This window comes from Cervus elaphus, chromosome 32 (assembly GCF_910594005.1).
Source record: "Cervus elaphus chromosome 32, mCerEla1.1, whole genome shotgun sequence".
Classification (NCBI taxonomy): domain Eukaryota; kingdom Metazoa; phylum Chordata; class Mammalia; order Artiodactyla; family Cervidae; genus Cervus; species Cervus elaphus.
The window spans coordinates 3,985,500-4,056,347 of NC_057846.1; positions in this window are offsets into that span (position 1 = coordinate 3,985,500).

Genomic DNA, 70,848 nt, shown 5'->3' on the forward strand with positions numbered 1-70,848 from the left:
CCTCTCACATACCTAGAGCTGAGAGAAGCCTCCTCTTGAGGTGCTTGTGGTAAGTTGGTATTCCTCAGGAGTCGAAGCCAGGGACTAACCTCTCATCTCGTGTTGATTCTTGGTCCACGGAGCTCTGTCGTGTTGCTACAGTGACCTCAGGATCCCTCTAACCTTGAAACAGTGTTCTTGGGGTTTCTCTGGAGTGCCATGAAGGAAATCAAGGCTCCTTTCATGTGTGATGTGCAAGACGGAATTGCTCTGCACGCAGTGCAGGGGAATCGGGCCTCATCTCGCGGCGAGGGGGAAGTCTCATGGTTTTTCTCGAGTTGCGGCGGGAACCTGGGGTATATTCTCGAGTTACGACGGGGATGGCCCTTCCACCCACGTGTTTCTTCAGCGACGTCAGGACTCCTGCCTAGTTGCGAAGGACAACTCGGGATTCTCCTCGAGGCTTTGCAGGGCAATTGGGACGCCTCTCCAGCTGAGGCGGGAGACCAAGGGTCCCTTTCCACGTGCCACAGGAATCCTGGGTCTCCTATCAAGTTTCACGAGGAGTCAGGCATCGTCTCCTTTGGAGGCACTGATCTCCGCGTACCTCTGGAGTTTTCAAAGGATGTGAGGCCTCCGGTCGCGATGAGGTGGGGAACTAGGTGTTTCTCTGTGGTCTCCACAGGGGATTCAGACATCCTTTCATCTTTGGAGATGCAAGACGAGCCTGCATTCAAGTCACTGCAGGGATATCCAGCCTTATTTCGCGTCAGGGCATCGCGGTGTCCATTCCACTTGAGGCCGCAAACTCAGGGTCCCTCTCACATACCTAGAGCTGAGAGAAGCCTCCTCTTGAGGTGCTTGTGGTAAGGTGGTATTCCTCTGGAGTCGAAGCCAGGGACTAACCTCTCATCTCGAGTTGATTTTTGGCCCACGGAGCTCTTTCGTGTTGCTACAGTGACCTCAGGATCCCTCTAGCCTTGAAACAGTGTTCTTGGGGTTTCTCTGGAGTGCCATCAAGGAAATCAAGGCTCCTTTCATGTGTGATGTGCAACACGGAATTGCTCTGCACGCAGTGCAGGGGAATCGGGCCTCATCTCGCGGCGAGGGGGAAGTCTCATGGTTTTTCTCGAGTTGCGGCGGGAACCTGGGGTATATTCTCGAGTTACGACGGGGATGGCCCTTCCACCCACGTGTTTCTTCAGCGACGTCAGGACTCCTGCCTAGTTGCGAGGGACAACTCTGGATTCTCCTCGAGGCTTGGCAGGGCAATTGGGACGCCTCTCCAGCTGAGGCGGGAGACCAAGTGTCCCTTTCCAAGTGCCACAGGAATCCTGGGACTCCTATCAAGTTTCACGAGGAGTCAGGCATCGTCTCCTTTGGAGGCACTGATCTCCGCGTACCTCTGGGGTTTTCAAAGGATGTGAGGCTATCGGTCGCGATGAGGTGGGGAACTAAGTCTTTCTGTGCTTTCCACAGGGGACTCAGACATCCTTTCGTCCTGGGAGATGCAAGACGAGCCTGCATTGAAGTCACTGCAGGGATATCCGGCCTTATTTGGAGTCAGGGCATCGCGGTGTCCATTCCACTTGAGGCCGCAAACTCAGGGTCCCTCTCACATACCTAGAACTGAGAGAAGCCTCCTCTTGAGGTGCTTGTGGTAAGGTGGTATTCCTCTGGAGACGAATCCAGGGACTAACCTCTCTTTTCAAGTTGATTTTTGGTCCACAGAGTTCTTTCGTGTTGCTACAGTGACCTCAGGATCCCTCTATCCTTGAAACAGTGTTCTTGGGGTTTCTCTGGAGTGCCATCAAGGAAATCAAGGCTCCTTTCATGTGTGATGTGCAAGACGGAATTGCTCTGCTCGCAGTACAGGGGAATCGGGCCTCATCTCGCATCGAGGGGGAAGTCTCATGGTTTTTCTCGAGTTGCGGCGGGAACCTGGGGTATATTCTCGAGTTACGACGGGGATGGCCCTTCCACCCACGTGTTTGTTCAGCCACGTCAGGACTCCTGCCTAGTTGCGAGGGACAACTCGGGATTCTCCTCGAGGCTTGGCACGGCAATTGGAACGCCTCTCCAGCTGAGGCGGGAGACCAAGGGTCCCTTTCCACGTGCCACAAGAATCCTGGGACTCCTATCAAGTTTCACGAGGAGTCAGGCATCGTCTCCTTTGAAGGCACTGATCTCCGTGTAACTCTGGAGTTTTCAAAGGATGTGAGGCCTCCGGTCGCGATGAGGTGGGGAACTAGGTGTTTCTCTGTGGTCTCCACAGGGGATTCAGACACCCTTTCGTCTTGGGAGATGCAAGACGAGCCTGCATTCAAGTCACTGCAGGGATATCCGGCCTTATTTCGAGTCAGGGCATCGCGGTGTCCATTCCACTTGAAGCCGCAAACTCAGGGTCCCTCTCACATACCTAGAGCTGAGAGAAGCCTCCTCTTGAGGTGCTTGTGGTAAGGTGGTATTCCTCTGGAGTCGAAGCCAGGGGCTAACCTCTCATCTCGAGTTGATTTTTGGCCCACGGAGCTCTTTCGTGTTGCTACAGTGACCTCAGGATCCCTCTAGCCTTGAAACAGTGTTCTTGGGGTTTCTCTGGAATGCCATCAAGGAAATCAAGGCTCCTTTCATGTGTGATGTGCAAGACGGAATTGCTCTGCATGCAGTGCAGGGGAATCGGGCCTCATCTCGCGGCGAGGGGGAAGTCTCATGGTTTTTCTCGAGTTGCGGCTGGAACCTGGGGTATATTCTCGAGTTACGACGGGGATGGCCCTTCCACCCACGTGTGTGTTCAGCCACGTCAGGACTCTTGCCTAGTTGCGAGACACAACTCGGGATTCTCCTCGAGGCTTGGCAAGGCAATTGGGATGCCTCTCCAGCTGAGGCGGGAGACCAAGGTTCCCTTTCCACGTGCCACAGGAATCCTGGGACTCCTATCAAGTTTCACGAGGAGTCAGGCATCCATCGTCTCCTTTGGAGGCACTGATCTCCGCGTACCTCTCGAGTTTTCAAAGGATGTGAGGCCTCCGGTCGCGATGAGGTGGGGAACTAGGTCTTTTTCTGTGGTCTCCACAGGGGATTCAGACATCCTTTCATCTTGGGAGATGCAAGACGAGCCTGCATTCAAGTCACTGCAGGGATATCCAGCCTTATTTCGCGTCAGGGCATCGCAGTGTCCATTCCACTTGAGGCCGCAAACTCAGGGTCCCTCTCACATACCTAGAGCTGAGAGAAGCCTCCTCTTGAGGTGCTTGTGGTAAGGTGGTATTCCTCAGAAGTCGAAGCCAGGGACTAACCTCTCATCTCGTGTTGATTCTTGGTCCACGGAGCTCTTTCGTGTTGCTACAGTGACCTCAGGATCCCTCTAACCTTGAAACAGTGTTCTTGGGGTTTCTCTGGAGTGCCATGAAGGAAATCAAGGCTCCTTTCATGTGTGATGTGCAAGACGTAATTGCTCTGCACGCAGTGCAGGGGAATCGGGCCTCATCTCGCGGCGAGGGGGAAGTCTCATGGTTTTTCTCGAGTTGCGGCGGGAACCTGGGGTATATTCTCGAGTTACGACGGGGATGGCCCTTCCACCCACGTGTTTGTTCAGCCACGTCAGGACTCCTGCCTAGTTGCGAGGGACAACTCGGGATTCTCCTCGAGGCTTTGCAGGGCAATTGGGACGCCTCTCCAGCTGAGGCGGGAGACCAAGGGTCCCTTTCCACGTGCCACAGGAATCCTGGGTCTCCTATCAAGTTTCACGAGGAGTCAGGCATCGTCTCCTTTGGAGGCACTGATCTCCGCGTACCTCTGGAGTTTTCAAAGGATGTGAGGCCTCCGGTCGCGATGAGGTGGGGAACTAGGTGTTTCTCTGTGGTCTCCACAGGGGATTCAGACATCCTTTCATCTTGGGAGATGCAAGACGAGCCTGCATTCAAGTCACTGCAGGGATATCCAGCCTTATTTCGCGTCAGGGCATCGCGGTGTCCATTCCACTTGAGGCCGCAAACTCAGGGTCCCTCTCACATACCTAGAGCTGAGAGAAGCCTCCTCTTGAGGTGCTTGTGGTAAGGTGATATTCCTCTGGAGTCGAAGCCAGGGACTAACCTCTCATCTCGAGTTGATTTTTGGCCCACGGAGCTCTTTCGTGTTGCTACAGTGACCTCAGGATCCCTCTAGCCTTGAAACAGAGTTCTTGGGGTTTCTCTGGAGTGCCATCAAGGAAATCAAGGCTCCTTTCATGTGTGATGTGCAAAACGGAATTGCTCTGCACGCAGTGCAGGGGAATCGGGCCTCATCTCGCGGCGAGGGGGAAGTCTCATGGTTTTACTCGAGTTGCGGCGGGAACCTGGGGTATATTCTCGAGTTACGACGGGGATGTCCCTTCCACCCACGTGTTTCTTCAGCGAAGTCAGGACTCCTGCCTAGTTGCGAGGGACAACTCGGGATTCTCCTCGAGGCTTGGCAGGGCAATTGGGACGCCTCTCCAGCTGAGGCGGGAGACCAAGTGTCCCTTTCCAAGTGCCACAGGAATCCTGGGACTCCTATCAAGTTTCACGAGGAGTCAGGCATCGTCTCCTTTGGAGGCACTGATCTCCGCGTACCTCTGGGGTTTTCAAAAGATGTGAGGCTATCGGTCGCGATGAGGTGGGGAACTAAGTCTTTCTGTGCTTTCCACAGGGGATTCAGACATCCTTTCGTCCTGGGAGATGCAAGACGAGCCTGCATTGAAGTCACTGCAGGGATATCCGGCCTTATTTGGAGTCAGGGCATCGCGGTGTCCATTCCACTTGAGGCCGCAAACTCAGGGTCCCTCTCACATACCTAGAGCTGAGAGAAGCCTCCTCTTGAGGTGCTTGTGGTAAGGTGGTATTCCTCTGGAGACGAATCCAGGGACTAACCTCTCTTTTCAAGTTGATTTTTGGTCCACAGAGTTCTTTCGTGTTGCTACAGTGACCTCAGGATCCCTCTATCCTTGAAACAGTGTTCTTGGGGTTTCTCTGGAGTGCCATCAAGGAAATCAAGGCTCCTTTCATGTGTGATGTGCAAGACGGAATTGCTCTGCTCGCAGTACAGGGGAATCGGGCCTCATCTCGCATCGAGGGGGAAGTCTCATGGTTTTTCTCGAGTTGCGGCGGGAACCTGGGGTATATTCTCGAGTTACGACGGGGATGGCCCTTCCACCCACGTGTTTGTTCAGCCACGTCAGGACTCCTGCCTAGTTGCGAGGGACAACTCGGGATTCTCCTCGAGGCTTGGCACGGCAATTGGAACGCCTCTCCAGCTGAGGCGGGAGACCAAGGGTCCCTTTCCACGTGCCACAAGAATCCTGGGACTCCTATCAAGTTTCACGAGGAGTCAGGCATCGTCTCCTTTGAAGGCACTGATCTCCGTGTAACTCTGGAGTTTTCAAAGGATGTGAGGCCTCCGGTCGCGATGAGGTGGGGAACTAGGTGTTTCTCTGTGGTCTCCACAGGGGATTCAGACACCCTTTCATCTTGGGAGATGCAAGACGAGCCTGCATTCAAGTCACTGCAGGGATATCCGGCCTTATTTCGAGTCAGGGCATCGCGGTGTCCATTCCACTTGAAGCCGCAAACTCAGGGTCCCTCTCACATACCTAGAGCTGAGAGAAGCCTCCTCTTGAGGTGCTTGTGGTAAGGTGGTATTCCTCTGGAGTCGAAGCCAGGGGCTAACCTCTCATCTCGAGTTGATTTTTGGCCCACGGAGCTCTTTCGTGTTGCTACAGTGACCTCAGGATCCCTCTAGCCTTGAAACAGTGTTCTTGGGGTTTCTCTGGAATGCCATCAAGGAAATCAAGGCTCCTTTCATGTGTGATGTGCAAGACGGAATTGCTCTGCACGCAGTGCAGGGGAATCGGGCCTCATCTCGCGGCGAGGGGGAAGTCTCATGGTTTTTCTCGAGTTGCGGCTGGAACCTGGGGTATATTCTCGAGTTACGACGGGGATGGCCCTTCCACCCACGTGTGTGTTCAGCCACGTCAGGACTCTTGCCTAGTTGCGAGACACAACTCGGGATTCTCCTCGAGGCTTGGCAAGGCAATTGGGATGCCTCTCCAGCTGAGGCGGGAGACCAAGGTTCCCTTTCCACGTGCCACAGGAATCCTGGGACTCCTATCAAGTTTCACGAGGAGTCAGGCATCCATCGTCTCCTTTGGAGGCACTGATCTCCGCGTACCTCTCGAGTTTTCAAAGGATGTGAGGCCTCCGGTCGCGATGAGGTGGGGAACTAGGTCTTTTTCTGTGGTCTCCACAGGGGATTCAGACATCCTTTCATCTTGGGAGATGCAAGACGAGCCTGCATTCAAGTCACTGCAGGGATATCCAGCCTTATTTCGCGTCAGGGCATCGCAGTGTCCATTCCACTTGAGGCCGCAAACTCAGGGTCCCTCTCACATACCTAGAGCTGAGAGAAGCCTCCTCTTGAGGTGCTTGTGGTAAGGTGGTATTCCTCTGGAGACGAATCCAGGGACTAACCTCTCTTTTCGAGTTGATTTTTGGTCCACAGAGTTCTTTCGTGTTGCTACAGTGACCTCAGGATCCCTCTATCCTTGAAACAGTGTTCTTGGGGTTTCTCTGGAGTGCCATCAAGGAAATCAAGGCTCCTTTCATGTGTGATGTGCAAGACGGAATTGCTCTGCACGCAGTACAGGGGAATTGTGCCTCATCTCGCATCGAGGGGGAAGTCTCATGGTTTTTCTCGAGTTGCGGCGGGAACCTGGGGTATATTCTCGAGTTACGACAGGGATGGCCCTTCCACCCACGTGTTTGTTCAGCCACGTCAGGACTCCTGCCTAGTTGCGAGGGACAACTCGGGATTCTCCTCGAGGCTTGGCAGGGCAATTGGAACGCCTCTCCAGCTGAGACGGGAGACCAAGGGTCCCTTTCCACGTGCCACAAGAATCCTGGGACTCCTATCAAGTTTCACGAGGAGTCAGGCATCGTCTCCTTTGGAGGCACTGAGCTCCGCGTACCTCTGGAGTTTTCAAAGGATGTGAGGCCTCCGGTCGCGATGAGGTGGGGAACTAGGTGTTTCTCTGTGGTCTCCACAGGGGATTCAGACATCCTTTCTTCTTGGGAGATGCAAGACGAGCCTGCATTCAAGTCACTGCAGGGATATCCAGCCTTATTTCGCGTCACGGCATCGCGGTGTCCATTCCACTTGAAGCCGTAAACTCAGGGTCCCTCTCACATACCTAGAGCTGAGAGAAGCCTCCTCTTGAGGTGCTTGTGGTAAGGTGGTGTTCCTCTGGAGTCGAAGCCAGGGACTAACCTCTCATCTCGAGTTGATTTTTGGTCCACGGAGCTCTTTCGTGTTGCTACAGTGACCTCAGGATCCCTCTAGCCTTGAAACAGTGTTCTTGGGGTTTCTCTGGAGTGCCATGAAGGAAATCAAGGCTCCTTTCATGTGTGATGTGCAACACAGAATTGCTCTGCACGCAGTGCAGGGGAATCGGGCCTCATCTCGCGGCGAGGGGGAAGTCTCATGGTTTTTTTCGAGTTGCGGCGGGAACCTGGGGTATATTCTCGAGTTACGACAGGGATGGCCCTTCCACACACGTGTGTGTTCAGCCACGTCAGGACTCTTGCCTAGTTGCGAGACACAACTCGGGATTCTCCTCGAGGCTTGGCAAGGCAATTGGGACGCCTCTCCAGCTGAGGCGGGAGACCAAGGGTCCCTTTCCACGTGACACAGGAATCCTGGGACTCCTATCAAGTTTCACGAGGAGTCAGGCATCGTCTCCTTTGGAGGCACTGATCTTCGCGTACCTCTGGAGTTTTCAAAGGATGTGAGGCCTCCGGTCGCGATAAGGTGGAGAACTAGGTCTTTCTCTGTGGTCTCCACAGGGGATTCAGACATCCTTTCATCTTCGGAGATGCAAGACGAGCCTGCATTCAAGTCACTGCAGGGATATCCAGCCTTATTTCACGTCAGGGCATCGCGGTGTCCATTCCACTTGAGGCCGCAAACTCAGGGTCCCTCTCACATACATAGAGCTGAGAGAAGCCTCCTCTTGAGGTGCTTGTGGTAAGGTGGTATTCCTCTGGAGTCGAAGCCAGGGACTAACCTCTCATCTCGTGTTGATTTTTGGCCCACGGAGCTCTTTCATTTTGCTACAGTGACCTCAGGATCCCTCTAGCCTTGAAACAGTGTTCTTGGGGTTTCTCTGGAGTGCCATCAAGGAAATCAAGGCTCCTTTCATGTGTGATGTGCAACACGGAATTGCTCTGCACGCAGTGCAGGGGAATCGGGCCTCATCTCGCGGCGAGGGGGAAGTCTCATGGTTTTTCTCGAGTTGCGGCGGGAACCTGGGTTATATTCTCGAGTTACGACGGGGATGGCCCTTCCACCCACGTGTTTGTTCAGCGACGTCAGGACTCCTGCCTAGTTGCGAGGGACAACTCTGGATTCTCCTCGAAGCTTGGCAGGGCAATTGGGACGCCTCTCCAGCTGAGGCGGGAGACCAAATGTCCCTTTCCAAGTGCCACAGGAATCCAGGGACTCCTATCAAGTTTCACGAGTAGTCAGGCATCGTCTCCTTTGGAGGCACTGATCTCCGCGTACCTCTGGAGTTTTCAAAGGATGTGAGGCCTCCGGTCGCGATGAGGTGGGGAACTAGGTGTTTCTCTGTGGTCTCCACAGGGGATTCAGACATCCTTTCTTCTTGGGAGATGCAAGACGAGCCTGCATTCAAGTCACTGCAGGGATATCCGGCCTTATTTCGAGTCAGGGCATCGCGGTGTCCATTCCACTTGAGGCCGCAAACTCAGGATACCTCTCACATACCTAGAGCTGAGAGAAGCCTCCTCTTGAGGTGCTTGTGGTAAGGTGGTATTCCTCAGAAGTCGAAGCCAGGGACTAACCTCTCATCTCGTGTTGATTCTTGGTCCACGGAGCTCTTTCGTGTTGCTACAGTGACCTCAGGATCCCTCTAGCCTTGAAACAGTGTTCTTGGGGTTTCTCTGGAGTGCCATCAAGGAAATCAAGGCTCCTTTCATGTGTGATGTGCAACACGGAATTGCTCTGCAGGCAGTGCAGGGGAATCGGGCCTCATCTCGCGGCGAGGGGGAAGTCTCATGGTTTTTCTCGAGTTGCGGCGGGAACCTGGGGTATATTCTCGAGTTACGACGGGGATGGTCCTTCCACCCACGTGTTTGTTCAGCGACGTCAGGACTCCTGCCTAGTTGCGAGGGACAACTCTGGATTCTCCTCGAAGCTTGGCAGGGCAATTGGGACGCCTCTCCAGCTGAGGCGGGAGACCAAGTGTCCCTTTCCAAGTGCCACAGGAATCCAGGGACTCCTATCAAGTTTCACGAGTAGTCAGGCATCGTCTCCTTTGGAGGCACTGATCTCCGCGTACCGCTGGAGTTTTCAAAGGATGTGAGGCCTCCGGTCGCGATGAGGTGGGGAACTAGGTGTTTCTCTCTGGTCTCCACAGGGGATTCAGACATCCTTTCTTCTTGGGAGATGCAAGACGAGCCTGCATTCAAGTCACTGCAGGGATATCCGGCCTTATTTCGAGTCAGGGCATCGCGGTGTCCATTCCACTTGAGGCCGCAAACTCAGGATACCTCTCACATACCTAGAGCTGAGAGAAGCCTCCTCTTGAGGTGCTTGTGGTAAGGTGGTATTCCTCAGAAGTCGAAGCCAGGGACTAACCTCTCATCTCGTGTTGATTCTTGGTCCACGGAGCTCTTTCGTGTTGCTACAGTGACCTCAGGATCCCTTTAGCCTTGAAACAGTGTTCTTGGGGTTTCTCTGGAGTGCCATCAAGGAAATCAAGGCTCCTTTCATGTGTGATGTGCAACACGGAATTGCTCTGCACGCAGTGCAGGGGAATCGGGCCTCATCTCGCGGCGAGGGGGAAGTCTCATGGTTTTCTCGAGTTGCGGCGGGAACCTGGGGTATATTCTCGAGTTACGACGGGGATGTCCCTTCAAACCACGTGTTTCTTCAGCGACGTCAGGACTCCTGCCTAGTTGCGAGGGACAACTCTGGATTCTCCTCGAGGCTTGGCAGGGCAATTGGGACGCCTCTCCAGCTGAGGCGGGAGACCAAGTGTCCCTTTCCAAGTGCCACAGGAATCCTGGGACTCCTATCAAGTTTCACGAGGAGTCAGGCATCGTCTCCTTTGGAGGCACTGATCTCCGCGTACCTCTGGGGTTTTCAAAGGATGTGAGGCTATCGGTCGCGATGAGGTGGGGAACTAAGTCTTTCTCTGTGCTTTCCACAGAGGATTCAGACATCCTTTCGTCCTGGGAGATGCAAGACGAGCCTGCATTCAAGTCACTGCATGGATATCCGGCCTTATTTCGAGTCAGGGCATCGCGGTGTCCATTCCACTTGAGGCCGCAAACTCAGGATCCCTCTCACATACCTAGAGCTGAGAGAAGCCTCCTCTTGAGGTGCTTGTGGTAAGGTGGTATTCCTCTGGAGACGAATCCAGGGACTAACCTCTCTTTTCGAGTTGATTTTTGGTCCACAGAGTTCTTTCGTGTTGCTACAGTGACCTCAGGATCCCTCTATCCTTGAAACAGTGTTCTTGGGGTTTCTCTGGAGTGCCATCAAGGAAATCAAGGCTCCTTTCATGTGTGATGTGCAAGACGGAATTGCTCTGCACGCAGTACAGGGGAATTGGGCCTCATCTCGCATCGAGGGGGAAGTCTCATGGTTTTTCTCGAGTTGCGGCGGGAACCTGGGGTATATTCTCGAGTTACGACGGGGATGGCCCTTCCACCCACGTGTTTGTTCAGCCACGTCAGGACTCCTGCCTAGTTGCGAGGGACAACTCGGGATTCTCCTCGAGGCTTGGCAGGGCAATTGGAACGCCTCTCCAGCTGAGGCGGGAGACCAAGGGTCCCTTTCCACGTGCCACAAGAATCCTGGGACTCCTATCAAGTTTCACGAGGAGTCAGGCATCGTCTCCTTTGGAGGCACTGAGCTCCGCGTACCTCTGGAGTTTTCAAAGGATGTGAGGCCTCCGGTCGCGATGAGGTGGGGAACTAGGTCTTTCTCTGTGGTCTCCACAGGGGATTCAGACATCCTTTCTTCTTGGGAGATGCAAGACGAGCCTGCATTCAAGTCACTGCAGGGATATCCAGCCTTATTTCGCGTCAGGGCATCGCGGTGTCCATTCCACTTGAGGCCGCAAACTCAGGGTCCCTCTCACATACCTAGAGCTGAGAGAAGCCTCCTCTTGAAGTGCTTGTGGTAGGGTGGTGTTCCTCTGGAGTCGAAGCCAGGGACTAACCTCTCATCTCGAGTTGAATTTTGGTCCACGGAGCTCTTTCGTGTTGCTACAGTGACCTCAGGATCCCTCTAGCCTTGAAACAGTGTTCTTGGGGTTTCTCTGGAGTGCCATGAAGGAAATCAAGGCTCCTTTCATGTGTGATGTGCAACACAGAATTGCTCTGCACGCAGTGCAGGGGAATCGGGCCTCATCTCGCGGCGAGGGGGAAGTCTCATGGTTTTTTTCGAGTTGCGGCGGGAACCTGGGGTATATTCTCGAGTTACGACAGGGATGGCCCTTCCACACACGTGTGTGTTCAGCCACGTCAGGACTCTTGCCTAGTTGCGAGACACAACTCGGGATTCTCCTCGAGGCTTGGCAAGGCAATTGGGACGCCTCTCCAGCTGAGGCGGGAGACCAAGGGTCCCTTTCCACGTGACACAGGAATCCTGGGACTCCTATCAAGTTTCACGAGGAGTCAGGCATCGTCTCCTTTGGAGGCACTGATCTTCGCGTACCTCTGGAGTTCAAACGATGTGAGGCCTCCGGTCGCGATAAGGTGGAGAACTAGGTCTTTCTCTGTGGTCTCCACAGGGGATTCAGACATCCTTTCATCTTCGGAGATGCGAGACGAGCCTGCATTCAAGTCACTGCAGGGATATCCAGCCTTATTTCACGTCAGGGCATCGCGGTGTCCATTCCACTTGAGGCCGCAAACTCAGGGTCCCTCTCACATACCTAGAGCTGAGAGAAGCCTCCTCTTGAGGTGCTTGTGGTAAGGTGGTATTCCTCTGGAGTCGAAGCCAGGGACTAACCTCTCATCTCGTGTTGATTTTTGGCCCACGGAGCTCTTTCATTTTGCTACAGTGACCTCAGGATCCCTCTAGCCTTGAAACAGTGTTCTTGGGGTTTCTCTGGAGTGCCATCAAGGAAATCAAGGCTCCTTTCATGTGTGATGTGCAACACGGAATTGCTCTGCACGCAGTGCAGGGATATCGTGCCTCATCTCGCGGCGAGGGGGAAGTCTCATGGTTTTTCTCGAGTTGCGGCGGGAACCTGGGGTATATTCTCGAGTTACGACGGGGATGGCCCTTCCACCCACGTGTTTGTTCAGCGACGTCAGGACTCCTGCCTAGTTGCGAGGGACAACTCTGGATTCTCCTCGAAGCTTGGCAGGGCAATTGGGACGCCTCTCCAGCTGAGGCGGGAGACCAAGTGTCCCTTTCCAAGTGCCACAGGAATCCAGGGACTCCTATCAAGTTTCACGAGTAGTCAGGCATCGTCTCCTTTGGAGGCACTGATCTCCGCGTACCTCTGGAGTTTTCAAAGGATGTGAGGCCTCCGGTCGCGATGAGGTGGGGAACTAGGTGTTTCTCTGTGGTCTCCACAGGGGATTCAGACATCCTTTCTTCTTGGGAGATGCAAGACGAGCCTGCATTCAAGTCACTGCAGGGATATCCGGCCTTATTTCGAGTCAGGGCATCGCGGTGTCCATTCCACTTGAGGCCGCAAACTCAGGATACCTCTCACATACCTAGAGCTGAGAGAAGCCTCCTCTTGAGGTGCTTGTGGTAAGGTGGTATTCCTCAGAAGTCGAAGCCAGGGACTAACCTCTCATCTCGTGTTGATTCTTGGTCCACGGAGCTCTTTCGTGTTGCTACAGTGACCTCAGGATCCCTCTAGCCTTGAAACAGTGTTCTTGGGGTTTCTCTGGAGTGCCATCAAGGAAATCAACGCTCCTTTCATGTGTGATGTGCAACACAGAATTGCTCTGCACGCAGTGCAGGGGAATCGGGCCTCATCTCGCGGCGAGGGGGAAGTCTCATGGTTTTTCTCGAGTTGCGGCGGGAACCTGGGGTATATTCTCGAGTTACGACGGGGATGGCCCTTCCACCCACGTGTTTCTTCAGCGACGTCAGGACTCCTGCCTAGTTGCGAGGGACAACTCTGGATTCTCCTCGAGGCTTGGCAGGGCAATTGGGACGCCTCTCCAGCTGAGGCGGGAGACCAAGGGTCCCTTTCCACGTGACACAGGAATCCTGGGACTCCTATCAAGTTTCACGAGGAGTCAGGCATCGTCTCCTTTGGAGGCACTGATCTTCGCGTACCTCTGGAGTTTTCAAAGGATGTGAGGCCTCCGGTCGCGATAAGGTGGAGAACTAGGTCTTTCTCTGTGGTCTCCACAGGGGATTCAGACATCCTTTCATCTTGGGAGATGCAAAACGAGCCTGCATTCAAGTCACTGCAGGGATATCCAGCCTTATTTCACGTCAGGGCATCGCGGTGTCCATTCCACTTGAGGCCGCAAACTCAGGGTCCCTCTCACATACATAGAGCTGAGAGAAGCCTCCTCTTGAGGTGCTTGTGGTAAGGTGGTATTCCTCTGGAGTCGAAGCCAGGGACTAACCTCTCATCTCGTGTTGATTTTTGGCCCACGGAGCTCTTTCATTTTGCTACAGTGACCTCAGGATCCCTCTAGCCTTGAAACAGTGTTCTTGGGGTTTCTCTGGAGTGCCATCAAGGAAATCAAGGCTCCTTTCATGTGTGATGTGCAACACGGAATTGCTCTGCACGCAGTGCAGGGGAATCGTGCCTCATCTCGCGGCGAGGGGGAAGTCTCATGGTTTTTCTCGAGTTGCGGCGGGAACCTGGGGTATATTCTCGAGTTACGACGGGGATGGCCCTTCCACCCACGTGTTTGTTCAGCGACGTCAGGACTCCTGCCTAGTTGCGAGGGACAACTCTGGATTCTCCTCGAAGCTTGGCAGGGCAATTGGGACGCCTCTCCAGCTGAGGCGGAAGACCAAGTGTCCCTTTCCAAGTGCCACAGGAATCCAGGGACTCCTATCAAGTTTCATGAGTAGTCAGGCATCGTCTCCTTTGGAGGCACTGATCTCCGCATACCTCTGGAGTTTTCAAAGAATGTGAGGCCTCCGGTCGCGATGAGGTGGGGAACTAGGTGTTTCTCTGTGGTCTCCACAGGGGATTCAGACATCCTTTCTTCTTGGGAGATGCAAGACGAGCCTGCATTCAAGTCACTGCAGGGATATCCGGCCTTATTTCGAGTCAGGGCATCGCGGTGTCCATTCCACTTGAGGCCGCAAACTCAGGATACCTCTCACATACCTAGAGCTGAGAGAAGCCTCCTCTTGAGGTGCTTGTGGTAAGGTGGTATTCCTCAGAAGTCGAAGCCAGGGACTAACCTCTCATCTCGTGTTGATTCTTGGTCCACGGAGCTCTTTCGTGTTGCTACAGTGACCTCAGGATCCCTCTAGCCTTGAAACAGTGTTCTTGGGGTTTCTCTGGAGTGCCATCAAGGAAATCAAGGCTCCTTTCATGTGTGATGTGCAACACGGAATTGCTCTGCACGCAGTGCAGGGGAATCGGGCCTCATCTCGCATCGAGGGGGAAGTCTCATGGTTTTTCTCGAGTTGCGGCGGGAACCTGGGGTATATTCTCGAGTTACGACGGGGATGGCCCTTCCACCCACGTGTTTCTTCAGCGACGTCAGGACTCCTGCCTAGTTGCGAGGGACAACTCTGGATTCTCCTCGAGGCTTGGCAGGGCAATTGGGACGCCTCTCCAGCTGAGGCGGGAGACCAAGTGTCCCTTTCCAAGTGCCACAGGAATCCTGGGACTCCTATCAAGTTTCACGAGGAGTCAGGCATCGTCTCCTTTGGAGGCACTGATCTCCGCGTACCTCTGGGGTTTTCAAAGGATGTGAGGCTATCGGTCGCGATGAGGTGGGGAACTAAGTCTTTCTCTGTGCTTTCCACAGGGGATTCAGACATCCTTTCGTCCTGGGAGATGCAAGACGAGCCTGCATTCAAGTCACTGCAGGGATATCCGGCCTTATTTCGAGTCAGGGCATCGCGGTGTCCATTCCACTTGAGGCCGCAAACTCAGGATCCCTCTCACATACCTAGAGCTGAGAGAAGCCTCCTCTTGAGGTGCTTGTGGTAAGGTGGTATTCCTCTGGAGACGAATCCAGGGACTAACCTCTCTTTTCGAGTTGATTTTTGGTCCACAGAGTTCTTTCGTGTTGCTACAGTGACCTCAGGATCCCTCTATCCTTGAAACAGTGTTCTTGGGGTTTCTCTGGAGTGCCACCAAGGAAATCAAGGCTCCTTTCATGTGTGATGTGCAAGACGGAATTGCTCTGCACGCAGTACAGGGGAATTGGGCCTCATCTCGCATCGAGGGGGAAGTCTCATGGTTTTTCTCGAGTTGCGGCGGGAACCTGGGGTATATTCTCGAGTTACGACGGGGATGGCCCTTCCACCCACGTGTTTGTTCAGCCACGTCAGGACTCCTGCCTAGTTGCGAGGGACAACTCGGGATTCTCCTCGAGGCTTGGCAGGGCAATTGGAACGCCTCTCCAGCTGAGGCGGGAGACCAAGGGTCCCTTTCCACGTGCCACAAGAATCCTGGGACTCCTATCAAGTTTCACGAGGAGTCAGGCATCGTCTCCTTTGGAGGCACTGAGCTCCGCGTACCTCTGGAGTTTTCAAAGGATGTGAGGCCTCCGGTCGCGATGAGGTGGGGAACTAGGTCTTTCTCTGTGGTCTCCACAGGGGATTCAGACATCCTTTCTTCTTGGGAGATGCAAGACAAGCCTGCATTCAAGTCACTGCAGGGATATCCAGCCTTATTTCGCGTCAGGGCATCGCGGTGTCCATTCCACTTGAGGCCGCAAACTCAGGGTCCCTCTCACATACCTAGTGCTGAGAGAAGCCTCCTCTTGAGGTGCTTGTGGTAAGGTGGTGTTCCTCTGGAGTCGAAGCCAGGGACTAACCTCTCATCTCGAGTTGATTTTTGGTCCACGGAGCTCTTTCGTGTTGCTACAGTGACCTCAGGATCCCTCTAGCCTTGAAACAGTGTTCTTGGGGTTTCTCTGGAGTGCCATGAAGGAAATCAAGGCTCCTTTCATGTGTGATGTGCAACACAGAATTGCTCTGCACGCAGTGCAGGGGAATCGGGCCTCATCTCGCGGCGAGGGGGAAGTCTCATGGTTTTTTTCGAGTTGCGGCGGGAACCTGGGGTATATTCTCGAGTTACGACGGGGATGGCCCTTCCACACACGTGTGTGTTCAGTCACGTCAGGACTCTTGCCTAGTTGCGAGACACAACTCGGGATTCTCCTCGAGGCTTGGCAAGGCAATTGGGACGCCTCTCCAGCTGAGGCGGGAGACCAAGGGTCCCTTTCCACGTGCCACAGGAATCCTGGGACTCCTATCAAGTTTCACGAGGAGTCAGGCATCGTCTCCTTTGGAGGCACTGATCTTCGCGTACCTCTGGAGTTTTCAAAGGATGTGAGGCCTCCGGTCGCGATAAGGTGGAGAACTAGGTCTTTCTCTGTGGTCTCCACAGGGGATTCAGACATCCTTTCATCTTCGGAGATGCAAGACGAGCCTGCATTCAAGTCACTGCAGGGATATCCAGCCTTATTTCACGTCAGGGCATCGCGGTGTCCATTCCACTTGAGGCCGCAAACTCAGGGTCCCTCTCACATACATAGAGCTGAGAGAAGCCTCCTCTTGAGGTGCTTGTGGTAAGGTGGTATTCCTCTGGAGTCGAAGCCAGGGACTAACCTCTCATCTCGTGTTGGTTTTTGGCCCACGGAGCTCTTTCATTTTGCTACAGTGACCTCAGGATCCCTCTAGCCTTGAAACAGTGTTCTTGGGGTTTCTCTGGAGTGCCATCAAGGAAATCAAGGCTCCTTTCATGTGTGATGTGCAACACGGAATTGCTCTGCACGCAGTGCAGGGGAATCGGGCCTCATCTCGCGGCGAGGGGGAAGTCTCATGGTTTTTCTCGAGTTGCGGCGGGAACCTGGGGTATATTCTCGAGTTACGACGGGGATGGCCCTTCCACCCACGTGTTTGTTCAGCGACGTCAGGACTCCTGCCTAGTTGCGAGGGACAACTCTGGATTCTCCTCGAAGCTTGGCAGGGTAATTGGGACGCCTCTCCAGCTGAGGCGGGAGACCAAGTGTCCCTTTCCAAGTGCCACAGGAATCCAGGGACTCCTATCAAGTTTCACGAGTAGTCAGGCATCGTCTCCTTTGGAGGCACTGATCTCCGCGTACCTCTGGAGTTTTCAAAGGATGTGAGGCCTCCGGTCGCGATGAGGTGGGGAACTAGGTGTTTCTCTGTGGTCTCCACAGGGGATTCAGACATCCTTTCTTCTTGGGAGATGCAAGACGAGCCTGCATTCAAGTCACTGCAGGGATATCCGGCCTTATTTCGAGTCAGGGCATCGCGGTGTCCATTCCACGTGAGGCCGCAAACTCAGGATACCTCTCACATACCTAGAGCTGAGAGAAGCCTCCTCTTGAGGTGCTTGTGGTAAGGTGGTATTCCTCAGAAGTCGAAGCCAGGGACTAACCTCTCATCTCGTGTTGATTCTTGGTCCACGGAGCTCTTTCGTGTTGCTACAGTGACCTCAGGATCCCTCTAGCCTTGAAACAGTGTTCTTGGGGTTTCTCTGGAGTGCCATCAAGGAAATCAAGGCTCCTTTCATGTGTGATGTGCAACACGGAATTGCTCTGCACGCAGTGCAGGGGAATCGGGCCTCATCTCGCGGCGAGGGGGAAGTCTCATGGTTTTTCTCGAGTTGCGGAGGGAACCTGGGGTATATTCTCGAGTTACGACGGGGATGGCCCTTCCACACACGTGTTTCTTCAGCGACGTCAGGACTCCTGCCTAGTTGCGAGGGACAACTCGGGATTCTCCTCGAAGCTTGGCAGGGCAATTGGGACGCCTCTCCAGCTGAGGCGGGAGACCAAGTGTCCCTTTCCAAGTGCCACAGGAATCCAGGGACTCCTATCAAGTTTCACGAGTAGTCAGGCATCGTCTCCTTTGGAGGCACTGATCTCCGCGTACCTCTGGAGTTTTCAAAGAATGTGAGGCCTCCGGTCGCGATGAGGTGGGGAACTAGGTGTTTCTCTGTGGTCTCCACAGGGGATTCAGACATCCTTTCTTCTTGGGAGATGCAAGACGAGCCTGCATTCAAGTCACTGCAGGGATATCCGGCCTTATTTCGAGTCAGGGCATCGCGGTGTCCATTCCACTTGAGGCCGCAAACTCAGGATACCTCTCACATACCTAGAGCTGAGAGAAGCCTCCTCTTGAGGTGCTTGTGGTAAGGTGGTATTCCTCAGAAGTCGAAGCCAGGGACTAACCTCTCATCTCGTGTTGATTCTTGGTCCACGGAGCTCTTTCGTGTTGCTACAGTGACCTCAGGATCCCTCTAGCCTTGAAACAGTGTTCTTGGGGTTTCTCTGGAGTGCCATCAAGGAAATCAAGGCTCCTTTCATGTGTGATGTGCAACACGGAATTGCTCTGCACGCAGTGCAGGGGAATCGGGCCTCATCTCGCGGCGAGGGGGAAGTCTCATGGTTTTTCTCGAGTTGCGGCGGGAACCTGGGGTATATTCTCGAGTTACGACGGGGATGGCCCTTCCACCCACGTGTTTCTTCAGCGACGTCAGGACTCCTGCCTAGTTGCGAGGGACAACTCTGGATTCTCCTCGAGGCTTGGCAGGGCAATTGGGACGCCTCTCCAGCTGAGGCGGGAGACCAAGTGTCCCTTTCCAAGTGCCACAGGAATCCTGGGACTCCTATCAAGTTTCACGAGGAGTCAGGCATCGTCTCCTTTGGAGGCACTGATCTCCGCATACCTCTGGGGTTTTCAAAGGATGTGAGGCTATCGGTCGCGATGAGGTGGGGAACTAAGTCTTTCTCTGTGCTTTCCACAGGGGATTCAGACATCCTTTCGTCCTGGGAGATGCAAGACGAGCCTGCATTCAAGTCACTGCAGGGATATCCGGCCTTATTTCGAGTCAGGGCATCGCGGTGTCCATTCCACTTGAGGCCGCAAACTCAGGATCCCTCTCACATACCTAGAGCTGAGAGAAGCCTCCTCTTGAGGTGCTTGTGGTAAGGTGGTATTCCTCTGGAGACGAATCCAGGGACTAACCTCTCTTTTCGAGTTGATTTTTGGTCCACAGAGTTCTTTCGTGTTGCTACAGTGACCTCAGGATCCCTCTAGCCTTGAAACAGTGTTCTTGGGGTTTCTCTGGAGTGCCATCAAGGAAATCAAGGCTCCTTTCATGTGTGATGTGCAAGACGGAATTGCTCTGCACGCAGTACAGGGGAATTGGGCCTCATCTCGCATCGAGGGGGAAGTCTCATGGTTTTTCTCGAGTTGCGGCGGGAACCTGGGGTATATTCTCGAGTTACGACGGGGATGGCCCTTCCACCCACGTGTTTGTTCAGCCACGTCAGGACTCCTGCCTAGTTGCGAGGGACAACTCGGGATTCTCCTCGAGGCTTGGCAGGGCAATTGGAACGCCTCTCCAGCTGAGGCGGGAGACCAAGGGTCCCTTTCCACGTGCCACAAGAATCCTGGGACTCCTATCAAGTTTCACGAGGAGTCAGGCATCGTCTCCTTTGGAGGCACTGAGCTCCGCGTACCTCTGGAGTTTTCAAAGGATGTGAGGCCTCCGGTCGCGATGAGGTGGGGAACTAGGTCTTTCTCTGTGGTCTCCACAGGGGATTCAGACATCCTTTCTTCTTGGGAGATGCAAGACAAGCCTGCATTCAAGTCACTGCAGGGATATCCAGCCTTATTTCGCGTCAGGGCATCGCGGTGTCCATTCCACTTGAGGCCGCAAACTCAGGGTCCCTCTCACATACCTAGTGCTGAGAGAAGCCTCCTCTTGAGGTGCTTGTGGTAAGGTGGTGTTCCTCTGGAGTCGAAGCCAGGGACTAACCTCTCATCTCGAGTTGATTTTTGGTCCACGGAGCTCTTTCGTGTTGCTACAGTGACCTCAGGATCCCTCTAGCCTTGAAACAGTGTTCTTGGGGTTTCTCTGGAGTGCCATGAAGGAAATCAAGGCTCCTTTCATGTGTGATGTGCAACACAGAATTGCTCTGCACGCAGTGCAGGGGAATCGGGCCTCATCTCGCGGCGAGGGGGAAGTCTCATGGTTTTTTTCGAGTTGCGGCGGAAACCTGGGGTATATTCTCGAGTTACGACGGGGATGGCCCTTCCACACACGTGTGTGTTCAGTCACGTCAGGACTCTTGCCTAGTTGCGAGACACAACTCGGGATTCTCCTCGAGGCTTGGCAAGGCAATTGGGACGCCTCTCCAGCTGAGACGGGAGACCAAGGGTCCCTTTCCACGTGCCACAGGAATCCTGGGACTCCTATCAAGTTTCACGAGGAGTCAGGCATCGTCTCCTTTGGAGGCACTGATCTTCGCGTACCTCTGGAGTTTTCAAAGGATGTGAGGCCTCCGGTCGCGATAAGGTGGAGAACTAGGTCTTTCTCTGTGGTCTCCACAGGGGATTCAGACATCCTTTCATCTTCGGAGATGCAAGACGAGCCTGCATTCAAGTCACTGCAGGGATATCCAGCCTTATTTCACGTCAGGGCATCGCGGTGTCCATTCCACTTGAGGCCGCAAACTCAGGGTCCCTCTCACATACATAGAGCTGAGAGAAGCCTCCTCTTGAGGTGCTTGTGGTAAGGTTGTATTCCTCTGGAGTCGAAGCCAGGGACTAACCTCTCATCTCGTGTTGATTTTTGGCCCACGGAGCTCTTTCATTTTGCTACAGTGACCTCAGGATCCCTCTAGCCTTGAAACAGTGTTCTTGGGGTTTCTCTGGAGTGCCATCAAGGAAATCAAGGCTCCTTTCATGTGTGATGTGCAACACGGAATTGCTCTGCACGCAGTGCAGGGGAATCGGGCCTCATCTCGCGGCGAGGGGGAAGTCTCATGGTTTTTCTCGAGTTGCGGCGGGAACCTGGGGTATATTCTCGAGTTACGACGGGGATGGCCCTTCCACCCACGTGTTTGTTCAGCGACGTCAGGACTCCTGCCTAGTTGCGAGGGACAACTCTGGATTCTCCTCGAAGCTTGGCAGGGTAATTGGGACGCCTCTCCAGCTGAGGCGGGAGACCAAGTGTCCCTTTCCAAGTGCCACAGGAATCCAGGGACTCCTATCAAGTTTCACGAGTAGTCAGGCATCGTCTCCTTTGGAGGCACTGATCTCCGCGTACCTCTGGAGTTTTCAAAGGATGTGAGGCCTCCGGTCGCGATGAGGTGGGGAACTAGGTGTTTCTCTGTGGTCTCCACAGGGGATTCAGACATCCTTTCTTCTTGGGAGATGCAAGACGAGCCTGCATTCAAGTCACTGCCGGGATATCCGGCCTTATTTCGAGTCAGGGCATCGCGGTGTCCATTCCACGTGAGGCCGCAAACTCAGGATACCTCTCACATACCTAGAGCTGAGAGAAGCCTCCTCTTGAGGTGCTTGTGGTAAGGTGGTATTCCTCAGAAGTCGAAGCCAGGGACTAACCTCTCATCTCGTGTTGATTCTTGGTCCACGGAGCTCTTTCGTGTTGCTACAGTGACCTCAGGATCCCTCTAGCCTTGAAACAGTGTTCTTGGGGTTTCTCTGGAGTGCCATCAAGGAAATCAAGGCTCCTTTCATGTGTGATGTGCAACACGGAATTGCTCTGCACGCAGTGCAGGGGAATCAGGCCTCATCTCGCGGCGAGGGGGAAGTCTCATGGTTTTTCTCGAGTTACGGAGGGAACCTGGGGTATATTCTCGAGTTACGACGGGGATGGCCCTTCCACACACGTGTTTCTTCAGCGACGTCAGGACTCCTGCCTAGTTGCGAGGGACAACTCGGGATTCTCCTCGAGGCTTTGCAGGGCAATTGGGATGCCTCTCCAGCTGAGACGGGAGACCAAGGGTCCCTTTCCACATGCCACAGAAATCCTGGGTCTCCTATCAAGTTTCACGAGGAGTCAGGCATCGTCTCCTTTGGAGGCACTGATCTCCGCGTACCTCTGGAGTTTTCAAAGGATGTGAGGCTATCGGTCGCGATGAGGTGGGGAACTAAGTCTTTCTCTGTGCTTTCCACAGGGGATTCAGACATCCTTTCGTCCTGGGAGATGCAAGACGAGCCTGCATTGAAGTCACTGTAGGGATAACCGGCCTTATTTCGAGTCAGGGCATCGCGGTGTCCATTCCACTTGAGGCCGCAAACTCAGGGTCCCTCTCACATACCTAGAGCTGAGAGAAGCCTCCTCTTGAGGTGATTGTGGTAAGGTGGTATTCCTCTGGAGACGAATCCAGGGACTAACCTCTCTTTTCGAGTTGATTTTTGGTCCACAGAGTTCTTTCGTGTTGCTACAGTGACCTCAGGATCCCTCTATCCTTGAAACAGTGTTCTTGGGGTTTCTCTGGAGTGCCATCAAGGAAATCAAGGCTCCTTTCATGTGTGATGTGCAAGACGGAATTGCTCTGCACGCAGTACAGGGGAATCGGGCCTCATCTCGCATCGAGGGGGAAGTCTCATGGTTTTTCTCGAGTTGCGGCGGGAACCTGGGGTATATTCTCGAGTTACGACGGGGATGGCCCTTCCACCCACGTGTTTGTTCAGCCAAGTCAGGACTCCTGCCTAGTTGCGAGGGACAACTCGGGATTCTCCTCGAGGCTTGGCAGGGCAATTGTAACGCCTCTCCAGCTGAGGCGGGAGACCAAGTGTCCCTTTCTAAGTGCCACAGGAATCCTGGGACTCCTATCAAGTTTCACGAGGAGTCAGGCATCGTCTCCTTTGGAGGCACTGATCTCCGCGTACCTCTGGAGTTTTCAAAGGATGTGAGGCTATCGGTCGCGATGAGGTGGGGAACTAAGTCTTTCTCTGTGCTATCCACAGGGGATTCAGACATCCTTTCGTCCGGGGAAATGCAAGACGAGCCTGCATTGAAGTCACTGCAGGGATATCCAGCCTTATTTCGAGTCAGGGCATCGCGGTGTCCATTCCACTTGAGGCCGCAAACTCAGGGTCCCTCTCACATACCTAGAGCTGAGAGAAGCCTCCTCTTGAGGTGCTTGTGGTAAGGTGGTATTCCTCTGGAAACGAATCCAGGGACTAACCTCTCTTTTTGACTTGATTTTTGGTCCACAGAGTTCTTTCGTGTTGCTACAGTGACCTCAGGATCCCTCTATCCTTGAAACAGTGTTCTTGGGGTTTCTCTGGAGTGCCATGAAGGAAATCAAGGCTCCTTTCATGTGTAATGTGCAACACGGAATTGCTCTGCACGCAGTGCAGGGGAATCGGGCCTCATCTCGCGGCGAGGGGGAAGTCTCATGGTTTTTCTCGAGTTGCGGCGGGAACCTGGGGTATATTCTCGAGTTACGACGGGGATGGCCCTTCCACCCACGTGTTTGTTCAGCCACGTCAGGACTCCTGCCTAGTTGCGAGGGACAACTCGGGATTCTCCTCGAGGCTTGGCAGTGCAATTGGAACGCCTCTCCAGCTGAGGCGGGAGACCAAGGGTCCCTTTCCACGTGCCACAAGAATCCTGGGACTCCTATCAAGTTTCACGAGGAGTCAGGCATCGTCTCCTTTGGAGGCACTGATCTCCGCGTACCTCTGGAGTTTTCAAAGGATGTGAGGCCTCCGGTCGCGATGAGGTGGGGAACTAGGTGTTTCTCTGTGGTCTCCACAGGGGATTCAGACATCCTTTCTTCTTGGGAGATGCAAGACGAGCCTGCATTCAAGTCACTGCAGGGATATCCGGCCTTATTTCGAGTCAGGGCATCGCGGTGTCCATTCCACTTGAGGCCACAAACTCATGACCCCTCTCACATACCTAGAGCTGAGAGAAGCCTCCTCTTGAGGTGCTTCTGGCAAGGTGGTATTCCTCAGGAGTCGAAGCCAGGGACTAACCTCTCATCTCGTGTTGATTCTTGGTCCACGGAGCTCTTTCGTGTTGCTACAGTGACCTCAGGATCCCTCTAGCCTTGAAACAGTGTTCTTGGGGTTTCTCTGGAGTGCCATGAAGGAAATCAAGGCTCCTTTCATGTGTGATGTGCAAGACGGAATTGCTCTGCACGCAGTGCAGGGGAATCGGGCCTCATCTCGCGGCGAGGGGGAAGTCTCATGGTTTTTCTCGAGTTGCGGCGGGAACCTGGGGTATATTCTCGAGTTACGACGGGGATGGCCCTTCCACACACGTGTGTGTTCAGCCATGTCAGGACTCCTGCCTAGTTGCGAGGGACAACTCGGGATTCTCCTCGAGGCTTTGCAGGGCAATTGGGACGCCTCTCCAGCTGAGACGGGAGACCAAGTGTCCCTTTCCACGTGCCACAGGAATCCTGGGTCTCCTATCAAGTTTCACGAGGAGTCAGGCATCGTCTCCTTTGGAGGCACTGATCTCCGCAGACCTCTGGAGTTTTCAAAGGATTTGAGGCCTCCTGTCGCGATGAGGTGGGGAACTAGGTCTTTCTCTGTGGTCTCCACAGGGGATTCAGACACCCTTTCGTCTTGGGAGATGCAAGACGAGCCTGCATTCCAGTCACTGCAGGGATATCCGGCCTTATTTCGAGTCAGGGCATCGCGGTGTCCATTCCACTTGAGGCCGCAAACTCAGGGTCCCTCTCACATACCTAGAGCTCAGAGAAGCCTCCTCTTGAGGTGCTTGTGGTAAGGTGGTATTCCTCTGGAATCGAAGCCAGGGACTAACCTCTCATCTCGAGTTGATTTTTGGTCCACAGTGCTCTTTCGTGTTGCTACAGTGACCTCAGGATCCCTCTAGCCTTGAAACAGTGTTCTTGGGGTTTCTCTGGAGTGCCATGAAGGTAATCAAGGCTCCTTTCATGTGTGATGTGCAACACAGAATTGCTCTGCACGCAGTGCATAGGAATCGGGCCTCATCTCGCGGCGAGGGGGAAGTCTCGTGGTTTTTCTCGAGTTGCGGCGGGAACCTGGGGTATATTCTCGAGTTACGACGGGGATGGCCCTTCCACACACATGTTTGTTCAGCCACGTCAGGACTCTTGCCTAGTTGCGAGACACAACTCGGGATTCTCCTCGAGGCTTCGCAAGGCAATTGGGACGCCTCTCCAGCTGAGGCGGGAGACCAAGGGTCCCTTTCCACGTGCCACAGGAATCCTGGGACTCATATCAAGTTTCACGAGGAGTCAGGCATCGTCTCCTTTGGAGGCACTGATCTCCGCGTACCTCTGGAGTTTTCAAAGGATTTGAGGCCTCCTGTCGCGATGAGGTGGGGAACTAGGTCTTTCTCTGTGGTCTCCACAGGGGATTCAGACACCCTTTCGTCATGGGAGATGCAAGACGAGCCTGCATTCCAGTCACTGCAGGGATATCCGGCCTTATTTCGAGTCAGGGCTTCGCGGTGTCCATTCCACTTGAGGCCGTAAACTCAGGGTCCCTCTCACATACCTAGAGCTGAGAGAAGCCTCCTCTTGAGGTGCTTGTGGTAAGGTGGTATTCCTCTGGAGTCGAAGCCAGGGACTAACCTCTCATCTCGAGTTGATTTTTGGCCCACGGAGCTCTTTCGTGTTGCTACAGTGACCTCAGGATCCCTCTAGCCTTGAAACAGTGTTCTTGGGGTTTCTCTGGAGTGCCATCAAGGAAATCAAGGCTCCTTTCATGTGTGATGTGCAACACGGAATTGCTCTCCACGCAGTGCAGGGGAATCCGGCCTCATCTCGCGGCGAGGGGGAAGTCTCATGGTTTTTCTCGAGTTGCGGCGGGAACCTGGGGTATATTCTCGAGTTACGACGGGGATGGCCCTTCCACCCACGTGTTTCTTCAGCGACGTCAGGACTCCTGTCTAGTTGCGAGGGACAACTCTGGATTCTCCTCGAGGCTTGGCAGGGCAATTGGGACGCCTCTCCAGCTGAGGCGGGAGACCAAGTGTCCCTTTCCAAGTGCCACAGGAATCCTGGGACTCCTATCAAGTTTCACGAGGAGTCAGGCATCGTCTCCTTTGGAGGCACTGATCTCCGCGTACCTCTGGAGTTTTCAAAGGATGTGAGGCTATCGGTCGCGATGAGGTGGGGAACTAAGTCTTTCTCTGTGCTTTCCACAGGGGATTCAGACATACTTTCTTCCTGGGAGATGCAAGACGAGCCTGCATTGAAGTCACTGCAGGGATATCCGGCCTTATTTCGAGTCAGGGCATCGCGGTGTCCATTCCACTTGAGGCCGCAAACTCAGGGTCCCTCTCACATACCTAGAGCTGAGAGAAGCCTCCTCTTGAGGTGCTTGTGGTAAGGTGGTATTCCTCTGGAGACGAATCCAGGGACTAACCTCTCTTTTCGAGTTGATTTTTGGCACACGGAGGTCTTTCGTGTTGCTACAGTGACCTCAGGATCCCTCTATCCTTGAAACAGTGTTCTTGGGGTTTCTCTGGAGTGCCATCAAGGAAATCAAGGCTCCTTTCATGTGTGATGTGCAAGACGGAATTGCTCTGCTCGCAGTACAGTGGAATGGGGCCTCATCTCGCATCGAGGGGGAAGTCTCATGGTTTTTCTCGAGTTGCGGCGGGAACCTGGGGTATATTCTCGAGTTACGACGGGGATGGCCCTTCCACCCACGTGTTTGTTCAGCCACGTCAGGACTCTTGCCTAGTTGCGAGGGACAACTCGGGATTCTCCTCGAGGCTTGGCACGGCAATTGGAACGCCTCTCCAGCTGAGGCGGGAGACCAAGGGTCCCTTTCCACGTGCCACAAGAATCCTGGGACTCCTATCAAGTTTCACGAGGAGTCAGGCATCGTCTCCTTTGGAGGCACTGATCTCCGCATACCTCTGGAGTTTTCAAAGGATTTGAGGCCTCCTGTCGCGATGAGGTGGGGAACTAAGTCTTTCTCTGTGGTCTCCACAGGGAATTCAGACACCCTTTCGTCTTGGGAGATGCAAGACGAGCCTGCATTCCAGTCACTGCAGGGATATCCGGCCTTATTTCGAGTCAGGGCATCGCGGTGTCCACTCCACTTGAGGCCGCAAACTCAGGGTCCCTCTCACATACCTAGAGCTGAGAGAAGCCTCCTCTTGAGGTGCTTGTGGTAAGGTGGTATTCCTCTGGAGTCGAAGCCAGGGACTAACCTCTCATCTCGAGTTGATTTTTGGTCCACGGAGCTCTTTCGTGTTGCTACAGGGACCTCAGGATCCCTCTAGCCTTGAAACAGTGTTCTTGGGGTTTCTCTGGAGTGCCATGAAGGAAATCAAGGCTCCTTTCATGTGTGATGTGCAACACAGAATTGCTCTGCACGCAGTGCAGGGGAATCGGGCCTCATCTCGCGGCGAGGGGGAAGTCTCATGGTTTTTCTCGAGTTGCGGCGGGAACCTGGGGTATATTCTCGAGTTACGACGGGGATGGCCCTTCCACACACGTGTTTGTTCAGCCACGTCAGGACTCTTGCTAGTTGCGAGACACAACTCGGGATTCTCCTCGAGGCATGGCAAGGCAATTGGGACGCCTCTCCAGCTGAGGCGGGAGACCAAGGGTCCCTTTCCACGTGCCACAGGAATCCTGGGACTCCTATCAAGTTTCACGAGGAGTCAGGCATCGTCTCCTTTGGAGGCACTGATCTCAGCGTACCTCTGGAGTTTTCAAAGGATGTGAGGCCTCCGGTCGCGATGAGGTGGGGAACTAGGTGTTTCTCTGTGGTCTCCACAGGGGATTCAGACATCCTTTCGTCTTGGGAGATGCAAGACGAGCCTGCATTGCAGGCACTGCAGGGATATCCGGCCTAATTTCGAGTCAGGGCATTGCGGTGTCCATTCCACTTGAGGCCGCAAACTCAGGGTCCCTCTCACATACCTAGAGCTGAGAGAAGCCTCCTCTTGAGGTGCTTGTGGTAAGGTGGTATTCCTCTGGAGACGAATCCAGGGACTAACCTCTCTTTTCGAGTTGATTTTTGGTCCACAGAGTTCTTTCGTGTTGCTACAGTGACCTCAGGATCCCTCTAGCCTTGAAACAGTGTTCTTGGGGTTTCTCTGGAGTGCCATCAAGGAAATCAAGGCTCCTTTCATGTGTGATGTGCAAGACGGAATTGCTCTGCACGCAGTACAGGGGAATCGGGCCTCATCTCGCATCTAGGGGGAAGTCTCATGGTTTTTCTCGAGTTGCGGCGGAAACCTGGGGTATATTCTCGAGTTACGACGGGGATGGCCCTTCCACCCACGTGTGTGTTCAGCCACGTCAGGACTCTTGCCTAGTTGCGAGACACAACTCGGGATTCTCCTCGAGGCTTGGCAAGGCAATTGGGACGCCTCTCCAGCTGAGGCGGGAGACCAAGGGTCCCTTTCCACGTGCCACAGGAATCCTGGGACTCCTATCAAGTTTCACGAGGAGTCAGGCATCGTCTCCTTTGGAGGCACTGATCTCCGCGTACCTCTGGAGTTTTCAAAGGATGTGAGGCCTCCGGTCGCGATGAGGTGGGGAACTAGGTCTTTCTCTGTGGTCTCCACAGGGGATTCAGACATCCTTTCATCTTGGGAGATGCAAGACGAGCCTGCATTCAAGTCACTGCAGGGATATCCAGCCTTATTTCGCGTCAGGGCATCGCGGTGTCCATTCCACTTGAGCCCGCAAATTCAGGGTCCCTCTCACATACCTAGAGCTGAGAGAAGCCTCCTCTTGAGGTGCTTGTGGTAAGGTGGTATTCCTCTGGAGTCGAAGCCAGGGACTAACCTCTCATCTCGAGTTGATTTTTGGCCCACGGAGCTCTTTCATGTTGCTACAGTGACCTCAGGATCCCTCTAGCCTTGAAACAGTGTTCTTGGGGTTTCTCTTGAGTGCCATCAAGGAAATCAAGGCTCCTTTCATGTGTGATGTGCAACACAGAATTGCTCTTTACGCACTGCAGGGAAATCGGGCCTCATCTCGCGGCGAGGGGGAAGTCTCATGGTTTTTCTCGAGTTGCGGCGGGAACCTGGGGTATATTCTCGAGATACGACGGGGATGGCCCTTCCACACACGTGTTTGTTCAGCCACGTCAGGACTCCTGCCTAGTTGCGAGGGACAACTCGGGATTCTCCTCGAGGCTTTGCAGGGCAATTGGGACGCCTCTCCAGCTGAGACGGGAGACCAAGGGTCCCTTTCCACGTGCCACAGGAATCCTGGGTCTCCTATCAAGTTTCACGAGGAGTCAGGCATCGTCTCCTTTGGAGGCACTGATCTCCGCATACCTCTGGAGTTTTCAAAGGATTTGAGGCCTCCTGTCGCGATGAGGTGAGGAACTAGGAATTTCTCTGTGGTCTCCACAGGGGATTCAGACACCCTTTCGTCTTGGGAGATGGAAGACGAGCCTGCATTCCAGTCACTGCAGGGATATCCGGCCTTATTTCGAGTCAGGGCATCGCGGTGTCCATTCCACTTGAGGCCGCAAACTCAGGGTCCCTCTCACATACCTAGAGCTGAGAGAAGCCTCCTCTTGAGGTGCTTGTGGTAAGGTGGTATTCCTCTGGAGTCGAAGCCAGGGACTAACCTCTCATCTCGAGTTGATTTTTGGTCCACGGAGCTCTTTCGTGTTGCTACAGGGACCTCAGGATCCCTCTAGCCTTGAAACAGTGTTCTTGGGGTTTCTCTGGAGTGCCATGAAGGAAATCAATGCTCCTTTCATGTGTGATGTGCAACACAGAATTGCTCTGCACGCAGTGCAGGGGAATCGGGCCTCATCTCGCGGCGAGGGGAAAGTCTCATGGTTTTTCTCGAGTTGCGGCGGGAACCTGGGGTATATTCTCGAGTTACGACGGGGATGGCCCTTCCACCCACGTGTTTGTTCAGCCACGTCAGGACTCTTGCCTAGTTGCGAGGGACAACTCGGGATTCTCCTCGAGGCTTGGCACGGCAATTGGAACGCCTCTCCAGCTGAGGCGGGAGACCAAGGGTCCCTTTCCACGTGCCACAAGAATCCTGGGACTCCTATCAAGTTTCACGAGGAGTCAGGCATCGTCTCCTTTGGAGGCACTGATCTCCGCGTACCTCTGGAGTTTTCAAAGGATGTGAGGCCTGCGGTCGCGATGAGGTGGGGAACTAGGTGTTTCTCTGTGGTCTCCACAGGGGATTCAGACATCCTTTCATCTTGGGAGATGCAAGACGAGCCTGCATTCAAGTCACTGCAGGGATATCCGGCCTTATTTCGAGTCAGGGCATCGCGGTGTCCATTCCACTTGAGGCCGCAAACTCAGGGTCCCTCTCACATACCTAGAGCTGAGAGAAGCCTCCTCTTGAGGTGCTTGTGGTAAGGTGGTATTCCTCTGGAGTCGAAGCCAGGGACTAACCTCTCATCTCGAGTTGATTTTTGGCCCACAGAGCTCTTTCGTGTTGCTACAGTGACCTCAGGATCCTTCTAGCCTTGAAACAGTGTTCTTGGGGTTTCTCTGGAGTGCCATCAAGGAAATCAATGCTCCTTTCATGTGTGATGTGCAACACGGAATTGCTCTGCACGCAGTGCAGGGGAATCGGGCCTCATCTCGCGGCGAGGGGGAAGTCTCATGGTTTTTCTCGAGTTGCGGCGGGAACCTGGGGTATATTCTCGAGTTACGACGGGGCTGGCCCTTCCACCCACGTGTGTGTTCAGCCACGTCAGGACTCTTGCCTAGTTGCGAGACACAACTCGGGATTCTCCTCGAGGCTTGGCAAGGCAATTGGGACGCCTCTCCAGCTGAGGCGGGAGACCAAGGGTCCATTTCCACGTGCCACAGGAATCCTGGGACTCCTATCAAGTTTCTCGAGGAGTCAGGCATCGTCTCCTTTGGAGGCACTGATCTCCGCGTACCTCTGGAGTTTTCAGAGGATGTGAGGCCTCCGGTCGCGATGAGGTGGGGAACTAGGTGTTTCTCTGTGGTCTCCACAGGGGATTCAGACATCCTTTCATCTTGGGAGATGCAAGACGAGCCTGCATTCAAGTCACTGCAGGGATATCCAGCCTTATTTCGCGTTAGGGCATCGCGGTGTCCATTCCACTTGAGGCCGCAAACTCAGGGTCCCTCTCACATACCTAGAGCTGAGAGAAGCCTCCTCTTGAGGTGCTTGTGGTAAGGTGGTATTCCTCTGGAGTCGAAGCCAGGGACTAACCTCTCATCTCGAGTTGATTTTTGGCCCACGGAGCTCTTTCGTGTTGCTACAGTGACCTCAGGATCCCTCTAGCCTTGAAACAGTGTTCTTGGGGATTCTCTGGAGTGCCATCAAGGAAATCAAGGCTCCTTTCATGTGTCATGTGCAACACGGAATTGCTCTGCACACACTGCAGGGGAATCGGGCCTCATCTCGCGGCGAGGGGGAAGTCTCATGGTTTTTCTCGAGTTGCGGCGGGAACCTGGGGTATATTCTCGAGTTACGACGGGGATGGCCCTTCCACCCACGTGTTTGTTCAGCGACGTCAGGACTCCTGCCTAGTTGCGAGGGACAACTCGGGATTCTCCTCGAGGCTTTGCAGGACAATTGGGACGCCTCTCCAGCTGAGACGGGAGACCAAGGGTCCCTTTCCACGTGCCACAGGAATCCTGGGTCTCCTATCAAGTTTCACGAGGAGTCAGGCATCCTCTCCTTTGGAGGCACTGATCTCCGCATACCTCTGGAGTTTTCAAAGGATTTGAGGCCTCCTGTCGCGATGAGGTGGGGAACTAAGTCTTTCTCTGTGGTCTCCACAGGTGATTCAGACACCCTTTCGTCTTGGGAGATGCAAGACGAGCCTGCATTCCAGTCACTGCAGGGATGTCCGGCCTTATTTCGAGTCAGGGCATCGCGGTGTCCATTCCACTTGAGGCCGCAAACTCAGGGTCCCTCTCACATACCTAGAGCTGAGAGAAGACTCCTCTTGAGGTGCTTGTGGTAAGGTGGTATTCCTCTGGAGTCGAAGCCAGGGACTAACCTCTCATCTCGAGTTGATTTTTGGTCCACGGAGCTCTTTCGTGTTGCTACAGTGACCTCAGGATCCCTCTAGCCTTGAAACAGTGTTCTTGGGGTTTCTCTGGAGTGCCATCAAGGAAATCAAGGCTCCTTTCATGTGTGATGTGCAACACAGAATTGCTCTGCACGCAGTGCAGGGGAATCGGGCCTCATCTCGCGGCGAGGGGGAAGTCTCATGGTTTTTCTCGAGTTGCGGCGGGAACCTGGGGTATATTCTCGAGTTACGACGGGGATGGCCCTTCCACACACGTGTTTGTTCAGCCATGTCAGGACTCTTGCTAGTTGCGAGACACAACTCGGGATTCTCCTCGAGGCATGGCAAGGCAATTGGGACGCCTCTCCAGCTGAGGCGGGAGACCAAGGGTCCCTTTCCACGTGCCACAGGAATCCTGGGACTCCTATCAAGTTTCACGAGGAGTCAGGCATCGTCTCCTTTGGAGGCACTGATCTCAGCGTACCTCTGGAGTTTTCAAAGGATGAGAGGCCTCCGGTCGCGATGAGGTGGGGAACTAGGTCTTTCTCTGTGGTCTCCACAGCGGATTCAGACATCCTTTCGTCTTGGGAGATGCAAGACGAGCCTGCATTGCAGGCACTGCAGGGATATCCGGCCTTATTTCGAGTCAGGGCATTGCGGTGTCCATTCCACTTGAGGCCGCAAACTCAGGGTCCCTCTCACATACCTAGAGCTGAGAGAAGCCTCCTCTTGAGGTGCTTGTGGTAAGGTGGTATTCCTCTGGAGACGAATCCAGGGACTAACCTCTCTTTTCGAGTTGATTTTTGGTCCACAGAGTTCTTTCGTGTTGCTACAGTGACCTCAGGATCCCTCTATCCTTGAAACAGTGTTCTTGGGGTTTCTCTGGAGTGCCATCAAGGAAATCAAGGCTCCTTTCATGTGTGATGTGCAAGACGGAATTGCTCTGCACGCAGTACAGGGGAATCGGGCCTCATCTCGCATCGAGGGGGAAGTCTCATGGTTTTTCTCGAGTTGCGGCGGGAACCTGGGGTATATTCTCGAGTTACGACGGGGATGGCCCTTCCACCCACGTGTGTGTTCAGCCACGTCAGGACTCTTGCCTAGTTGCGAGACACAACTCGGGATTCTCCTCGAGGCTTGGCAAGGCAATTGGGACGCCTCTCCAGCTGAGGCGGGAGACCAAGGGTCCCTTTCCACGTGCCACAGGAATCCTGGGACTCCTATCAAGTTTCACGAGGAGTCAGGCATCGTCTCCTTTGGAGGCACTGATCTCCGCGTACCTCTGGAGTTTTCAAAGGATGTGAGGCCTCCGGTCGCGATGAGGTGGGGAACTAGGTCTTTCTCTGTGGTCTCCACAGGGGATTCAGACATCCTTTCATCTTGGGAGATGCAAGACGAGCCTGCATTCAAGTCACTGCAGGGATATCCAGCCTTATTTCGCGTCAGGGCATCGCGGTGTCCATTCCACTTGAGCCCGCAAACTCAGGGTCCCTCTCACATACCTAGAGCTGAGAGAAGCCTCCTCTTGAGGTGCTTGTGGTAAGGTGGTATTCCTCTGGAGTCGAAGCCAGGGACTAACCTCTCATCTTGAGTTGATTTTTGGCCCACGGAGCTCTTTCGTGTTGCTACAGGGACCTCAGGATCCCTCTAGCCTTGAAACAGTGTTCTTGGGGTTTCTCTTGAGTGCCATCAAGGAAATCAAGGCTCCTTTCATGTGTGATGTGCAACACAGAATTGCTCTTCACCCACTGCAGGGAAATCGGGCCTCATCTCGCGGCGAGGGGGAAGTCTCATGGTTTTTCTCGAGTTGCGGCGGGAACCTGGGGTATATTCTCGAGATACGACGGGAATGGCCCTTCCACACACGTGTTTGTTCAGCCACGTCAGGATTCCTGCCTAGTTGCGAGGGACAACTCGGGATTCTCCTCGAGGCTTTGCAGGGCAATTGGGACGCCTCTCCAGCTGAGACGGGAGACCAAGGGTCCCTTTCCACGTGCCACAGGAATCCTGGGTCTCCTATCAAGTTTCACGAGGAATCAGGCATCGTCTCCTTTGGAGGCACTGATCTCCGCATACCTCTGGAGTTTTCAAAGGATTTGAGGCCTCCTGTCGCGATGAGGTGGGGAACTAGGTCTTTCTCTGTGGTCTCCACAGGGGATTCAGACACCCTTTCGTCTTGGGAGATGGAAGACGAGCCTGCATTCCAGTCACTGCAGGGATATCCGGCCTTATTTCGAGTCAGGGCATCGCGGTGTCCATTCCACTTGAGGCCGCAAACTCAGGGTCCCTCTCACATACCTAGAGCTGAGAGAAGCCTCCTCTTGAGGTGCTTGTGTTAAGGTGGTATTCCTCTGGAGTCGAAGCCAGGGACTAACCTCTCATCTCGAGTTGATTTTTGGTCCACGGAGCTCTTTCGTGTTGCTACAGGGACCTCAGGATCCCTCTAGCCTTGAAACAGTGTTCTTGGGGTTTCTCTGGAGTGCCATGAAGGAAATCAATGCTCCTTTCATGTGTGATGTGCAACACAGAATTGCTCTGCACGCAGTGCAGGGGAATCGGGCCTCATCTCGCGGCGAGGGGGAAGTCTCATGGTTTTTCTCGAGTTGCGGCGGGAACCTGGGGTATATTCTCGAGTTACGACGGGGATGGCCCTTCCACCCACGTGTTTGTTCAGCCACGTCAGGACTCCTGCCTAGTTGCGAGGGACAACTCGGGATTCTCCTCGAGGCTTGACAGGGCAACTGGAACGCCTCTCCAGCTGAGGCGGGAGACCAAGTGTCCCTTTCCACGTGCCACAAGAATCCTGGTACTCCTATCAAGTTTCACGAGGAGTCAGGCATCGTCTCCTTTGGAGGCACTGATCTCCGCGTACCTCTGGAGTTTTCAAAGGATGTGAGGCCTCCGGTCGCCATGAGGTGGGGAACTAGGTCTTTCTCTGTGGTCTCCACAGGGGATTCAGACATCCTTTCTTCTTGGGAGATGCAAGACGAGCCTGCATTCAAGTCACTGCAGGGATATCCGGCCTTATTTCGAGTCAGGGCATCGCGGTGTCCATTCCACTTGAGGCCGCAAACTCAGGATCCCTCTCACATACCTAGAGCTGAGAGAAGCCTCCTCTTGAGGTGCTTGTGGTAAGGTGGTATTCCTCAGGAGTCGAAGCCAGGTACTAACCTCTCATCTCGTGTTGATTCTTGGTCCACGGAGCTCTTTCGTGTTGCTACAGTGACCTCAGGATCCCTCTAGCCTTGAAACAGTGTTCTTAGGGTTTCTCTGGAGTGCCATCAAGGAAATCAAGGCTCCTTTCATGTGTGATGTGCAACACGGAATTGCTCTGCACGCAGTGCAGGGGTATCGGGCCTCATCTCGCGGCGAGGGGGAAGTCTGATGGTTTTTCTCGAGTTGCGGCGGGAACCTGGGGTATATTCTCGAGTTACGACGGGGATGGCCCTTCCACACACGTGTTTGTTCAGCCACGTCAGGACTCTTGCCTAGTTGCGAGACACAACTCGGCATACTCCTCGAGGCTTGGCAAGGCAATTGGGACGCCTCTCCAGCTGAGGCGGGAGACCAAGGGTCCCTTTCCAAGTGCCACAGGAATCCTGGGACTCCTATCAAGTTTCACGAGGAGTCAGGCATCGTCTCCTTTGGAGGCACTGATCTCCGCGTACCTCTGGAGTTTTCAAAGGATGTGAGGCTATCGGTCGCGATGAGGTGGGGAACTAAGTCTTTCTCTGTGCTTTCCACAGGGGATTCAGACATCCTTTCGTCCTGGGAGATGCATGACGAGCCTGCATTGAAGTCACTGCAGGGATATCCGGCCTTATTTCGAGTCAGGGCATCGCGGTGTCCATTCCACTTGAGGCCGCAAACTCAGGATTCCTCTCACATACCTAGAGCTGAGAGAAGCCTCCTCTTGAGGTGCTTGTGGTAAGGTGGTATTCCTCTGGAGACGAATCCAGGGACTAACCTCTCTTTTCGAGTTGATTTGTGGTCCACAGAGTTCTTTCGTGTTGCTACAGTGACCTCAGGATCCCTCTAGCCTTGAAACAGTGTTCTTGAGGTTTCTCTGGAGTGCCATGAAGGAAATCAAGGCTCCTTTCATGTGTGATGTGCAAGACGGAATTGCTCTGCACGCAGTACAGGGGAATTGGGCCTCATCTCGCATCGAGGGGGAAGTCTCATGGTTTTTCTCGAGTTGCGGCGGGAACCTGGCGTATATTCTCGAGTTACGACGGGGATGGCCCTTCCACCCACGTGTTTGTTCAGCGACGTCAGGACTCCTGCCTAGTTGCGAGGGACAACTCGGGATTCTCCTCGAGGCTTGGCAGGGCAATTGGAACGCCTCTCCAGCTGAGGCGGGAGACCAAGGGTCCCTTTCCACGTGCCACAAGAATCCTGGGACTCCTATCAAGTTTCACGAGGAGTTAGGCATCGTCTCCTTTGGAGGCACTGATCTCTGCGTACCTCTGGAGTTTTCAAAGGATGTGAGGCCTCCGGTCGCGAAGAGGTGGGGAACTAGGTGTTTCTCTGTGGTCTCCACAGGGGATTCAGACATCCTTTCTTCTTGGGAGATGCAAGACGAGCCTGCATTCAAGTCACTGCAGGGATATCCGGCCTTATTTCGAGTCAGGGCATCGCGGTGTCCATTCCACTTGAGGCCGCAAACTCAGGGTCCCTCTCACATACCTAGAGCTGAGAGAAGCCTCCTCTTGAGGTGCTTGTGGTAAGGTGGTATTCCTCTGGAGTCGAAGCCAGGGACTAACCTCTCATCTCGAGTTGATTTTTGGCCCACGGAGCTCTTTCGTGTTGCTACAGTGACCTCAGGATCCCTCTATCCTTGAAACAGTGTTCTTGGGGTTTCTCTGGAGTGCCATGAAGAAAATCAAGGTTCCTTTCATGTGTGATGTGCAAGACGGAATTGCTCTGCACGCAGTGCAGGGGAATCGGGCCTCATCTCGCGGCGAGGGGGAAGTCTCATGGTTTTTCTCGAGTTGCGGCGGGAACCTGGGGTATATTCTCGAGTTACGACGGGGATGGCCCTTCCACACACGTGTGTGTTCAGCCATGTCAGGACTCCTGCCTAGTTGCGAGGGACAACTCGGGATTCTCCTCGAGGCTTTGCAGGGCAATTGGGACGCCTCTCCAGCTGAGACGGGAGTCCAAGGGTCCCTTTCCACGTGCCACAGGAATCCTGGGTCTCCTATCAAGTTTCACGAGGAGTCAGGCATCGTCTCCTTTGGAGGCACTGATCTCCGCATATCTCTGGAGTTTTCAAAGGATTTGAAGCCTCCTGTCGCGATGAGGTGGGGAACTAGGTCTTTCTCTGTGGTCTCCACAGGGGATTCAGACACCCTTTCGTCTTGGGAGATGCAAGACGAGCCTGCATTCCAGTCACTGCAGGGATATCCGGCCTTATTTCGAGTCAGGGCATCGCGGTGTCCATTCCACTTGAGGCCGCAAACTCAGGGTCCCTCTCACATACCTAGAGCTGAGAGAAGCCTCCTCTTGAGGTGCTTGTGGTAAGGTGGTATTCCTCTGGAGTCGAAGCCAGGGACTAACCTCTCATCTCGAGTTGATTTTTGGTCCACAGAGCTCTTTCATGTTGCTACAGTGACCTCAGGATCCCTCTAGCCTTGAAACAGTGTTCTTGGGGTTTCTCTGGAGTGCCATCAAGGAAATCAAGGCTCCTTTCATGCGTGATGTGCAACACAGAATTGCTCTGCACGCAGTGCAGTGGAATCGGGCCTCATCTCGCGGCGAGGGGGAAGTCTCATGGTTTTTCTCGAGTTGCGGCGGGAACCTGGGGTATATTCTCGAGTTACGACGGGGATGGCCCTTCCACACACGTGTTTGTTCAGCCACGTCAGGACTCTTGCTTAGTTGCGAGACACAACTCGGGATTCTCCTCGAGGCTTGGCAAGGCAATTGGGACGCCTCTCCAGCTGAGGCGGGAGACCAAGGGTCCCTTTCCACGTGCCACAGGAATCCTGGGACTCCTATCAAGTTTCACGAGGAGTCAGGCATCGTCTCCTTTGGAGGCACTGATCTCCGCGTACCTCTGGAGTTTTCAAAGGATGTGAGGCTATCGGTCGCGATGAGGTGGGGAACTAGGTATTTCTCTGTGGTCTCCACAGGGGATTCAGACATCCTTTCATCTTGGGAAATGCAAGACGAGCCTGCATTCAAGTCACTGCAGGGATATCCAGCCTTATTTTGCGTCAGGGCATCGCGGTGTCCATTCCACTTGAGGCCGCAAACTCAGGGTCCCTCTCACATACCTAGAGCTGAGTGTAGCCTCCTCTTGAGGTGCTTGTGGTAAGGTGGTGTTCCTCTGGAGTCGAAGCCAGGGACTAACCTCTCATCTCGAGTTGATTTTTGGCCCACGGAGCTCTTTCGTGTTGCTACAGTGACCTCAGGATCCCTCTAGCCTTGAAACAGTGTTCTTGGGGTTTCTCTGGAGTGCCATCAAGGAAATCAAGGCTCCTTTCATGTGTGATGTGCAACACGGAATTGCTCTGCACGCAGTGCAGGGGAATCGGGCCTCATCTCGCGGCGAGGGGGAAGTCTCATGGTTTTTCTCGAGTTGCGGCGGGAACCTGGGGTATATTCTCGAGTTACGACGGGGATGGCCCTTCCACCCACGTGTTTTTACAGCGACGTCAGGACTCCTGCCTAGTTGCGAGGGACAACTCGGGATTCTCCTCGAGGCTTGGCAGGGCAATTGGGACGCCTCTCCAGCTGAGGCAGGAGACTAAGTGTCCCTTTCCAAGTGCCACAGGAATCCTGGGTCTCCTATCAAGTTTCACGAGGAGTCAGGCATCGTCTCCTTTGGAGGCACTGATCTCCGCATACCTCTGGAGTTTTCAAAGGATGTGAGGCCTCCGGTCGCGATGAGGTGGGAAACTAGGTCTTTCTCTGTGGTCTCCACAGGGGATTCAGACATCCTTTCGTATTGGGAGATTCAAGACGAGCCTGCATTCCAGTCACTGCATGAATATCCGGACTTATTTCGAGACAGGGCTTCGCGGTGTCCATTCCATTTGAGGCCGCAAACTCAGGGTCCCTCTCACATACCTAGAGCTGAGAGAAGCCTCCTCTTGAGGTGTTTGTGGTAAGGTGGTATTCCTCTGGAGTCGAAGCCAGGGACTAACCTCTCATCTCGAGTTGACTTTTGGTCCACGGAGCTCTTTCGTGTTGCTACAGTGACCTCAGGATCCCTCTAGCCTTGAAACAGTGTTCTTGGGGTTTCTCTGGAGTGCCATGAAGGAAATCAAGGCTCCTTTCATGTGTGATGTGCAACACAGAATTGCTCTGCACGCAGTGCAGGGGAATCGGGCCTCATCTCGCGGCGAGGGGGAAGTCTCATGGTTTTTCTCGAGTTGCGGTGGGAACCTGGGGTATATTCTCGAGTTACGACGGGGATGGCCCTTCCACCCACGTGTTTCTTCAGCGACGTCAGGACTCCTGCCTAGTTGCGAGGGACAACTCTGGATTCTCCTCGAGGCTTGGCAGGGCAATTGGAACGCCTCTCCAGCTGAGGCGGGAGACCAAGTGTCCCTTTCCAAGTGCCACAGGAATCCTGGGACTCCTATCAAGTTTCACGAGGAGTCAGGCATCGTCTCCTTTGGAGGCACTGATCTCCGCGTACCTCTGGAGTTTTCAAAGGATGTGAGGCTATCGGTCGCGATGAGGTGGGGAACTAAGTCTTTCTCTGTGCTTTCCACAGGGGATTCAGACATCCTTTCGTCCTGGGAGATGCATGACGAGCCTGCATTGAAGTCACTGCAGGGATATCCGGCCTTATTTCGAGTCAGGGCATCACGGTGTCCATTCCACTTGAGGCCGCAAACTCAGGGTCCCTCTCACATACCTAGAGCTGAGAGAAGCCTCCTCTTGAGGTGCTTGTGGTAAGGTGGTATTCCTCTGGAGTCGAAGCCAGGGACTAACCTCTCATCTCGAGTTGATTCTTGGTCCACGGAGCTCTTTTGTGTTGCTACAGTGACCTCAGGATCCCTCTAGCCTTGAAACAGTGTTCTTGGGGTTTCTCTGGAGTGCCATCAAGGAAATCAAGGCTCCTTTCATGTGTGATGTGCAAGACGGAATTGCTCTGCTCGCAGTGCAGGGGAATCGGGCCTCATCTCGCGGCGAGGGGGAAGTCTCATGGTTTTTCTCGAGTTGCGGCGGGAACCTGGGGTATATTCTCGAGTTACGACGGGGATGGCCCCTCCACACACGTGTGTGTTCAGCCATGTCAGGACTCCTGCCTAGTTGCAAGGGACAACTCGGGATTCTCCTCGAGGCTTGGCAGGGCAATTGGGACGCCTCTCCATCTGAGACGCGAGACCAAGGGTCCCTTTCCAAGTGCCACAGGAATCCTGGGTCTCCTATCAAGTTTCACAAGGAGTCAGGCATCGTCTCCTTTGGAGGCACTGATCTCCGCGTACCTCTGGAGTTTTCAAAGGATGTGAGGCTATCGGTCGCGATGAGGTGGGGAACTAGGTCTTTCTCTGTGGTCTCCACAGGGAATTCAGACATCCTTTCGTATTGGGAGATGCAAGACGAGCCTGCATTCAAGTCACTGCAGGGATATCCAGCCTTATTTCGAGTCAGGGCATCGCGGTGTCCATTCCACTTGAGGCCGCAAACTCAGGGTCCCTCTCACATACCTAGAGCTGAGAGAAACCTCCTCTTGAGGTGCTTGTGGTAAGGTGGTATTCCTCTGGAGTCGAAGCCAGGGACTAACCTCTCATCTCGAGTTGACTTTTGGTCCACGGAGGTCTTTCGTGTTGCTTCAGTGACCTCAGGATCCCTCTAGCCTTGAAACAGTGTTCTTGGGGTTTCTCTGGAGTGCCATGAAGGAAATCAAGGCTCCTTTCATGTGTGATGTGCAACACAGAATTGCTCTGCACGCAGTGCAGGGGAATCGGGCCTCATCTCGCGGCGAGGGGGAAGTCTCATGGTTTTTCTCGAGTTGCGGTGGGAACCTGGGGTATATTCTCGAGTTACGACGGGGATGGCCCTTCCACCCACGTGTTTCTTCAGCGACGTCAGGACTCCTGCCTAGTTGCGAGGGACAACTCTGGATTCTCCTCGAGGCTTGGCAGGGCAATTGGAACGCCTCTCCAGCTGAGGCGGGAGACCAAGTGTCCCTTTCCAAGTGCCACAGGAATCCTGGGACTCCTATCAAGTTTCACGAGGAGTCAGGCATCGTCTCCTTTGGAGGCACTGATCTCCGCGTACCTCTGGAGTTTTCAAAGGATGTGAGGCTATCGGTCGCGATGAGGTGGGGAACTAAGTCTTTCTCTGTGCTTTCCACAGGGGATTCAGACATCCTTTCGTCCTGGGAGATGCATGACGAGCCTGCATTGAAGTCACTGCAGGGATATCCGGCCTTATTTCGAGTCAGGGCATCACGGTGTCCATTCCACTTGAGGCCGCAAACTCAGGGTCCCTCTCACATACCTAGAGCTGAGAGAAGCCTCCTCTTGAGGTGCTTGTGGTAAGGTGGTATTCCTCTGGAGTCGAAGCCAGGGACTAACCTCTCATCTCGAGTTGATTCTTGGTCCACGGAGCTCTTTTGTGTTGCTACAGTGACCTCAGGATCCCTCTAGCCTTGAAACAGTGTTCTTGGGGTTTCTCTGGAGTGCCATCAAGGAAATCAAGGCTCCTTTCATGTGTGATGTGCAAGACGGAATTGCTCTGCTCGCAGTGCAGGGGAATCGGGCCTCATCTCGCGGCGAGGGGGAAGTCTCATGGTTTTTCTCGAGTTGCGGCGGGAACCTGGGGTATATTCTCGAGTTACTACGGGGATGGCCCCTCCACACACGTGTGTGTTCAGCCATGTCAGGACTCCTGCCTAGTTGCGAGGGACAACTCGGGATTCTCCTCGAGGCTTGGCAGGGCAATTGGGACGCCTCTCCATCTGAGACGCGAGACCAAGGGTCCCTTTCCAAGTGCCACAGGAATCCTGGGTCTCCTATCAAGTTTCACAAGGAGTCAGGCATCGTCTCCTTTGGAGGCACTGATCTCCGCGTACCTCTGGAGTTTTCAAAGGATGTGAGGCTATCGGTCGCGATGAGGTGGGGAACTAGGTCTTTCTCTGTGGTCTCCACAGGGAATTCAGACATCCTTTCGTATTGGGAGATGCAAGACGAGCCTGCATTCAAGTCACTGCAGGGATATCCAGCCTTATTTCGAGTCAGGGCATCGCGGTGTCCATTCCACTTGAGGCCGCAAACTCAGGGTCCCTCTCACATACCTAGAGCTGAGAGAAACCTCCTCTTGAGGTGCTTGTGGTAAGGTGGTATTCCTCTGGAGTCGAAGCCAGGGACTAACCTCTCATCTCGAGTTGACTTTTGGTCCACGGAGGTCTTTCGTGTTGCTTCAGTGACCTCAGGATCCCTCTAGCCTTGAAACAGTGTTCTTGGGGTTTCTCTGGAGTGCCATGAAGGAAATCAAGGCTCCTTTCATGTGTGATGTGCAACACAGAATTGCTCTGCACGCAGTGCAGGGGAATCGGGCCTCATCTCGCGGCGAGGGGGAAGTCTCATGGTTTTTCTCGAGTTGCGGTGGGAACCTGGGGTATATTCTCGAGTTACGACGGGGTGGCCCTTCCACCCACGTGTTTCTTCAGCCATGTCAGGACTCCTGCCTAGTTGCGAGGGACAACTCTGGATTCTCCTCGAGGCTTGGCAGGGCAATTGGAACGCCTCTCCAGCTGATGCGGGAGACCAAGTGTCCCTTTCCAAGTGCCACAGGAATCCTGGGACTCCTATCAAGTTTCACGAGGAGTCAGGCATCGTCTCCTTTGGAGGCACTGATCTCCGCGTACCTCTGGAGTTTTCAAAGGATGTGAGGCTATCGGTCGCGATGAGGTGGGGAACTAAGTCTTTCTCTGTGCTTTCCACAGGGGATTCAGACATCCTTTCGTCCTGGGAGATGCATGACGAGCCTGCATTGAAGTCACTGCAGGGATATCCGGCCTTATTTCGAGTCAGGGCATCGCGGTGTCCATTCCACTTGAGGCCGCAAACTCAGGGTCCCTCTCACATACCTAGAGCTGAGAGAAGCCTCCTCTTGAGGTGCTTGTGGTAAGGTGGTATTCCTCTGGAGACGAATCCAGGGACTAACCTCTCTTTTCGAGTTGATTTTTGGTCCACAGAGTTCTTTCGTGTTGCTACAGTGACCTCAGGATCCCTCTAGCCTTGAAACAGTGTTCTTGGGGTTTCTCTGGGGTGCCATCAAGGAAATCAAGGCTCCTTTCATGTGTGATGTGCAGGACGGAATTGCTCTGCACGCAGTACAGGGGAATCGGGCCTCATCTCGCATCGAGGGGGAAGTCTCATGGTTTTTCTCGAGTTGCGGCGGGAACCTGGGGTATATTCTCGAGTTACGACGGGGATGGCCCTTCCAACCACGTGTTTCTTCAGCCACGTCAGGACTCCTGCCTAGTTGCGAGGGACAACTCGGGATTCTCCTCGAGGCTTTGCAGGGCAATTGGGACGCCTCTCCAGCTGAGACAGGAGACCAAGGGTCCCTTTCCACGTGCCACAGGAATCCTGGGTCTCCTATCAAGTTTCACGAGGAGTCAGGCATCGTCTCCTTTGGAGGCACTGATCTCCGCATACCTCTGGAGTTTTCAAAGGATTTGAGGCCTCCTGTCGCGATGAGGTGGGGAACTAAGTCTTTCTCTGTGGTCTCCACAGGGGATTCAGACACCCTTTCTTCTTGGGAGATGCAAGACGAGCCTGCATTCCAGTCACTGCAGGGATATCCGGCCTTATTTCGAGTCAGGGCATCGCGATGTCCATTCCACTTGAGGCCGCAAACTCAGGGACCCTCTCACATACCTAGAGCTGAGAGAAGCCTCCTCTTGAGGTGCTTGTGGTAAGGTGGTATTCCTCTGGAGTCGAAGCCAGGGACTAACCTCTCATCTCGAGTTGATTTTGGTCCACGGAGCTCTTTCGTGTTGCTACAGTGACCTCAGGATCCCTCTAGCCTTGAAACAGTGTTCTTGGGGTTTCTCTGGAGTGCCATGAAGGAAATCAAGGCTCCTTTCATGTGTGATGTGCAACATGGAATTGCTCTGCACGCAGTGCAGGGGAATCGGGCCTCATCTCGCGGCGAGGGGGAAGTCTCATGGTTTTTCTCGAGTTGCGGCGGGAACCTGGGGTATATTCTCGAGTTACGACGGGGATGGCCCTTTCACACACGTGTTTGTTCAGCCATGACAGGACTCCTGCCTAGTTGCGAGGGACAACTCGGGATTCTCCTCGAGGCTTTGCAGGGCAATTGGGACGCCTCTCCAGCTGAGACGGGAGACCAAGGGTCCCTTTCCTCGTGCCACAGGAATCCTGGGTCTCCTATCAAGTTTCTCGAGGAGTCAGGCATCGTCTCCTTTGGAGGCACTGATCTCCGCATACCTCTGGAGTTTTCAAAGGATTTGAGGCCTCCTGTCGCGATGAGGTGGGGAACTACGTCTTTCTCTGTGGTCTCCACAGGGGATTCAGAAACCCTTTCGTCTTGGGAGATGCAAGACGAGCCTGCATTCCAGTCACTGCAGGTATATCCGGCCTTATTTCGAGTCAGGGCATCGCGGTGTCCATTCCACTTGAGGCCGCAAACTCAGGGTACCTCTCACATACCTAGAGCTGAGAGAAGCCTCCTCTTGAGGTGCTTGTGGTAAGGTGGTATTCCTCTGGAGTCGAAGCCAGGGACTAACCTCTCATCTCGAGTTGATTTTGGTCCACGGAGCTCTTTCGTGTTGCTACAGTGACCTCAGGATCCCTCTAGCCTTGAAACAGTGTTCTTGGGGTTTCTCTGGAGTGCCATGAAGGAAATCAAGGCTCCTTTCATGTGTGATGTGCAACACAGAATTGCTCTGCACGCAGTGCAGGGGAATCGGGCCTCATCTCGCGGCGAGGGGGAAGTCTCATGGTTTTTCTCGAGTTGCGGCGGGAACCTGGGGTATATTCTCGAGTTACGACGGGGATGGCCCTTCCACACACGTGTTTGTTCAGCCACGTCAGGACTCTTGCCTAGTTGCGAGACACAACTCGGGATTCTCCTCGAGGCTTGGCAAGGCAATTGGGACGCCTCTCCAGCTGAGACGGGAGACCAAGGGTCCCTTTCCACGTGCCACAGGAATCCTGGGACTCCTATCAAGTTTCACGAGGAGTCAGGCATCGTCTCCTCTGGAGGCACTGATCTCCGCGTACCTCTGGAGTTTTCAAAGGATGTGAGGCCTCCAGTCGTGATGAGTTGGGGAACTAGGTCTTTCTCTGTGGTCTCCACAGGGGATTCAGACATCCTTTCTTCTTGGGAGATGCAAGACGAGCCTGCATTCAAGTCACTGAAGGGATATCCAGCCTTATTTCGCGTCAGGGCATCGCGGTGTCCATTCCACTTGAGGCCGCAAACTCAGGGTCCCTCTCACATACCTAGAGCTGAGAGAAGCCTCCTCTTGAGGTGCTTGTGGTAAGGTGGTATTCCTCTGGAGTCGAAGCCAGGGACTAACCTCTCATCTCGAGTTGATTTTTGGCCCACGGAGCTCTTTCGTGTTGCTACAGTGACCTCAGGATCCCTCTAGCCTTGAAACAGTGTTCTTGGGGTTTCTCTGGAGTGCCATCAAGGAAATCAAGGCTCCTTTCATGTGTGATGTGCAACACGGAATTGCTCTGCACGCAGTGCAGGGGAATCGGGCCTCATCTCGCGGCGAGGGGGAAGTCTCATGGTTTTTCTCGAGTTGCGGCGGGAACCTGGGGTATATTCTCGAGTTACGACGGGGATGGCCCTTCCACACACGTGTGTGTTCAGCCATGTCAGGACTCCTGCCTAGTTGCGAGGGACAACTCGGGATTCTCCTCGAGGCTTTGCAGGGTAATTGGGACGCCTCTCCAGCTGAGACGGGAGACCAAGGGTCCCTTTCCACGTGCCACAGGAATCCTGGGTCTCCTATCAAGTTTCACGAGGAGTCAGGCATCGTCTCCTTTGGAGGCACTGATCTCCGCGTACCTCTGGAGTTTTCAAAGGATTTGAGGCCTCCTGTCGCGATGAGGTGGGGAACTAGGTCTTTCTCTGTGGTCTCCACAGGGGATTCAGACACCCTTTCATCTTGGGAGATGCAAGACGAGCCTGCATTGAAGTCACTGCAGGGATATCCGTCCTTATTTCGAGTCAGGGCATCGCGGTGTCCATTCCACTTGAGGCCGCAAACTCAGGGTCCCTCTCACATACCTAGAGCTGAGAGAAGCCTCCTCTTGAGGTGCTTGTGGTAAGGTGGTATTCCTCTGGAGACGAATCCAGGGACTAACCTCTCTTTTCGAGTTGATTTGTGGTCCACAGAGTTCTTTCGTGTTGCTACAGTGACCTCAGGATCCCTCTAGCCTTGAAACAGTGTTCTTGGGGTTTCTCTGGAGTGCCATGAAGGAAATCAAGGCTCCTTTCATGTGTGATGTACAAGACGGAATTGCTCTGCACGCAGTACAGGGGAATCGGGCCTCATCTCGCATCGAGGGGGAAGTCTCATGGTTTTTCTCGAGTTGCGGCGGGAACCTGGGGTATATTCTCGAGTTACGACGGGGATGGCCCTTCTACCCACCTGTTTGTTCAGCCACGTCAGGACTCTTGCCTAGTTGCGAGACACAACTCGGGATTCTCCTCGAGGCTTTGGCAGGGCAATTGGGACGCCTCTCCAGCTGAGACGGGAGACCAAGTGTCCCTTTCCACGTGCCACAGGAATCCTGGGACTCCTATCAAGTTTCACGAGGAGTCAGGCATCGTCTCCTTTGGAGGCACTGATCTCCGCGTACCTCTGGAGTTTTCAAAGGATGTGAGGCCTCCGGTCGCGATGAGGTGGGGAACTAGGTCTTTCTCTGTGGTCTCCACAGGGGATTCAGACATCCTTTCATCTTGGGAGATGCAAGACGAGCCTGCATTCAAGTCACTGCAGGGATATCCAGCCTTATTTCGCGTCAGGGCATCGCGGTGTCCATTCCACTTGAGCCCGGAAACTCAGGGTCCCTCTCACATACCTAGAGCTGAGAGAAGCCTCCTCTTGAGGTGCTTGTGGTAAGGTGGTATTCCTCTGGAGTCGAAGCCAGGGACTAACCTTTCATCTCGAGTTGATTTTTGGCCCACGGAGCTCTTTCGTGTTGCTACAGTGACCTCAGGATCCCTCTAGCCTTGAAACAGTGTTCTTGGGGTTTCTCTGGAGTGCCATCAAGGAAATCAAGGCTCCTTTCATGTGTGATGTGCAACACGGAATTGCTCTGCACGCAGTGCAGGGGAATCGGGCCTCATCTCGCGGCGAGGGGGAAGTCTCATGGTTTTTCTCGAGTTGCGGCGGGAACCTGGGGTATATTCTCGAGTTACGACGGAGATGGCCCTTCCACCCACGTGTTTCTTCAGCGACGTCAGGACTCCTGCCTAGTTGCGAGGGACAACTCTGGATTCTCCTCGAGGCTTGGCAGGGCAATTGGGACGCCTCTCCAGCTGAGGCGGGAGACCAAGTGTCCCTTTCCAAGTGCCACAGGAATCCTGGGACTCCTATCAAGTTTCACGAGGAGTCAGGCATCGTCTCCTTTGGAGGCACTGATCTCCGCGTACCTCTGGAGTTTTCAAAGGATGTGAGGCAATCGGTCGCGATGAGGTGGGGAACTAAGTCTTTCTCTGTGCTTTCCACAGGGGATTCAGACATCCTTTCGTCCTGGGAGATGCAAGACGAGCCTGCATTGAAGTCACTGCAGGGATATGTGGCCTTATTTCGAGTCAGGGCATCGCGGTGTCCATTCCACTTGAGGCCGCAAACTCAGGGTCCCTCTCACATACCTAGAGCTGAGAGAAGCCTCCTCTTGAGGTGCTTGTGGTAAGGTGGTAATCCTCTGGAGACGAATCCAGGGACTAACCTTTCTTTTCGAGTTGATTTTTGGTCCACAGAGTTCTTTCTTGTTGCTACAGTGACCTCAGGATCCCTCTAGCCTTGAAACAGTGTTCTTGGGGTTTGTCTGGAGTGCCATCAAGGAAATCAAGGCTCCTTTCATGTGTGATGTGCAAGACGGAATTGCTCTGCACGCAGTACAGGGGAATCGGGCCTCATCTCGCATCGAGGGGGAAGTCTCATGGTTTTTCTCGAGTTGCGGCGGGAACCTGGGGTATATTCTCGAGTTACGACGGGGATGGCCCTTCCACACACGTGTTTGTTCAGCCAGGTCAGGACTCCTGCCTAGTTGTGAGGGACAACTCGGGATCCTCCTCGAGGCTTGGCAGGGCAATTGGAACGCCTCTCCAGGTGAGGCGGGTGACCAAGAGTCCCTTTCCACGTGCCACAAGAATCCTGGGACTCCTATCAAGTTTCACGAGGAGTCAGGCATCGTCTCCTTTGGAGGCACTGATCTCCGCGTACCTCTGGAGTTTTCAAAGGATGTGAGGCCTCCGGTCGCGATGAGGTGGGGAACTAGGTCTTTCTCTGTGGTCTCCACAGGGGATTCAGACATCCTTTCATCTTGGGAGATGCAAGACGAGCCTGCATTCAAGTCACTGCAGGGATATCCAGCCTTATTTCACGTCAGGGCATCGCGGTGTCCATTCCATTTGAGGCCGCAAACTCAGGGTCCCTCTCACATACCTAGAGCTGAGAGAAGCCTCCTCTTGAGGTGCTTGTGGTAAGGTGGTATTCCTCTGGAGTCGAATCCAGGGACTAACCTCTCATCTCCAGTTGATTTTTGGCCCACGGAGCTCTTTCGTGTTGCTACAGTGACCTCAGGATCCCTCTAGCCTTGAAACAGTGTTCTTGGGGTTTCTCTGGAGTGCCATCAAGGAAATCAAGGCTCCTTTCATGTGTGATGTGCAACACGGAATTGCTCTGCACGCAGTGCAGGGGAATCGGGCCTCATCTCGCGGCGAGGGGGAAGTCTCATGGTTTTTCTGGAGTTGCGGCGGGAACCTGGGGTATATTCTCGAGTTACGACGGAGATGGCCCTTCCACCCACGTGTTTCTTCAGCGACGTCAGGACTCCTGCCTAGTTGCGAGGGACAACTCTGGATTCTCCTCGAGGCTTGGCAGGGCAATTGGGAAGCCTCTCCAGCTGAGGCGGGAGACCAAGTGTCCCTTTCCAAGTGCCACAGGAATCCTGGGACTCCTATCAAGTTTCACGAGGAGTCAGGCATCGTCTCCTTTGGAGGCACTGATCTCCGCGTACCTCTGGAGTTTTCAAAGGATGTGAGGCAATCGGTCGCGATGAGGTGGGGAACTAAGTCTTTCTCTGTGCTTTCCACAGGGGATTCAGACATCCTTTCGTCCTGGGAGATGCAAGACGAGCCTGCATTGAAGTCACTGCAGGGATATGTGGCCTTATTTCGAGTCAGGGCATCGCGGTGTCCATTCCACTTGAGGCCGCAAACTCAGGGTCCCTCTCACATACCTAGAGCTGAGAGAAGCCTCCTCTTGAGGTGCTTGTGGTAAGGTGGTATTCCTCTGGAGACGAATCCAGGGACTAACCTCTCTTTTCGAGTTGATTTTTGGTCCACAGAGTTCTTTCTTGTTGCTACAGTGACCTCAGGATCCCTCTAGCCTTGAAACAGTGTTCTTGGGGTTTGTCTGGAGTGCCATCAAGGAAATCAAGGCTCCTTTCATGTGTGATGTGCAAGACGGAATTGCTCTGCACGCAGTACAGGGGAATCGGGCCTCATCTCGCATCGAGGGGGAAGTCTCATGGTTTTTCTCGAGTTGCGGCGGGAACCTGGGGTATATTCTCGAGTTACGACGGGGATGGCCCTTCCACACACGTGTTTGTTCAGCCAGGTCAGGACTCCTGCCTAGTTGTGAGGGACAACTCGGGATCCTCCTCGAGGCTTGGCAGGGCAATTGGGACGCCTCTCCAGCTGAGGCGGGTGACCAAGAGTCCCTTTCCACGTGCCACAAGAATCCTGGGACTCCTATCAAGTTTCACGAGGAGTCAGGCATCGTCTCCTTTGGAGGCACTGATCTCCGCGTACCTCTGGAGTTTTCAAAGGATGTGAGGCCTCCGGTCGCGATGAGGTGGGGAACTAGGTCTTTCTCTGTGGTCTCCACAGGGGATTCAGACATCCTTTCATCTTGGGAGATGCAAGACGAGCCTGCATTCAAGTCACTGCAGGGATATCCAGCCTTATTTCACGTCAGGGCATCGCGGTGTCCATTCCATTTGAGGCCGCACACTCAGGGTCCCTCTCACATACCTAGAGCTGAGAGAAGCCTCCTCTTGAGGTGCTTGTGGTAAGGTGGTATTCCTCTGGAGTCGAAGCCAGGGACTAACCTCTCATCTCGTGTTGATTCTTGGTCCACGGAGCTCTTTCGTGTTGCTACAGTGACCTCAGGATCCCTCTAGCCTTGAAACAGTGTTCTTGGGGTTTCTCTGGAGTGCCATCAAGGAAATCAAGGCTCCTTTCATGTATGATGTGCAACACGGAATTGCTCTGCACGCAGTGCAGGGGAATCGGGCCTCATCTCGCGGCGAGGCGGAAGTCTCATGGTTTTTCTCGAGTTGCGGCGGGAACCTGGGGTATATTCTCGAGTTACGACGGGGATGGCCCTTCCACCCACGTGTTTCTTCAGCGACGTCAGGACTCCTGCCTAGTTGCGAGGGACAACTCGGGATTCTCCTCGAGGCTTTGCAGGGCAATTGGGACGCCTCTCCAGCTGAGACGGGAGACCAAGGGTCCCTTTCCACGTGCCACAGGAATCCTGGGACTCCTATCAAGTTTCACGAGGAGTCAGGCATTGTCTCCTTTGGAGGCACTGATCTCCGCGTACCTCTGGAGTTTTCAAAGGATGTGAGGCCTCCGGTCGCGATGAGGAGGGGAACTAGGTGTTTCTCTGTGGTCTCCACAGGGGATTCAGACACCCTTTCGTCTTGGGAGATGCAAGACGAGCCTGCATTCCAGTCACTGCAGGGATATACGGCCTTATTTCGAGTCAGGGCATCGCTGTGTCCATTCCACTTGAGGCCGCAAACTCAGGATTCCTCTCACATACCTAGAGCTGAGAGAAGCCTCCTCTTGAGGTGCTTGTGGTAAGGTGGTATTCCTCAGGAGTCGAAGCCAGGGACTAACCTCTCATCTCGTGTTGATTCTTGGTCCACGGAGCTCTTTCGTGTTGCTACAGTGACCTCAGGATCCCTCTAGCCTTGAAACAGTGTTCTTGGGGTTTCTCTGGAGTGCCATCAAGGAAATCAAGGCTCCTTTCATGTGTGATGTGCAACACAGAATTGCTCTGCACGCAGTGCAGGGGAATCGGGCCACATCTCGCGGCGAGGGGGAAGTCTCATGGTTTTTCTCGAGTTGCGGCGGGAACCTGGGGTATATCCTCGAGTTACGACGGGGATGGCCCTTCCACACACGTGTGTGTTCAGCCATGTCAGGACTCCTGCCTAGTTGCGAGGGACAACTCTGGATTCTCCTCGAGGCTTGGCAGGGCAATTGGGACGCCTCTCCAGCTGAGGCGGGAGACCAAGTGTCCCTTTCCAAGTGCCACAGGAATCCTGGGACTCCTATCAAGTTTCACGAGGAGTCAGGCATCGTCTCCTTTGGAGGCACTGATCTCCGCGTACCTCTGGAGTTTTCAAAGGATGTGAGGCTATCGGTCGCGATGAGGTGGGGAACTAAGTCTTTCTCTGTGCTTTCCACAGGGGATTCAGACATCCTTTCGTCCTGGGAGATGCAAGACGAGCCTGCATTGAAGTCACTGCAGGGATATCCGGCCTTATTTCGAGTCAGGGCATCGCGGTGTCCATTCCACTTGAGGCCGCAAACTCAGGGTCCCTCTCACATACCTAGAGCTGAGAGAAGCCTCCTCTTGAGGTGCTTGTGGTAAGGTGGTATTCCTCTGGAGACGAATCCAGGGACTAACCTCTCTTTTCGAGTTGATTTTTGGTCCACAGAGTTCTTTCGTGTTGCTACAGTGACCTCAGGATCCCTCTATCCTTGAAACAGTGTTCTTGGGATTTCTCTGGAGTGCCATCAAGGAAATCAAGGCTCCTTTCATGTGTGATGTGCAAGACGGAATTGCTCTGCACGCAGTACAGGGGAATCGGGCCTCATCTCGCATCGAGGGGCAAGTCTCATGGTTTTTCTCGAGTTGCGGCGGGAACCTGGGGTATATTCTCGAGTTACGACGGGGATGGCCCTTCCACCCACGTGTTTGTTCAGCCACGTCAGGACTCCTGCCTAGTTGCGAGGGACAACTCGGGATTCACCTCGAGGCTTGGCAGGGCAATTGGGACGCCTCTCCAGCTGAGGCGGGAGACCAAGGGTCCCTTCCCAAGTGCCACAGGAATCCTGGGACTCCTATCAAGTTTCACGAGGAGTCAGGCATCGTCTCCTTTGGAGGCACTGATCTCCGCATACCTCTGGAGTTTTCAAAGGATGTGAGGCTATCGGTCGCGATGAGGTGGGGAACTAAGTCTTTCTCTGTGCTTTCCACAGGGGATTCAGACATCCTTTCGTCCTGGGAGATGCAAGACGAGCCTGCATTGAAGTCACTGCAGGGATATCCGGCCTTATTTCGAATCAGGGCATCGCGGTGTCCATTCCACTTGAGGCCGCAAACTCAGGGTCCCTCTCACATACCTAGAGCTGAGAGAAGCCTCCTCTTGAGGTGCTTGTGGTAAGGTGGTATTCCTCTGGAGACGAATCCAGGGACTAACCTCTCTTTTCGAGTTGATTTTTGGTCCACAGAGTTCTTTCGTGTTGCTACAATGACCTCAGGATCCCTCTATCCTTGAAACAGTGTTCTTGGGGTTTCTCTGGAGTGCCATCAAGGAAATCAAGGCTCCTTTCATGTGTGATGTGCAAGATGGAATTGCTCTGCACGCAGTGCAGGGGAATCGGGCCTCATCTCGCGGCGAGGGGGAAGTCTCATGGTTTTTCTGGAGTTGCGGCGGGAACCTGGGGTATATTCTCGAGTTACGACGGGGATGGCCCTTCCACCCACGTGTTTGTTCAGCCACGTCAGGACTCCTGCCTAGATGCGAGGGACAACTCGGGATTCTCCTCGAGGCTTTTCAGGGCAATTGGGACGCCTCTCCAGCTGAGGCGGGAGACCAAGGGTCCCTTTCCACGTGCCACAAGAATCCTGGGACTCCTATCAAGTTTCACGAGGAGTCAGGCATCGTCTCCTTTGGAGGCACTGATCTCCGCGTACCTCTGGAGTTTTCAAAGGATGTGAGGCCTCCGGTCGCGATGAGGTGGGGAACTAGGTGTTTCTCTGTGGTCTCCACAGGGGATTCAGACATCCTTTCATCTTGGGAGATGCAAGACGAGCCTGCATTCAAGTCACTGCAGGGATATCCGGCCTTATTTCGAGTCAGGGCATCGCGGTGTCCATTCCACTTGAGGCCGCAAACTCAGGATCCCTCTCACATACCTAGAGCTGAGAGAAGCCTCCTCTTGAGGTGCTTGTGGTAAGGTGGTATTCCTCAGGAGTCGAAGCCAGGGACTAACCTCTCATCTCGTGTTGATTCTTGGTCCACGGAGCTCTTTCGTGTTGCTACAGTGACCTCAGGATCCCTCTAGCCTTGAAACAGTGTTCTTGGGGTTTCTCTGGAGTGCCATCAAGGAAATCAAGGCTCCTTTCATGTGTGATGTGCAAGACGGAATTGCTCTGCTCGCAGTGCAGGGGAATCGGGCCTCATCTCGCGGCGAGGGGGAAGTCTCATGGTTTTTCTCGAGTTGCGGCGGGAACCTGGGGTATATTCTCGAGTTACGACGGGGATGGCCCTTCCACCCACGTGTTTGTTCAGCCACGTCAGGACTCCTGCCTAGTTGCGAGGGACAACTCGGGATTCTCCTCGAGGCTTGGCAGGGCAATTGGAACGCCTCTCCAGCTGAGGCGGGAGACCAAGGGTCCCTTTCCACGTGCCACAAGAATCCTGGGACTCGTATCAATTTTCACGAGGAGTCAGGCATCGTCTCCTTTGGAGGCACTGATCTCAGCGTACCTCTGGAGGTTTCAAAGGATGTGAGGCCTCCGGTCGCGATGAGGTGGGGAACTAGGTCTTTCTTTGTGGTCTCCACAGGGGATTCAGACATCCTTTCTTCTTGGGAGATGCAAGATGAGCCTGCATTGAAGTCACTGCAGGGATATCCGGCCTTATTTCGAGTCAGGGCATCGCGGTGTCCATTCCACTTGAGGCCGCAAACTCAGGATCCCTCTCACATACCTAGAGCTGAGAGAAGCCTCCTCTTGAGGTGCTTGTGGTAAGGTGGTATTCCTCAGGAGTCGAAGCCAGGGACTAACCTCTCATCTCGTGTTGATTCTTGGTCCACGGAGCTCTTTTGTGTTGCTACAGTGACCTCAGGATCCCTCTAGCCTTGAAACAGTGTTCTTGGGGTTTCTCTGGAGTGCCATCAAGGAAATCAAGGCTCCTTTCATGTGTGATGTGCAACACGGAATTGCTCTGCACGCAGTGCAGGGGAATCGGGCCTCATCTCGCAGCGAGGGGGAAGTCTCATGGTTTTTCTCGAGTTGCGGCGGGAACCTGGGGTATATTCTCGAGTTACGACGGGGATGGCCCTTCCACACACGTGTGTGTTCAGCCATGTCAGGACTCCTGCCTAGTTGCGAGGGACAATTCGGGATTCTCCTCGTGGCTTTGCAGGGCAATTGGGACGCCTCTCCAGCTGAGACGGGAGACCAAGGGTCCCTTTCCACGTGCCACAGGAATCCTGGGTCTCCTATCAAGTTTCACGAGGAGTCAGGCATCGTCTCCTTTGGAGGCACTGATCTCCGCATACCTCTGGAGTTTTCAAAGGATTTGAGGCCTCCTGTAGCGATGAGGTGGGGAACTAGGTCTTTCTCTGTGGTCTCCACAGGGGATTCAGACATCCTTTCATCTTGGAAGATGCAAGACGAGCCTGCATTCCAGTCACTGCAGGGATGTCCAGCCTTATTTCGCGTCAGGGCATCGCGATGTCCATTCCCCTTGAGGCCGCAAACTCAGGGTCCCTCTCACATGCCTAGAGCTGAGAGAAGCCTCCTCTTGAGGTGCTTGTGGTAAGGTGGTATTCCTCTGGAGTCGAAGCCAGGGACTAACCTCTCATCTCGAGTTGATTTTTGGCCCACTGAGCTCTTTCGTGTTGCTACAGTGACCTCAGGATCCCTCTAGCCTTGAAACAGTGTTCTTGGGGTTTCTCTGGAGTGCCATCAAGGAAATCAAGGCTCCTTTCATGTGTGATGTGCAACACGGAATTGCTCTGCACACAGTGCAGGGGAATCGGGCCTCATCTCGCGGCGAGGGGGAAGTCTCATGGTTTTTCTCGAGTTGCGGCGGGAACCTGGGGTATATTCTCGAGTTACGACGGGGATGGCCCTTCCACCCACGTGTTTCTTCAGCGACGTCAGGACTCCTGCCTAGTTGCGAGGGACAACTCTGGATTCTCCTCGAGGCTTGGCAGGGCAATTGGGACGCCTCTCCAGCTGAGGCGGGAGACCAAGTGTCCCTTTCCAAGTGCCACAGGAATCCTGGGACTTCTATCAAGTTTCACGAGGAGTCAGGCATCGTCTCCTTTGGAGGCACTGATCTCCGCGTACCTCTGGAGTTTTCAAAGGATGTGAGGCTATCGGTCGCGATGAGGTGGGGAACTAAGTCTTTCTCTGTGCTTTCCACAGGGGATTCAGACATCCTTTCGTCCTGGGAGATGCAAGACGAGCCTGCATTGAAGTCACTGCAGGGATATCCGGCCTTATTTCGAGTCAGGGCATCGCGGTGTCCATTCCACTTGGGGCCGCAAACTCAGGGTCCCTCTCACATACCTAGAGCTGAGAGAAGCCTCCTCTTGAGGTGCTTGTGGTAAGGTGGTATTCCTCTGGAGACGAATCCAGGGACTAACCTCTCTTTTCGAGTTGATTTTTGGTCCACAGAGTTCTTTCGTGTTGCTACAGTGACCTCAGGATCCCTCTATCCTTGAAATAGTGTTCTTGGGGTTTCTCTGGAGTGCCATCAAGGAAATCAAGGCTCCTTTCATGTGTGATGTGCAACACGGAATTGCTCTGCACGCAGTACAGGGGAATCAGGCCTCATCTCGCGGCGAAGGGGAAGTCTCATGGTTTTTCTCGAGTTGCGGCGGGAACCTGGGGTATATTCTCGAGTTCCGACGGGGATGGCCCTTCCACACACGTGTTTGTTCAGCCACGTCAGGACTCTTGCCTAGTTGCGAGACACAACTCGGGATTCTCCTCGAGGCTTGGCAAGGCAATTGGGACGTCTCTCCAGCTGAGGCGGGAGACCAAGGGTCCCTTTCCACGTGCCACAGGAATCCTGGGACTCCTATCAAGTTTCACGAGGAGTCAGGCATCGTCTCCTTTGGAGGCACTGATCTCAGCGTACCTCTGGAGTTTTCAAAGGATGTGAGGCCTCCGGTCGCGATGAGGTGGGGAACTAGGTCTTTCTCTGTGGTCTCCACAGGGGATTCAGACATCCTTTCATCTTGGGAGATGCAAGACGAGCCTGCATTCAAGTCACTGCAGGGATATCCAGCCTTATTTCGCGTCAGGGCATCGCGGTGTCCATTCCACTTGAGGCCGCAAACTCAGGGTCCCTCTCACATACCTAGAGCTGAGAGAAGCCTCCTCTTGAGGTGCTTGTGGTAAGGTGGTATTCCTCTGCAGTCGAAGCCAGGGACTAACCTCTCATCTCGAGTTGATTTTTGGCCCACGGAGCTCTTTCGTGTTGCTACAGTGACCTCAGGATCCCTCTAGCCTTGAAACAGTGTTCTTGGGGTTTCTCTGGAGTGCCATCAAGGAAATCAAGGCTCCTTTCAAGTGTGATGTGCAACACGGAATTGCTCTGCACGCAGTGCAGGGGAATCGGGCCTCATCTCGCGGCGAGGGGGAAGTCTCATGGTTTTTCTCGAGTTGCGGCGGGAACCTGGGGTAAATTCTCGAGTTACGACGGGGATGGCCCTTCCACCCACGTGTTTCTTCAGCGACGTCAGGACTCCTGCCTACTTGCGAGGGACAACTCTGGATTCTCCTCGAGGCTTGGCAGGGCAATTGGGACGCCTCTCCAGCTGAGGCGGGAGACCAAGTGTCCCTTTCCAAGTGCCACAGGAATCCTGGGACTCCTATCAAGTTTCACGAGGAGTCAGGCATCGTCTCCTTTGGAGGCACTGATCTCCGTGTACCTCTGGAGTTTTCAAAGGATGTGAGGCTATCGGTCGCGATGAGGTGGGGAACTAAGTCTTTCTCTGTGCTTTCCACAGGGGATTCAGACATCCTTTCGTCCTGGGAGATGCAAGACGAGCCTGCATTGAAGTCACTGCAGGGATATCCGGCCCTATTTCGAGTCAGGGCATCGCGGTGTCCATTCCACTTGAGGCCGCAAACTCAGGGTCCCTCTCACATACCTAGAGCTGAGAGAAGCCTCCTCTTGAGGTGCTTGTGGTAAGGTGGTATTCCTCTGGAGACGAATCCAGGGACTAACCTCTCTTTTCGAGTTGATTTTTGGTCCACAGAGTTCTTTCGTGTTGCTACAGTGACCTCAGGATCCCTCTAGCCTTGAAACAGTGTTCTTGGGGTTTCTCTGGAGTGCCATCAAGGAAATCAAGGCTCCTTTCATGTGTGATGTGCAAGACGGAATTGCTCTGCACGCAGTACAGGGGAATCGGGCCTCATCTCGCATCGAGTGGCAAGTCTCATGGTTTTTCTCGAGTTGCGGCGGGAACCTGGGGTATATTCTCGAGTTACGACAGGAATGGCCCTTCTACACACGTGTTTGTTCAGCCACGTCAGGACTCTTGCCTAGTTGCGAGGGACAACTCGGGATCCTCCTCGAGGCTTGGCAGGGCAATTGGAACGCCTCTCCAGCTGAGGCGGGAGACCAAGGGTCCCTTTCCACGTGCCACAAGAATCCTGGGACTCCTATCAAGTTTCACGAGGAGTCAGGCATCGTCTCCTTTGGAGGCACTGATCTCCGCGTACCTCTGGAGTTTTCAAAGGATGTGAGGCCTCCGGTCGCGATGAGGTGGGGAACTAGGTCTTTCTTTGTGGTCTCCACAGGGGATTCAGACATCCTTTCTTCTTGGGAGATGCAAGACGAGCCTGCATTCAATTCACTGCAGGGATATCCGGCCTTATTTCGAGTCAGGGCATCGCGGTGTCCATTCCACTTGAGGCCGCAAACTCAGGATCCCTCTCACATACCTAGAGCTGAGAGAAGCCTCCTCTTGAAGTGCTTGTGTTAAGATGGTATTCCTCTGGAGTCGAAGCCAGGGACTAACCTCTCATCTCGAGTTGATTTTTGGCCCACGGAGCTCTTTCGTGTTGCTACAGTGACCTCAGGATCCCTCTAGCCTTGAAACAGTGTTCTTGGGGTTTCTCTGGAGTGCCATCAAGGAAATCAAGGCTCCTTTCATGTGTGATGTGCAAGACGGAATTGCTCTGCACGCCGTACAGGGGAATCGGGCCTCATCTCGCATCGAGGGGGAAGTCTCATGGTTTTTCTCGAGTTGCGGCGGGAACCTGGGGTATATTCTCGAGTTACGACGGGGATGGCCCTTCCACCCACGTGTTTGTTCAGCCACGTCAGGACTCTTGCCTACTTGCGAGACACAACTCGGGATTCTCCTCGAGGCTTGGCAAGGCAATTGTGACGCCTCTCCAGATGAGGCGGGAGACCAAGGGTCCCTTTCCACGTGCCACAGGAATCCTGGGACTCCTATCAAGTTTCACGAGGAGTCAGGCATCGTCTCCTTTGGAGGCACTGATCTCAGCTTACCTCTGGAGTTTTCAAAGGATGTGAGGCCTCCGGTCGCCATGAGGTGGGGAACTAGGTCTTTCTCTGTGGTCTCCACAGGGGATTCAGACATCCTTTCATCTTCGGAGATGCAAGACGAGCCTGCATTCAAGTCACTGCAGGGATATCCGGCCTTATTTCGAGTCAGGGCATCGCGGTGTCCATTCCACTTGAGGCCGGAAACTCAGGGTCCCTCTCACATACCTAGAGCTGAGAGAAGCCTCCTCTTGAGGTGCTTGTGGTAAGGTGGTATTCCTCTGGAGTCGAAGCCAGGGACTAACCTCTCATCTCGAGTTGATTTTTGGCCCACGGAGCTCTTTCGTGTTGCTACAGTGACCTCAGGATCCCTCTAGCCTTGAAACAGTGTTCTTGGGGTTTCTCTGGAGTGTCATCAAGGAAATCAAGGCTCCATTCATGTGTGATGTGCAACACGGAATTGCTCTGCACGCAGTGCAGGGGAATCGGGCCTCATCTCGCGGCGAGGGGGAAGTCTCATGGTTTTTCTCGAGTTGCGGCGGGAACCTGGGGTATATTCTCGAGTTACGACGGGGATGGCCCTTCCACCCACGTGTTTCTTCAGCGACGTCAGGACTCCTGCCTACTTGCGAGGGACAACTCTGGATTCTCCTCGAGGCTTGGCAGGGCAATTGGGACGCCTCTCCAGCTGAGGCGGGAGACCAAGTGTCCCTTTCCAAGTGCCACAGGAATCCTGGGACTCCTATCAAGTTTCACGAGGAGTCAGGCATCGTCTCCTTTGGAGGCACTGATCTCCGCGTACCTCTGGAGTTTTCAAAGGATGTGAGGGTATCGGTCGCGATGAGGTGGGGAACTAAGTCTTTCTCTGTGCTTTCCACAGGGGATTCAGACATCCTTTCGTCCTGGGAGATGCAAGACGAGCCTGCATTGAAGTCACTGCAGGGATATCCGGCCTTATTTCGAGTCAGGGCATCGCGGTGTCCATTCCACTTGAGGCCGCAAACTCAGGGTCCCTCTCACATACCTAGAGCTGAGAGAAGCCTCCTCTTGAGGTGCTTGTGGTAAGGTGGTATTCCTCTGGTGACGAATCCAGGGACTAACCTCTCTTTTCGAGTTGATTTTTGGTCCACAGAGTTCTTTCGTGTTGCTACAGTGACCTCAGGATCCCTCTATCCTTGAAACAGTGTTCTTGGGGTTTCTCTGGAGTGCCATCAAGGAAATCAAGGCTCCTTTCATGTGTGATGTGCAAGACGGAATTGCTCTGCACGCAGTGCAGGGGAATCGGGCCTCATCTTGCATCGAGGGGGAAGTCTCATGGTTTTTCTCGAGTTGCGGCGGGAACCTGGGGTATATTCTCGAGTTACGACGGGGATGGCCCTTCCACCCACGTGTTTGTTCAGCCACGTCAGGACTCCTGCCTAGTTGCGAGGGACAACTCTGGATTCTCCTCGAGGCTTGGCAGGGCAATTGGAACGCCTCTCCAGCTGAGGCGGGAGACCAAGGGTCCCTTTCCACGTGCCACAAGAATCCTGGGACTCCTATCAAGTTTCACGAGGAGTCAGGCATCGTCTCCTTTGGAGGCACTAATCTCCGCGTACCTCTGGAGTTTTCAAAGGATGTGAGGCCTCCGGTCGCGATGAGGTGGGGAACTAGGTGTTTCTCTGTAGTCTCCAGAGGGGATTCAGACATCCTTTCTTCTTGGGAGATGCAAGACGAGCCTGCATTCAAGTCACTGCAGGGATATTCGGCCTTATTTCGAGTCAGGGCATCGCGGTGTCCATTCCACTTGAGGCCGCAAACTCAGGATCCCTCTCACATACCTAGAGCTGAGAGAAGCCTCCTCTTGAGGTGCTTGTGGTAAGGTGGTATTCCTCAGGAGTCAAAGCCAGGGACTAACCTCTCCTCTCGTGTTGATTTTTGGTCCACGGAGCTCTTTCGTGTTGCTACAGTGACCTCAGGATCCCTCTAGCCTTGAAACAGTTTTCTTGGGGTTTCTCTGGAGTGCCATCAAGGAAATCAAGGCTCCTTTCATGTGTGATGTGCAACACGGAATTGCTCTGCACGCAGTGCAGGGGAATCGGGCCTCATCTCGCGGCGAGGGGGAAGTCTCATGGTTTTTCTCGAGTTGCGGCGGGAACCTGGGGTATATTCTCGAGTTACGACGGGGATGGCCCTTCCACCCACGTGTTTGTTCAGCCACGTCAGGACTCTTGCCTAGTTGCGAGACACAACTCGGGATTCTCCTCGAGGCTTGGCAAGGCAATTGGGACGCCTCTCCAGCTGAGGCGGGAGACCAAGGTTCCCTTTCCACGTGCCACAAGAATCCTGGGACTCCTATCAAGTTTCACGAGGAGTCAGGCATCGTCTCCTTTGGAGGCACTGATCTCCGCGTACCTCTGGAGTTTTCAAAGGATGTGAGGCCTCCGGTCGCCATGAGGTGGGGAACTAGGTCTTTCTCTGTGGTCTCCACAGGGGATTCAGACATCCTTTCATCTTGGGAGATGCAAGACAAGCCTGCATTCAAGTCACTGCAGGGATATCCGGCCTTATTTCGCGTCAGGGCATCGCGGTGTCCATTCCACTTGAGGCCGCAAACTCAGGGTCCCTCTCACATACCTAGAGCTGAGAGAAGCCTCCTCTTGAGGTGCTTGTGGTAAGGTGGTATTCCTCTGGAGTCGAAGCCAGGGACTAACCTCTCATCTCGAGTTGATTTTTGGCCCACGGAGCTCTTTCGTGTTGCTACAGTGACCTCAGGATCCCTCTAGCCTTGAAACAGTGTTCTTGGGGTTTCTCTGGAGTGCCATGAAGGAAATCAAGGCTCCTTTCATGTGTGATGTGCAACACGGAATTGCTCTGCACGCAGTGCAGGGGAATCAGGCCTCATCTCGCGGCGAGGGGGAAGTCTCATGGTTTTTCTCGAGTTGCGGCGGGAACCTGGGGTATATTCTCGAGTTACGACGGGGATGGCCCTTCCACCCACGTGTTTCTTCAGCGACGTCAGGACTCCTGCCTAGTTGCGAGGGACAACTCTGGATTCTCCTCGAGGCTTGGCAGGGCAATTGGGACGCCTCTCCAGCTGAGGCGGGAGACCAAGGGTCCCTTTCCAAGTGCCACAGGAATCCTGGGACTCCTATCAAGTTTCACGAGGAGTCAGGCATCGTCTCCTTTGGAGGCACTGATCTCCGCGTACCTCTGGAGTTTTCAAAGGATGTGAGGCTATCGGTCGCGATGAGGTGGGGAACTAAGTCTTTCTCTGTGCTTTCCACAGGGGATTCAGACATCCTTTCGTCCTGGGAGATGCAAGACGAGCCTGCATTGAAGTCACTGCAGGGATATCCGGCCTTATTTCGAGTCAGGGCATCGCGGTGTCCATTCCACTTGAGGCTGCAAACTCAGGGTCCCTCTCACATACCTAGAGCTGAGAGAAGCCTCCTCTTGAGGTGCTTGTGGTAAGGTGGTATTCCTCTGGAGACGAATCCAGGGACTAACCTCTCTTTTCGAGTTGATTTTTGGTCCACAGAGTTCTTTCGTGTTGCTACAGTGACCTCAGGATCCCTCTATCCTTGAAACAGTGTTCTTGGGGTTTCTCTGGAGTGCCATCATGGAAATCAAGGCTCCTTTCATGTGTGATGTGCAAGACGGAATTGCTCTGCACGCAGTACAGGGGAATCGGGCCTCATCTCGCATCGAGGGGGAAGTCTCATGGTTTTTCTGGAGTTGCGGCGGGAACCTGGGGTATATTCTCGAGTTACGACGGGGATGGCCCTTCCACCCACGTGTTTGTTCAGCCACGTCAGGACTCCTGCCTAGTTGCGAGGGACAACTCGGGATTCTCCTCGAGGCTTGGCAGGGCAATTGGAACGCCTCTCCAGCTGAGGCGGGAGACCAAGGGTCCCTTTCCACGTGCCACAGGAATCCTGGGACTCCTATCAAGTTTCACGAGGAGTCAGGCATCGTCTCCTTTGGAGGCACTGATCTCCGCGTACCTCTGGAGTTTTCAAAGGATGTGAGGCCTCCGGTCGCCATGAGGTGCGGAACTAGGTCTTTCTCTGTGGTCTCCACAGGGGATTCAGACATCCTTTCATCTTGGGAGATGCAAGACGAGCCTGCATTCAAGTCACTGCAGGGATATCCAGCCTTATTTCGCGTCAGGGCATCACGGTGTCCATTCCACTTGAGGCCGCAAACTCAGGGTCCCTCTCACATACCTAGAGCTGAGAGAAGCCTCCTCTTGAGGTGCTTGTGGTAAGGTGGTATTCCTCTGGAGTCGAAGCCAGGGACTAACCTCTCATCTCGAGTTGATTTTTGGTCCACGGAGCTTTTTCGTGTTGCTACAGTGACCTCAGGATCCCTCTAGCCTTGAAACAGTGTTCTTGGGGTTTCTCTGGAGTGCCATCAAGGAAATCAAGGCTCCTTTCATGTGTGATGTGCAACACGGAATTGCTCTGCACGCAGTGCAGGGGAATCGGGCCTCATCTCGCGGCGAGGGGGAAGTCTCATGGTTTTTCTCGAGTTGCGGCGGGAACCTGGGGTATATTCTCGAGTTACGACGGGGATGGCCCTTCCACACACGTGTTTCTTCAGCGACGTCAGGACTCCTGCCTAGTTGCGAGGGACAACTCTGGATTCTCCTCGAGGCTTGGCAGGGCAATTGGGACGCCTCTCCAGCTGAGGCGGGAGACCAAGTGTCCCTTTCCAAGTGCCACAGGAATCCTGGGACTCCTATCAAGTTTCACGAGGAGTCAGGCATCGTCTCCTTTGGAGGCACTGATCTCCGCGTACCTCTGGAGTTTTCAAAGGATGTGAGGCTATCGGTCGCGATGAGGTGGGGAACTAAGTCTTTCTCTGTGCTTTCCACAGGGGATTCAGACAACCTTTCGTCCTGGGAGATGCAAGACGAGCCTGCATTGAAGTCACTGCAGGGATATCCGGCCTTATTTCGAGTCAGGGCATCGCGGTGTCCATTCCACTTGAGGCCGCAAACTCAGGGTCCCTCTCACATACCTAGAGCTGAGAGAAGCCTCCTCTTGAGGTGCTTGTGGTAAGGTGGTATTCCTCTGGAGACGAATCCAGGAACTAACCTCTCTTTTCGAGTTGATTTTTGGTCCACAGAGTTCTTTCGTGTTGCTACAGTGACCTCAGGATCCCTCTATCCTTGAAACAGTGTTCTTGGGGTTTCTCTGGAGTGCCATCAAGGAAATCAAGGCTCCTTTCATGTGTGATGTGCAACACGGAATTGCTCTGCACGCAGTGCATGGGAATCGGGCCTCATCTCGCATCGAGGGGCAAGTCTCATGGTTTTTCTCGAGTTGCGGCGGGAACCTGGGGTATATTCTCGAGTTACGACGGGAATGGCCCTTCCACCCACGTGTTTGTTCAGCCACGTCAGGACTCCTGCCTAGTTGCGAGGGACAACTCGGGATTCTCCTCGAGGCTTGCAGGGCAATTGGAACGCCTCTCCAGCTGAGGCGGGAGACCAAGGGTCCCTTTCCACGTGCCACAAGAATCCTGGGACTCCTAACAAGTTTCACGAGGAGTCAGGCATCGTCTCCTTTGGAGGCACTGATTTCTGCATACCTCTGGAGTTTTCAAAGGATTTGAGGCCTCCTGTCGCGATGAGGTGGGGAACTAGGTCTTTCTCTGTGGTCTCCACAGGGGATTCAGTCATCCTTTCGTCTTGGGAGATGCAAGATGAGCCTGCATTCCAGTCACTGCAGGGATATCCGGCCTTATTTCGAGTCAGGGCATCGCGGTGTCCATTCCACTTGAGGCCGCAAATTCAGGGTCCCTCTCACATACCTAGAGCTGAGAGAAGCCTCCTCTTGAGGTGCTTGTGGTAAGGTGGTAATCCTCTGGAGTCGAAGCCAGGGACTAACCTCTCATCTCGAGTTGATTTTTGGTCCACGGAGCTCTTTCGTGTTGCTACAGTGACCTCAGGATCCCTCTAGCCTTGAAACAGTGTTCTTGGGGTTTCTCTGGAGTGCCATGAAGGAAATCAAGGCTCCTTTCATGTGTGATGTGCAACACAGAATTGCTCTGCACGCAGTGCAGGGGAATCGGGCCTCATCTCGCATCGAGGGGGAAGTCTCATGGTTTTTCTCGAGTTGCGGCGGGAACCTGGGGTATATTCTCGAGTTACGACGGGGATGGCCCTTCCACACACGTGTTTGTTCAGCCACGTCAGGACTCCTGCCTAGTTGCGAGACACAACTCGGGATTCTCCTCGAGGCTTGGCAAGGCAATTGGGACGCCTCTCCAAATGAGGCGGGAGACCAAGTGTCCCTTTCCACGTGCCACAGGAATCCTGGGACTCCTATCAAGTTTCACGAGGAGTCAGGCATCGTCTCCTTTGGAGGCACTGATCTCCGCGTACCTCTGGAGTTTTCAAAGGATGTGAGGCCTCCGGTCGCGATGAGGTGGGGAACTAGGTCTTTCTCTGTGGTCTCCACAGGGGATTCAGACATCCTTTCATCTTGGGAGATGCAAGACGAGCCTGCATTCAAGTCACTGGAGGGATATCCAGCCTTATTTCGTGTCAGGGCATCGCGGTGTCCATTCCACTTGAGGCCGCAAACTCAGGGTCCCTCTCACATACCTAGAGCTGAGAGAAGCCTCCTCTTGAGGTGCTTGTGGTAAGGTGGTATTCCTCTGGAGTCGAAGCCAGGGACTAACCTCTCATCTCGAGTTGATTTTTGGCCCACGGAGCTCTTTCGTGTTGCTACAGTGACCTCAGGATCCCTCTAGCCTTGAAACAGTGTTCTTGGGGTTTCTCTGGAGTGCCATCAAGGAAATCAAGGCTCCTTTCATGTGTGATGTGCAACACGGAATTGCTCTGCACGCAGTGCATGGGAATCGGGCCTCATCTCGCATCGAGGGGCAAGTCTCATGGTTTTTCTCGAGTTGCGGCGGGAACCTGGGGTATATTCTCGAGTTACGACGGGGATGGCCCTTCCACCCACGTGTTTGTTCAGCCACGTCAGGACTCCTGCCTAGTTGCGAGGGACAACTCGGGATTCTCCTCGAGGCTTGGCAGGGCAATTGGAACGCCTCTCCAGCTGAGGCGGGAGACCAAGGGTCCCTTTCCACGTGCCACAAGAATCCTGGGACTCCTATCAAGTTTCACGAGGAGTCAGGCATCGTCTCCTTTGGAGGCACTGATTTCTGCATACCTCTGGAGTTTTCAAAGGATTTGAGGCCTCCTGTCGCGATGAGGTGGGGAACTAGGTCTTTCTCTGTGGTCTCCACAGGGGATTCAGACATCCTTTCGTCTTGGGAGATGCAAGATGAGCCTGCATTCCAGTCACTGCAGGGATATCCGGCCTTATTTCGAGTCAGGGCATCGCGGTGTCCATTCCACTTGAGGCCGCAAATTCAGGGTCCCTCTCACATACCTAGAGCTGAGAGAAGCCTCCTCTTGAGGTGCTTGTGGTAAGGTGGTAATCCTCTGGAGTCGAAGCCAGGGACTAACCTCTCATCTCGAGTTGATTTTTGGTCCACGGAGCTCTTTCGTGTTGCTACAGTGACCTCAGGATCCCTCTAGCCTTGAAACAGTGTTCTTGGGGTTTCTCTGGAGTGCCATCAAGGAAATCAAGGCTCCTTTCATGTGTGATGTGCAACACAGAATTGCTCTGCACGCAGTGCAGGGGAATCGGGCCTCATCTCGCATCGAGGGGGAAGTCTCATGGTTTTTCTCGAGTTGCGGCGGGAACCTGGGGTATATTCTCGAGTTACGACGGGGATGGCCCTTCCACACACGTGTTTGTTCAGCCACGTCAGGACTCCTGCCTAGTTGCGAGACACAACTCGGGATTCTCCTCGAGGCTTGGCAAGGCAATTGGGACGCCTCTCCAAATGAGGCGGGAGACCAAGTGTCCCTTTCCACGTGCCACAGGAATCCTGGGACTCCTATCAAGTTTCACGAGGAGTCAGGCATCGTCTCCTTTGGAGGCACTGATCTCCGCGTACCTCTGGAGTTTTCAAAGGATGTGAGGCCTCCGGTCGCGATGAGGTGGGGAACTAGGTCTTTCTCTGTGGTCTCCACAGGGGATTCAGACATCCTTTCATCTTGGGAGATGCAAGACGAGCCTGCATTGAAGTCACTGCAGGGATATCCAGCCTTATTTCGTGTCAGGGCATCGCGGTGTCCATTCCACTTGAGGCCGCAAACTCAGGGTCCCTCTCACATACCTAGAGCTGAGAGAAGCCTCCTCTTGAGGTGCTTGTGGTAAGGTGGTATTCCTCTGGAGTCGAAGCCAGGGACTAACCTCTCATCTCGAGTTGATTTTTGGCCCACGGAGCTCTTTCGTGTTGCTACAGTGACCTCAGGATCCCTCTAGCCTTGAAACAGTGTTCTTGGGGTTTCTCTGGAGTGCCATCAAGGAAATCAAGGCTCCTTTCATGTGTGATGTGCAACACGGAATTGCTCTGCACGCAGTGCAGGGGAATCGGGCCTCATCTCGCGGCGAGGGGGAAGTCTCATGGTTTTTCTCGAGTTGCGGCGGGAACCTGGGGTATATTCTCGAGTTACGACGGGGATGGCCCTTCCACCCACGTGTTTCTTCAGCGACGTCAGGACTCCTGCCTAGTTGCGAGGGACAACTCTGGATTCTCCTCGAGGCTTGGCAGGGCAATTGGGACGCCTCTCCAGCTGAGGCGGGAGACCAAGTGTCCCTTTCCAAGTGCCACAGGAATTCTGGGACTCCTATCAAGTTTCACGAGGAGTCAGGCATCGTCTCCTTTGGAGGCACTGATCTCCGCATACCTCTGGAGTTTTCAAAGGATGTGAGGCTATCGGTCGCGATGAGGTGGGGAACTAAGTCTTTCTCTGTGCTTTCCACAGGGGATTCAGACATCCTTTCGTCCTGGGAGATGCAAGACGAGCCTGCATTGAAGTCACTGCAGGGATATCCGGCCTTATTTCGAGTCAGGGCATCGCGGTGTCCATTCCACTTGAGGCCGCAAACTCAGGGTCCCTCTCACATACCTAGAGCTGAGAGAAGCCTCCTCTTGAGGTGCTTGTGGTAAGGTGGTATTCCTCTGGAGACGAATCCAGGGACCAACCTCTCTTTTCGAGTTGATTTTTGGTCCACAGAGTTCTTTCGTGTTGCTACAGTGACCTCAGGATCCCTCTATCCTTGAAACAGTGTTCTTGGGGTTTCTCTGGAGTGCCATCAAGGAAATCAAGGCTCCTTTCATGTGTGATGTGCAACACGGAATTGCTCTGCACGCAGTACAGGGGAATCGGGCCTCATCTCGCATCGAGGGGGAAGTCTCATGGTTTTTCTCGAGTTGCGGCGGGAACCTGGGGTATATTCTCGAGTTACGACGGGGATGGCCCTTCCACCCACGTGTTTGTTCAGCCACGTCAGGACTCCTGCCTAGTTGCGAGGGACAACTCGGGATTCTCCTCGAGGCTTGGCAGGGCAATTGGAACGCCTCTCCAGCTGAGGCGGGAGACCAAGGGTCCCTTTCCACGTGCCACAAGAATCCTGGGACTCCTATCAAGTTTCACGAGGAGTCAGGCATCGTCTCCTTTGGAGGCACTGATCTCCGCGTACCTCTGGAGTTTTCAAAGGATGTGAGGCCTCCGGTTGCGATGAGGTGGGGAACTAGGTCTTTCTCTGTGGTCTCCACAGGGGATTCAGACATCCTTTCATCTTGGGAGATGCAAGACGAGCCTGCATTCAAGTCACTGCAGGGATGTTCGGCCTTATTTCGAGTCAGGGCATCGCGGTGTCCATTCCACTTGAGGCCGCAAACTCAGGATCCCTCTCACATACCTAGAGCTGAGAGAAGCCTCCTCTTGAGGTGCCTGTGGTAAGGTGGTATTCCTCAGGAGTCAAAGCAAGGGACTAACCTCTCATCTCGTGTTGATTCTTGGTCCACGGAGCTCTTTCGTGTTGCTACAGTGACCTCAGGATCCCTCTATCCTTGAAACAGTGTTCTTGGGGTTTCTCTGGAGTGCCATCAAGGAAATCAAGGCTCCTTTCATGTGTGATGTGCAACACGGAATTGCTCTGCACGCAGTGCAGGGGAATCGGGCCTCATCTCGCGGCGAGGGGGAAGTCTCATGGTTTTTCTCGAGTTGCGGCGGGAACCTGGGGTATATTCTCGAGTTACGACGGGGATGGCCCTTCCACACACGTGTTTGTTCAGCCACGTCAGGACTCCTGCCTAGTTGCGAGGGACAACTCGGGTTTCTCCTCGAGGCTTGGCAGGGCAATTGGGACGCCTCTCCAGCTGAGGCGGGAGACCAAGTGTCCCTTTCCAAGTGCCACAGGAATCCTGGGACTCCTATCAAGTTTCACGAGGAGTCAGGCATCGTCTCCTTTGGAGGCACTGATCTCCGCGTACCTCTGGAGTTTTCAAAGGATGTGAGGCTATCGGTCGCGATGAGGTGGGGAACTAAGTCTTTCTCTGTGCTTTCCACAGGGTATTCAGACATCCTTTCGTCCTGGGAGATGCAAGACGAGCCTGCATTGAAGTTACTGCAGGGATATCCGGCCTTATTTCGAGTCAGGGCATCGCGGTGTCCATTCCACTTGAGGCCGCAAACTCAGGGTCCCTCTCACATACCTAGAGCTGAGAGAAGCCTCCTCTTGAGGTGCTTGTGGTAAGGTGGTATTCCTCTGGAGACGAATCCAGGGACTAACCTCTCTTTTCGAGTTGATTTTTGGTCCACAGAGTTCTTTCGTGTTGCTACAGTGACCTCAGGATCCCTCTATCCTTGAAACAGTGTTCTTGGGGTTTCTCTGGAGTGCCATGAAGGAAATCAAGGCTCCTTTCATGTGTGATGTGCAAGACGGAATTGCTCTGCATGCAGTACAGGGGAATCGGGCCTCATCTCGCATCGAGGGGGAAGTCTCATGGTTTTTCTCGAGTTGCGGCGGGAACCTGGGGTATATTCTCGAGTTACGACGGGGATGGCCCTTCCACCCACGTGTTTGTTCAGCCACGTCAGGACTCCTGCCTAGTTGCGAGGGACAACTCGGGATTCTCCTCGAGGCTTGGCAGGGCAATTGGAACGCCTCTCCAGCTGAGGCGGGAGACCAAGGGTCCCTTTCCACGTGCCACAAGAATCCTGGGACTCCTATCAAGTTTCACGAGGAGTCAGGCATCGTCTCCTTTGGAGGCACTGATCTCCGCGTACCTGTGGAGTTTTCAAAGGATGTGAGGCCTCCGGTCGCCATGAGGTGGGGAACTAGGTGTTTCTCTGTGGTCTCCACAGGGGATTCAGACATCCTTTCTTCTTGGGAGATGCAAGACGAGCCTGCATTCAAGTCACTGCAGGGATATTCGGCCTTATTTCGAGTCAGGGCATCGCGGTGTCCATTCCACTTGAGGCCGCAAACTCTGGATCCCTCTCACATACCTAGAGCTGAGAGAAGCCTCCTCTTGAGGTGCTTGTGTTAAGGTGGTATTCCTCAGGAGTCAAAGCCAGGGACTAACCTCTCATCTCGTGTTGATTCTTGGTCCACGGAGCTCTTTCGTGTTGCTACAATGACCTCAGGATCCCTATAGCCTTGAAACAGTGTTCTTGGGGTTTCTCTGGAGTGCCATCAAGGAAATCAAGGCTCCTTTCATGTGTGATGTGCAACACGGAATTGCTCTGCACGCAGTGCAGGGGAATCGGGCCTCATCTCGCGGCGAGGGGGAAGTCTCATGGTTTTTCTCGAGTTGCGGCGGGAACCTGGGGTATATTCTCGAGTTACGACGGGGATGGCCTTTCCACACACGTGTGTGTTCAGCCATGTCAGGACTCCTGCCTAGTTGCGAGGGACAACTCGGGATTCTCCTCGAGGCTTTGCAGGGCAATTGGGACGCCTCTCCAGCTGAGACGGGAGACCACGGGTCCCTTTCCACGTGCCACAGGAATCCTGGGTCTCCTATCAAGTTTCACGAGGAGTCAGGCATCGTCTCCTTTGGAGGCACTGATCTCCGCATACCTCTGGAGTTTTCAAAGGATTTGAGGCCTCCTGTCGCGATGAGGTGGGGAACGAGGTCTTTCTCTGTGGTCTCCACAGGGGATTCAGACACCCTTTCATCTTGGGAGATGCAAGACGAGCCTGCATTCCAATCACTGCAGGGATATCCGGCCTTATTTCGAGTCAGGGCATCGCGGTGTCCATTCCACTTGAGGCCGCAAACTCAGGGTCCCTCTCAC